This window comes from Camellia sinensis, chromosome 4, assembly GCF_055761805.1.
Source record: "Camellia sinensis isolate YWXY chromosome 4, ASM5576180v1, whole genome shotgun sequence".
Lineage (NCBI taxonomy): Eukaryota > Viridiplantae > Streptophyta > Magnoliopsida > Ericales > Theaceae > Camellia > Camellia sinensis.
The window spans coordinates 150,915,583-150,987,193 of record NC_138964.1 but is presented as its reverse complement, the minus strand read 5'-3'; the positions used below and the strand labels follow the sequence as shown (position 1 = coordinate 150,987,193).

Genomic DNA, 71,611 nt, shown 5'->3' with positions numbered 1-71,611 from the left:
TGATTTTCTAAGGTAACTGTAAAAAAAATCAAATATATATACATATATATAGAAATGAAGAGAAACCCAAAAAGAATTTCTTTAAAAAAAAAACAAAACAAAACAAAAAATAAAACTTGGAACTCTGAATCTATATATATATATATATATATGAGAAAATCAAAGGGGAAAAAAGCTGACCCAATGAGATTGACTCTGAGATTGGCTTTGAGCTGAACAAAGAGCTCGTAAAGCTGGCCTAGATCAGCAGCATTACCTTGAGAGTAGAGAAGGGTGAGGGGAGCACAAGGGTTTTTGAGATAGAAATCGACGATCTTGTTCCCAGATTTGCCCTAACCTTGTGGCTAATGAATTTGAGTTCAAAGAGTAGAACAGAACACAGTGGATACATGGAGGGGTGGGTCTATTGTAGAGAGAGAAAGAGGCAGAACACAACAGAGAGAGAGGGAGTGCTAGCTGTGTGGTGACCGGTTCAACCGCTTTATTTTTTTATTTTTTCAATGGTCCAGATTAAAGATTTCCATCTGACGGCTAAAATTCATTTTTGTGTATGGTACCCAAATACCACTTTTGGGTACCATAGTCGAACCCTATTAGCATTAGCCTTTCATAATTACATAATACTTTTAACTGATTTCAATTTTTTTTTTATATCAATTTTATCATTTTCAAAATATTTTTTATTTAATTTTCAATATAAATTTATTTTTGGGGCACCCATTACTATTTGTTAATAATAAATTATCAAAAGTTTAATGTGATATTGAAGTAATAAATCACAATTTGTCGAACAATTGTGAAGGTCTTATAATAGGTGTCCTTTGCACACATAAAAAAGACAAAAATTAATAGAACACGAAACACTTATCATTAACTTTAGGGGAAATAACATGTTAGGGCAATTTAGTAAAAGTAATAACAATTTCGTGAAAAAACTTATAAAATTATTTTTTAATGCCTTTAAGTTTTTCATTAATATATGATTATTTTTTTTACATTCCACTTAAATGATATTTTCCCTTAAATTTAAAATAATTTTTTATTTATTTATCTATTTCAATAAAAAAAAAATTAACCGTTTTCCATTTTTTTTTATATCATATTCTTAACATTTGTCTAATACTTACAAGTTACATCCATTTACTCGATTTATAGTAAAAGTCTTACCAAAAAAGACATGATGATAATATGGAGGGGAATTTTTTTTAAGGTCAATGATATTAAAATTTTATAAGATAAAGATTTATAATATTTTCATAGTAGTTGGGATCTCTCAATATTTTCATAAAGAAAATTATACTAAAAAAAAATTGTGCCTAACTTAGAGAAATTTCAGCTCCGATACAAAGAATTTTTAATTTTCACAATTTTTTTTTTTTAATTTTCACAAAGAAATAAAGAAATTTTTCTGATATGACCATAGAGAAATTTCATCGAGAGACCTTGTTAATAAAAAAAAAAATCTTGGACCTCTCCTATAACATAAAATTGAAGAGGGATATTTCACAAATTTTTTCAAATATAAATAACACAATCATGGATCGTTAAAGTATACTTTTAGATAAGAATAATCAACAATTGAAAATCAAAAAAATATATAGGTTTTTAGTGGGGATGGGACTCCTCCAGTGAGAGGTTGTAGAATAATCAAGTGACCAATTTATTGTTTTACTATGTTGAAAACAATATTTTAAACTTGATTTTAGAAACAACTTGAATTAAAGAAATTAAATTATAAAAAGCTTGAATAAACTCACTAGAGTTTGATTAGTTAAAATTAGGGTAAATTATATTGATAGTGGTTTGGAAAAAATACAATATATCTCACAATTGTAGAATAATTACATCGAACTTCCTTTTAGTCATCTTTTTATCAATAATTTGTTAGTCATAAAAACAGAAAAATAATACTAAAATGTATATTGTTCTTTATTTATATTGTTTCTTCATATTATTTGCATTAATTTCGGTCTGTTTAGTCTTATAAAAATGAAAGATGGTGTAATTATATGAAAATTCAAAAGTAGGTGAAATGTGAATAAAATATATTTATATTTTACCTAATTTCATACCTTTTTTTCATTTTTCTTTTTAATTTTTTTTTCAAATTCTCTAATCAAATACAGCGTTAAAATTTGTTGGCATGAGTGTCACTTATCTATTTCCATTAACCACATTCTTAAACAAAAGTTGGTAAAATAATTGAATGGAAGGTTGAAGACAAGTGGAATCTCTACTTTAATAAATAAAAAAAAAATTAAAAAAGACAACCAATCAATTTTAAAACGTGCAAACTTAAGTCATGGTTTATCAAATTAAAGGGATTCTTCATACTCATAAAATAATGCATGCATCAGATTTGTGATGATGTCACCCATGCTAATATTCAGGAATTCATTTTCATGAACTCCAACTACACTCATTAATTTTTTTATAAATTAAATTAGAAAGTAATTTTCATTTTAGGAGATCAGTTTTTTAAAGGTAAATTACATAACCTCCCTTGAGGTTGACGAAATTATAGCTGGCACTATAATTTTTACATAATTATATTGATTTTTTTTAATAACGATAAAATTGATAGAGTTAATAGAAAATATAAAATTAGTTTTATGCCTTTATATTTTTTATGAGATTTTTTAAAAACTATTTTAAACAAGTTTTTATTCATTTTTATTGAATTTTTTTTTTCATATTGTAGCATTTTTTTTCTTTTTCTTTTTCTTTTTTACTTTTCAGATGCATCTAATTTAAATGCTTCTAGAAAGACAAAAAAAATAAAACAAACTAAATTATGAAAAAAAAATCACCAAAAATGAAAGAAATTCCGTCTAGAAACACAATTTTTTGTTCATTTTTTAAAAATATTTTGTTTATTTATTTATTTTTGTATATTTTAGTTACTTTTAAAACTTTTTAGAACCATCAATGTGTGAGAGAGAAGAGAGAGTTTGACATTCAAGATGTAACCCATGTGTGAATTGGAATGAATAATTTTAGTAATGAAATTGGCTCTATATTCTATTATAGGTACAATGAAAGCTTCCATGTTATGAGTTAGCATTATATATAATATATAAAATAATTAAAAACAATTCGAAAATGAGAAAGAAAGCAATCCTTGTGTCATATAATTAAGGAGGGCAGGAATAAATGAAGTTATAATCATGGATCCATGTAAAAATAAATAAAATAAAAAGAAGAAAAAAGCATGTGATATTTTTTCATCGAATATTTTAATGATATTTATTAATTAGATTAATTTAATGTAAAACACAAAATCAAAGAGCATAATGTTGCAATTAAAATTATAATAATTAAATTAACGAAATGTAAAGTATAATAACTATTATAGTTTACAAAATAATTAAAATAAATAAAAAAGAAATATAAAAGAGAAGACAAGTTTCCAACAAGTGTTTGGTGTTCTCTGTAGGACAATCTTCACTGTATTTAAAAGATTTAATTCTATTGTGTACACAACAACAAATAGAATTTAAAGAAATAAAGAAAAGGAGAGAATTTGTTTGATTACAAAAATCAAACTCGAAATAAAAATAAATAAATAAAAACAACACTAAAAATAAATTAAATAACTTACTTGATTTAATTTCTTTGAATTATTTCCTGATCAAGTCCAGTGTTTAACACTGTGTCCTTAAGACAGATTCGTCCTCTCCACGGTGCTTTCAGAATTCGGACGTCTATCTCCCAGGATGAAATGATCTACCACAAACAATAGCAGCACTACTAATTGTTTGCCTTACGAACACACTAAGTGTTTACACTCTTTCTTTCGGAAATAAAATGCAGCAAGATGAAGAATATAAATAGCAGAAGTGAAATACGAAATTTCTGAATGGAAAACATCAAATGAGGGTGGTCCTATTTATAGATGTGAAGGTGGCTCTTGGATTTGAATTGAATAGGTATGTGGCTCTTGGTTTTGAATTGAACAGGTATGATACCTGTTGGGTTTTGAATTCAAACAGATTCAACAATTCAAACAGATAGCAATTACGGGAAGGGCCCTGTTTGGGTGTGCATTAATTCCAAAACAGTTTATTTCGGTTTGAAACCGGGAAGCGCCCTGTTTGGATGAACAAAAAATCCAAACTAATTTAATTTGAATTCTGGATTTTATTTTAATAAAAAATAAAATTAAATTCAAATGTTTTTGGCCCAAAAAGATTAGAAGCCCAACCCAACCACACACCCCGCACCCGCGCCCAAGCCCAGCCCGACCGACCGGACGGACGGCGGCGCGCGTGTGGTGATTTTTGGGTCAAATAGGTCTAGCCCATTTTGCCCATAACCTCTCCCTCTAAAACACTTGGGTACCCCTTGGGGCACACCCCAAGTATCTCACCCTAAGCCTTATAAACCCTTTCAAAACCTCCCACCAAAACAATGTGGGACAAGCCAATTTACAACCTTAAGGAATTTCCACCAAAACTCCATTTCCATGGAGCACACTTTGGCTTCAATTTCCCATTCACTCGGTAATGGTTTTGAGCAACCAAATATACCACGTGAATCACAACGCGGCATAGAACGCGTTACCACTTTGACCCGAGTAAATCGACACTCGGGGCCCACCTAAAAAATAGACCAAACTTGAGGAAAAATTAACCATTTCCAACAATCCCCCACATGAATGGAATTTGATGACAACGGAAATGCAACAATATGCAGACTTAACGAAAGAGTATAAGTCGAAAATATCTTGCATCAGGATAGGTAGTTTTCGGCCTTGAACCTTCCCTAGTGATAACCTATCGGACTTACTGGCTAACCAATGGACGCGATGCCTTGAATTGTTCAGCCGTTTGTGTAAGCCAAGACAATAGATTTCACACAAAATATCTTCTAACACATCGTGGTTCTCACTGTTGTGTTCATTTTGGCCTTGAACGCGCCTGGTTTTTATAAGTGTTTCTAGAGAATTTAGCCTTTGCATTCTCATAGAACCGGCCCCAGTTCAACACTCATATAGGTGATTCTTATTGTGAATATCTCTTTATACTCGTCTTGATTTTATGCCTTAATCAAGATATAAGTAATCATTAAAAGCAAAGCTTATCCTTATACCCCTGCAGACAACATATGTTGCAGATATCACTCTCACCATAGGAATGGGTAGGAATTTTAATCCCTTGGTGATTTCTGGTGAGCCATACATAACTTAGTTGTCCCTTTGAACTTAGTTCTTGGGATCTCCAGTCATATAAGTAGGGTTACCATTATGACGACTCTTAAGTAATAGGCTTTAATCCCATCCCCTTCGATGAACTATACACTAGCTCTTTTGTCAAACCTTTTGTTAACGGATCCGCAATATTCTCTTTAGATTTTATATAATCTATTGAGATTATTCCGTTTGACAACAATTGCCTTACAGTATTATGTCGACGACGAATATGTCGTGACTTACCATTATACATATGATTCTGTGCCCTGCCTATTGCAGATTGACTATCACAATGAATGCAAATAGCTGGCACAGGTTTTGGCCACATTGGAATGTCTTCTAAGAAGTGACGAAGCCATTCTGCTTCTTCACCTGCTTTGTCTAAAGCAATGAACTCGGATTCCATTGTGGATCGTGCGATGCACGTTTGTTTCGTGGACTTCCAAGAAACAGCAGCGCCTCCTAGAGTAAAGACATATCCACTAGTGGATTTTGAATCTTTAGTATCCGCGCCCAAGCCCAGCCCGACCGGACGGACGGACGGCGGCGGCGGCGCGCGCGTGTGGTGATTTTTGGGTCCAGTGGGTCTAGCCCATTTTGCCCATAACCTCTCTCTCTAAACCACTTGGGTACCCCTTGGGGCACGCCCCAAGTATCTCACCCTAAGCCTTATAAACCCTTTCAAAACCTCCCACCAAAACAATGTGGGACAAGCCAATTTACAACCTTAAGGAATTTCCACCAAAACTCCATTTCCATGGAGCACACTTTGGCTTCAATTTTCCATTCACTCGGTAATGGTTTTGAGCAACCAAATATACCACGTGAATCACAACGCGGCATAGAACGCGTTACCACTTTGACCCGAGTAAATCGACACTCGGGGCCTACCTAAAAAATAGACCAAACTTGAGGAAAAATTAACCATTTCCAACATTCTCATGTGAGGACATATTTAAATTTAGAGAGACGGTGCCACCCGTTGAAAAATGACTTTGAAATTTTTTTTATTTTTTATTAATTTTGAGCATTAATTAAGATGAGACCTAAGCGTTTGGTTAATTTTGGGATGGGCCCCAAGAGGTACCTAAGTTTGTCGAATGATGAGCTTATGGGTAAAGTGAGTTAATTGGACCTAAAACAAAAACTACACGCGCGCTGCCATCGCCGTCCTGTCGGTCGGGCGGGCGGGCCAAGCTAGGCTTGGGCACAAATGCGTGGTGTGAGGTTAGGTTGAGCTTGTCTGGCCTAATATTTATCTTTTTGGATAAAAAATATTTATATTTTATTTACTTAATTTTGAATTTCGTTTTCAAAATTCAAATTAAATCTGTTCATTTTTTTTCCCCCCACCCAAACAAAGCCCTCCAACCGAACAGGTAGCTGTTGAAATTCAAACCCAATTCAAATATGCCCAAATAGGTTTTGAATCTGTCCAAACAGTTCCTATCTGTTGGCACCTGTTCGGAAAAGCCATTATTCTTTCTATATAAAGCCTGCATTCCAGCAATTCTTGGCATCAGATTTTTCCATCAGATTTTAGTCTTTCTTCTTATGTTCGTCCCTACGCTCCTGCATCTGTTTCTGCATATGAATTATTTTATTTTGTTATTTATTTTCATTTATACATTTTATTTATATACACTTACCACTGCTGGGATAACACCACCACTGCTTTAGTGTCAGCCACAAATTTTGGATTTTTGCCCCCATTTCATTTGAGAGATTTGAGGTATGATCAAGTGCTCATCTTGCCTACAACTCTGTTTATATTCTAGATTTCTAAAAAACAAAAAAAAAACAAAATCAAAAAAGAAGGAGAAGAAGTAGAATAGGAATAATTTTTTTAAAAAAAAATTCACAGGCTGACATTGGCAATGGGATTTAGACAAAAATGATTAGAAGTGACAAACTTAATCCAAATTGTAAATTTGCCTAATTATAGTCATTTGACACTCGTTTCAATTTACCACACTCAATAATTGTGAGATTTTTTTTTTTTAAATTGAGTTTAATTATGCTAGATATGGATGCAAGTTAAATAGGCATTGCCTTCTCCATTACCACCACGACGATTGCTCCTACCATTGTTGTCACTCTACTACCACTTTCACAACCACTGCTCTACCACCACCGGCTCCACGCTATCACCATTCCACCACCATCATCATCATCACTCCCACCATCACTTGCAAATGACAAATGTAGAAGTCAAACTTTGGAGAGCCAAATATACATATAAATTTTTTACTTTTTAAAATTATCTTACTATTAATAGTAACCTACTGCCACCCTCACCATCTAACTCAATCCTACCTGTTTGCCATATCTAGAAAAAAAGCTAAAGAATTAAACTGGTTATATTAACAAAGTATAAGACTTAAATATAATTTATGATTGATCCAAAACAATATATACCACTGTATTTTAGTTTCAATTTTTTGTATTTAATTTTTTAAAAATTGAGTTTTTTTTTTGAATTTTTTTATTCTTAGTAAATATTTTTAAATTTTTAAGTAATTTTTTTTACTTTTTTAAATACACTTTACTTAGATGTATTTAAAAAGTAAAATATTTTAAAATTTTAATAAATAAACAAGAATATAAAAATATGTTGAATTCTCTCTCTCTCTCTCTCTTTTCTTTTTATATTTTTAGTATTTAGTGAATTTTTTAAAGATTTTTTTTCACAAATATTATAAATTTTATGTGTATTTATATTAGGTGTATCTAAAAATTAAAAAAATTGATTTAAATATTAAAAAAATTCAATGAAAACAATTTTTTTTTTTTTTTTGAAAAATGAATCCTGAAACCAAACAAGCTGAATATATTGATTCCACTTCAAATTTTATTTTCCCCTACCAATCGCAAATGTGAACAATTAAAACTATCTCCAACATATCGCCTATTGTTTCATTAAATTTAAATTTTGATTAAAAAACGTCCTTTTTGCTGCTTTAATCGTTTCATCAGATGAGTATCAAATTGAGGATATGATAAATCTTTTACTAAATTGAGGACAGCTAGGACCTTTCATATCATTTCACTGTTCATAGTTATTGGAACTGTAGGTTATTTTCACCACTAGACGACCGGCTTAATGTTCGACCGGTTGTCCCTCGAATGACCACCTTCTTGCAAAAATTTATGAAAAAATTACACTGGTTAGTTGATTCATCTGGCCGACTGGTGTTTTGATAAAAGTTTAAAATTTTTTGTTAGAGAGCCAATGGCTTCATTTGGGAAGTGGCTATTTTTTAGGCTTTTTGGCTATTTAGCTATTTTAGTAGGCTATTTTAGTTTTTGTGTTTGGGAAGATATGATGAATTTTTATTTGAGTTGTTGTATTGAAAAATGTGTTTGAAATGATGTTTAAATTGAAATGACAAATTTGTCCCTAATTTTATTTTTTTCAAAATTACTGTATAGGGGTAATATTGTAATTGCACCTGTTTGCAGCCTACATTGTTGGTGGCAGTGTAGGCTGCGTTGCTGCAGCAGCCGAATCATTTGACCTTTTTTTTTTTTTAAAAAAAAAAAAAAAAATCATGCACAGGTGAACTTTTTGGCTATTTTCTCAAATGGGGCTAAAATAGCCCAATCCAAGGCTTCCCAAACATCCCCAATATCAAATACAATTTTTACTCAAATTTAATATAAAAAAAAAATAATATTTGAGATACTCTAAAAGGCTATTTATAAGAATGAAATACAATCAAAAATGATTTGGACCCCCAATTTTTCAAACCCCCATGACCCCCAGTGTTTTCTTATTGGCTGAAATTTTTTTTTTTTTTTTTTTTTCCTATCTGCCAATCACAATGCCCCATGTGGACTGGGGGTGCTGGGGTCCCAGCACGGTTGGAAATACAATTTATGATTAATAGATGCCCCACCCACGCACCCAAATCGCAGATGTGAACAACTAAAACACTAGTTAGGGTCAAATAATTAAAATTTGACAATAAGTAGTGGCCAATTCTGCAATTACATTATAAATCAGGGTCAAAAGCAGGTGGTTAAACGTTTCCTGAACACTCTCTCTCTCTCTCTCCTGCTATACCAACGCAGTCCTATCTTCATAACAATCGATGAGTCCTATCTTCATAACAATCGATAAATTCAGATAATCTTCCTATAATTTTCCCCTGAAAATCGGAGCTTTATCACCTATCTCCATGAATTTCACCTCCAATTTTACCTTCTAGATCCACAGAGCTTGTGTACCATATAGAGAGATGGGTGGTAATGGCAAGCTTCACAAGTGGAAAATCTCTATTTACAGATCACCATCACCATCGTCTTCCAAGTCGAAGCACAAGCACAAGGAACCTCCCACAGAGTACGTCTGTCCCATTTCTGGTTCCTTGATGTTCGATCCAGTCGTCGTCTCTTCAGGCCAAACCTTTGAGAGCATGTGCGTACAAGTCTGCAGACACCTAGGTTTTGCTCCTCTACTTCCCGACGGCTCTAACCCCGATTTCTCCACCGTCATCCCCAATTTGAATCTCAAATCGACGATTCTCAACTGGTGTGACTCCTCCCGTACCGAACGCCCTCGGTTACCGGATTACAGCTCCGTCGAGACCACGGTTCGTGCGTTAATGGTTTCTGCGAGAGAGGACGACGATGATTCGAAAATTAGGGTTTCCGAGAGGGAGTTGTTGAAGGGCGTCGCCGAGAATCCACCTGTTTTGTTCTCGCACGCGGCGACTGAGTTGAATCACCGAGCGAACCATTTCTACTCGTCGAGTTCTGAGGAATCGGTGATCGCCAACGTTCAATCGACTCCTCTGCTTCCATTCACGACTCGGCCGATGTGTTTCTCGCCATCGTCGTCTACTTCGAATTCATCAGAGGTCGCTGCTGCTGAAACGCTAAACCCTAATTCGATCTCTGAGGACGAAGAGTTCGTTGTGAAGCTCAAGAGTCTGGACGTGTTTGAGCAAGAACAAGGTCTGATAGCTCTGCGAAAGCTCACGAGGATGAAGGAAGAAGCTAGGGTTTCGCTGTGTACGCCTCGATTGCTCTCCGCCCTCCGACCATTGCTGATCTCGAGATACGACGCCGTGCAGACCAACGCCACCGCCGCTCTCGTCAACCTCTCTCTCGAGAAAGCCAACAAGGTGAAGATTGTACGTTCAGGAATCGTCCTCCCATTGATCGACGTGTTGAAAGGCGGTTTCGCCGAGTCGCAGGAACACGCCGCCGGCGCGCTCTTCAGCTTGGCTGTGGAAGACGACAACAGGACAGCCATCGGCGTGCTCGGCGCGCTGCAGCCGCTTCTGCACTCGCTGAGGTCAGAGAGCGAGCGGAGACGCCACGACTCGGCGCTGGCTCTGTACCACCTCTCGCTGGTTCAGAGCAACCGAGTCAAGCTCGTGAAACTCGGCGCCGTGTCGACTCTGCTCACGATGGTGGTGACGAGGATTGGTGACATGGCGGGGCGTGTAATGCTCGTGCTGTGCAATTTAGCGGCGTGCGCCGAGGGGAGGTCGGCGATGCTGGACGCCAACGCGGTGGAGATCCTTGTGGGGATGTTGAGGGGTGAGTCGGAATCTGAGTCGACTCGGGAGAACTGTGTGGCCGCGTTGTACTCACTGAGTCATGGTAGCTTTAGGTTTAAGGGGCTAGCGAAGGCAGCGAGGATGGAGGAGGTGTTGCGGGAGGTGGAGAAGAGAGGGAGCGACCGGGCGAGGGAGAAGGCCAAGAAGATGCTGTTGATGTTGAGAGGGCGGGATGAGGAGGAGGGAGCGGCAGAGGAGGTGGATTGGGAGGCGCTGTTGGAGGGAGGATCGAGTCGAACTCGGTACCGAGTTGGGAGTAGTATGTGTGGTGCAAATTCTACTGAGTTTTGATTTTTTAAAATTTTTTTGGGTATTGTTTTGTCATTTTGTGTATATATGGGAGTGTAAATTGTAATTAGACATGCTTTATTTTTAGTTGTTAGCTTTTTTTTCTTTAATTTTGGTGGTCGTTAGGGCTTAGGGTTAATGTTAATTATTGTCAGCTAAGCATGTTTTAAGACCATAATAATATTTGTGTAAACACACTACTGATTTTTATAAGAGACGTTTTTTCGAAGAGTGACTTGGACATCTTATAGACTAGGGATTTTGTTTGCTTTGTGATGTTTGATGGATTACTCGGCTTTGCGAAGAGAAAAGATGATTCTAGATTGTTTATACTATTACTATTATACATTTGTCCAATGACAATGAGTCTTTTCTAGGTTGGTCAAAAAGTTCGAGCTTTGGTTTGGGGGCTTTGATTTAGACCGGTATCATCCTCGAACGGCAAAGACTTGACCATGCTTAAAGAAAGAAAGTTATTTTGCAATCCTGAAATGATAGAGAGCTCTGGGTTTTAAATACAGTTTTAGTGATGTAAAAATTTTAAAAAAATAAAATAAAATAAATAGTGATAGAGAGTTTTAAAAGTAAAATTTTAAATTGAATTATGCTTATGTGACAATGAGAGAGAATAAAAAGAAAACAAAACAAAAAGGGCCAAAACTCTCAACAATTTTTTTTAAAAAAAAAAAATTATAATCAAAATATTATATCAAATGCGCCCATCACAAATTAGGGCTCTCTAGAATTCATACATTAGAGTTTCTAATCTTTTTTTGCTTTTGCAATCACGTAGCTTGTAAAAATTAAAATTTGTTTGGTATGTATTAAAATAACATATATTATTTTATTTGAATCATATTATTTTTTTATCACATTATTTTAATCTCAATTTACATTTTATATTTTTCTCATAAAAAAATTAAAAATATACTAATTTAATACCTTTCAAGCCATTCCTTAAACTCAAAAACATATATTTCATGAAGAAATGTTTTCCGCTTTATGCTTGTTCAATAATTAGTTTTTAGTCCCTATTGAATGACAAGTTTTGTGCTTGTAATATTTGCCCAAAGTGGAAGAAGATCATGATGAATAATTTTTTTTTGAGAGAATCACATAAAATTGACATTTGGGATAAATAATTACAAAAAAATTGAAAAAAGAAAAAAAAAAAGAAAAAAAATGATATGCTTATAGAATTTATAATAATAATAATAATGTGATTATAATATTTTTAAAATTATAACTACAAAGGTTAGGCACATTATTTTTGTAAATTGACATTTATCTTCCTTCTCACACTCATCAGCCACATTACCCATCGACAATCGCCCCCAACCCTACCCTTTCTTGCCCTTATGGCCACTCAAACTTTGTTGTCTTTATGTCCACTCAAACTTTAATTAGTAGAAAACACAATAATTTTTTTTTTTAATTTTTGATTCAAATAAAAGTGCAATTATTTTGTTTCCACCTAATATACCAAAAGAGGCTTAAATGATACGTTAAAGTATTTCAAAGAATGTGATTTTAAAAAAAAATTCAATCAATTGAATAATTGTAATTCTAAAAAAATATGTGTGAAATCTACCCTTTATAAGAGATCTATATCCTATTTTATGAATATAAACTTATCCATAGACTAATAATAATTTATTTTCCGAAACTCATGTAAGTCTTATTTATCATATCTATATTTATTTGATATTTCTCTGCCCAATTTTGTTCCCATCATAAAAATATCATAAATTATTCGATCAAAAAAATAAAATAATAATAATAATAATAATAATAATAATAATAATAATAATAATAATAATAATAATATCATAAATTATTAATTTTTATAGCCCAATAGTAAAAAAAAAAAAAGCTAAAAAAGAATTCCCAATTTGCAAGAAAGCGGGCAATTAGAACCCAGCACAAAAATGCAGAGAAGAAGCCGTAAAAGGAAGCAAACTGAGGTTCAAGCCCAACCCTCACCGCCGATCAAATCCACCGGCGAGCCATTCCCAAATCACCCTCATCCAACTCCCGAGGATTGTCGAGCCGTTCGAGACGATCTGTTGGCTCTCCACGGCTTCCCCAAAGAATTCGCCAAGTATCGCTCGCAAAGACTCAACGGCTCGGCTCTCATTCCGGCGAAGCCTGAGCCATTCGACGGTGAACACGATCAGTCCTCCTCTGGTTTCAATGAAAGTGTTCTGGATGGTTTAGTGAGTACCGTTCTATCGCAGAACACCACAGATGTTAACTCTCACAGGGCTTTTGCTTCTCTCAAATCTGCTTTTCCTACTTGGGAAGATGTGAGTTTCTTTTTCCTGATTGATGTTTTTCTTTATTATTTATTTTTATTTATGTTTTTGGTTGAATGGGTTCTGTTAATTTGAGCAAATTGAGTGTTATTGGACTGGGTTGTGCTTGTTTTGGTCTGTATGCTTTTGTTTGCTTCCCTCAGTCATGCTTTTCCCACCTGTAAAGATATTGCTGTTTTCTTTTGCTGATTGCTGTTTTTGGTTCAATGGGGTTCTGATCATTTGAGCAAATTGGGCGTTCTAGACCTACATTTTAATGGTTGTGTTTGTTTGCTTCTCTCAAATCTTCTTACCTCACCTGGGAAGATGTGAATTTCTTTTGCTGATTGCTGTTTTTGGTTCAATGGGTTCTGATCATTAGAGCGAATTAGGTGTTATTGGACCTACATTTTCAGGGTTGTGTCCCCCCCACCCCCGCTGGGAAGATGTGAGTTTCTTTTCTGATTGCTGTTTTTTGGTGAGCATTTATGTGTTTTTGGTTCAGTGGGTTCTGATAATTTGAGCGAACTGGGCCTTATTGGGCCTACATTTTCATGGTTGTGTTTGTTTGCTCCTCTCAAATCTGCTTTTCCCACCTGTAAAGATGTGAGTTTCTTTTGCTGATTGCTGTTTTTGGTTCAATGGGTGCTGATCATTTGAGCGAATTGGGCATTGTTGGACCTACATTTACATGGTTATGTTTGTTTGCTTCTCTCAAATCTGATTTTTGCACCAAGGAAGATGTGAGTTCTTCTTTGCTGATTGCTGTTTTTGGTGAGCCCTTTCCATGCTTTTGGTTCAATGGGTGCTAATTATTTGAGCAAATTGGGCGATATTGGACCTACATTTTCATGGTTGTGTTTGTTTGCTTCTCTCAAATCTGCTTTTACTGCCTGGGGAAGATGCGGGTTTCTTTTGCTGATTGCTATTTTTAATGAACTTTTTTATGTTTTTGGTTCAGTGGGTTACAAATAGTTTGAGCAAATTGGGCGTTCTCAGACCTACATTTTCATGGGTTGAGCTTGTTTTGATCGGTATGCTTTTTGTTTTGGCTTAATGAGTATTTATAAGTTCAAACAACTTCGGCTTTTTTTGATCTTTGGGACCAAGATTTTGATGGGCTTCATTGATTTTGAAGGATTGCATTAAGTTTTGGTTTGATGTGGTTGAACAATTTTTTGTGTAAAATAAATAACTTGAAACAAATCAAATAAATAAAAATAAATTATTTACAAAATTTATTTACCAAACCGAATAAATATTTAAAAGATCAAGTCGAGTGTGTGACACTCTGTCTTTAAGACAGATTCACCCCGCTTCGGTGCTTACGGATTAAATGGCGTCTATCTCCCAGGATAAAATAATCTACACAGATTGTAGTAGTACTCCAAATAATCTGTACGGCGAACCAAACCTGTGTTCTATACTCTTAGAATTTTTCTCCAAAATACTAATATGAAGAATAATGCAAAAGAGAACAAAAGGGAAGGGAACAGATTTTTCTGGATATTTGTGATTGTAAAAAACTGTTGGAATGAGACTTCTATTTATAGGCATAAATGTGGCTGTCCGAACAGGTTCAATTTGAAATGAACAGATCTGTTTTCAAACAAAGCAGGTGCCAATAGTTTTGAACATATACAGAATTCAAACTGTGACAGTTTGAAACAAAACTGAATCTGTCTGGGTATAAATTGTCAAAACAGTTTGAAAAAACTATTTTGAATTTGCTGGAAAGGATTGGAAGAGGCACAAAATTGGATAGAAAATTAAATTCAAATTTGGTGCAAAAATTTGAATTAATTTCGTTCAAAAAAAATAATTTTTCCCACAAGAATCTCTGGAAAAAATTCAAATAAATTATGTCCAAAAAATTAATGTTGAAACTGACTTGACCCACACCCGCACCCAGCACGGCTCGGCCGGCCGGACGGCGGCTGCAGCTGCAGCGCGCGTGTGGTGGTTTGGCCAAGGTTACTTAGTCTATAACTCCTCCTTTCTACAAACTTGGGGTGCCCCTTGGGGCCCAATCCAAGTGTTGCCACCTAGAACTTATATACACATATAAGTTTTCTTAAGTTTTCAATGTGTGATAACCAATTCAAGGAAACCTACATTTTACTTCTTAATTGTTCATTCCACGAACCCGAAAATGACATCAACTTCCCATTCAGTCATAAATGGTTTTGACAAACCGTCTTCACCGTGTGACTTATCATGCGATAAGGAACACGTCACCTCTTTGGACCCACCCCAAAAGACGTGTGGGCCCTACTCAAATTTGGGCTCAAAGTTGGCCCAAAATAAGCCTATAAAAACCAAAAATTCCAACAATCTCCCATATGAATGGAATTTGACGGAGAGAAAATGCAACATGACCTAATTACAGAGAGTACAGAAATTAGAAATATTCTACAAAGGATAGCTAGTTTTTAGCTTTGAACCTTCTCTTGTGAGACACTATCGGATTTACTAGCTAACCAGTGGACATGATGTCTTGAACTGTTTAGCCATTTGTGTAAACCAAGACAATAGAACTCACACAGTATATTACCAAACACAGTTTAGTTCTCATTATTGTGTTCTAGAGAATTGTAACCCTTCACAAATCTTATAGGACTGGCCAATTCACACTCATATAGGTAATTCTTATGAAAAGTACCCTGTCATACTCCACTAGGTATTCCTAGATATAAGAATCATTAAAAGTTTTACTTAACCTAAAACACTGCAGACATCACTATTTCATCATAGAAATGGGTAGGAGTTTGACTCCTTAGTGATCCTTACGAGTCCTACACAACTTGGTTGTCCCTTTGAATCTAGATATTGGGATCTCCAATCAACTAGGTTGGGTTGCTGTTGTGGTAACTCTTATTTAATAGGCTTAAGTCCCATTTCCCTCGATGAATTCTCAACTAACTCTCTTGCTAACCCTTTGGTTAGTGGATCCGCTATGTTGTCTTTAGACTTCACATATTCAACGGAAATAATTCCATTAGAGAGTAGTTGTCTGACGGAGTTATGTCGACGACGAATGTGTCGCGACTTACCGTTATACATATGACTCTGTGCTCTACCTACTGTTGATGACTATCGCAATGTATGCATATAGCAGGCATTGGTTTTGGCCACATTGAAATATCTTCAAGGAAGTGGCGAAGCTATTCTGTATCTTCCCCAGCTTTATCTAAAGTTATAAATTCTGATTCTATGGTAAACCTAGCAATGCAAATCTGTTTAGAAGATTTCCAAGATACAACCGCCTCACTAAGGGTAAAGACATACCCGCTGGTGGATTTTGAGTGTCTAGTATCCGATATTCAATTTGCATCACAGTATCCTTCGAGTACTGCTGGATATCTAGTATAATTAAGCTCAATGTTACAAGTAAATCGGAGATATTTTAGAACCCTTATAATAGTTTTCTAGTGTTTTACTCTCAGATTACTCGTATATCTACTTAATTTACTTACTGCATAAGCTATATTCGAGCGAGTGCAGTTCATCAAGTATATTAAGTTTCTAACAATTTGGGCATACTCTAATTGAGAAATACTTTCCTGTACATTCTTAGAAAGAAATAAATTAACATCCACAGGAGTTCTAGCAAGATGATCATCATCTTTGCTAAAGTTGTCAAGTATTTTCTCGATATAATGTGATTGTGACGAAGCATAACCTTCTGATATTTTGGTAATTTTTATACCAAGAATTACATCAAGAAGCTCCATGTTCTTCATGTCAAAATGTTTATTCAACATTTTCTTAATAGTTTTAATCATGTCATTATTACTACCTTTGATGAGTATATCATCCACATAAAGACATACTATAACATAACCGTTGTTTATGTTTTTAATATAAACACATTTGTCACATTCATTAATTTTGAATCTATTTGACATCATTGTTTTGTCAAATTTCTCATGCCATTGCTTTGGCGCTTGTTTTAAACGATATAATGATTTAACCAATTTACACACTTTCTTTTCTTTTCCTAGAACAGAAAATCTTTCTAGTTGTTCCATGTAAATTTCTTCATCTAATTCATCATTTAAGAAAGCGGTTTTCACATTCATTTGATAAATTTCTAGATTGTACAAAGATGCAATGGCAATTAGCATTTTAATGGATATTATTCTAGTAATGGGTGAGTATGTGGCAAAGTAGTCAAGACTTTCTTTTTGTCCAAATCCTTTGACCACAAATCTTGCCTTGTATTTGTCAATTGATCCATTCGTTTTTATTTTTCTTTTGAAAATCCACTTGTACCCAAGAGGTTTATAACCTGGTGGCAAATCCATCAATTTCCAAGTGTGATTTTGCAAGATGGATTTAACTTCACTATTGATAGCTTTTTTCCATAAAGGTGCTTTAGGACTGAACATAGCTTTTTTAAAAGTTAGAGGCTCATCTTCGAACAAAAATGTTAGAAAATCTAAACCAAAAGATTTTGAGGTTCTAGCACGTTTACTACGTCTAGGTTCCTCGTCTTCATTTTGATCTATCTCTTGCTATTGTTCTCGATCTTGTCCTTGATCATGACTAGTAATAGCATTATAAGATCTTTTATTAGTACTAGTCCCTTGTCTAGTCTTATTTGGAAATATATGTTCAAAGAATGATGCATTCCGAGATTCAATAATAGTGTTTACATGCATTTCGGAATGTTTTGATTTATAAATTAAAAACCGATATGCACCACTATTCTTGGCATAATCAATAAATATGCAATCAATAGTTTTAGGACCTATCTTAGTCTTTTTAGGACTAGGAATAGCCAATTTAGCCAAACACCCTCACACTTTTAAGTATTTGTAGGATGGTACTCTCCCATGCCACATTTCATAAGGTGTTTGATTCACTTTCTTTCGGGATACTTTATTAAGTATATAATTAGCAGAAAGTATTGCTTCCCCCCACAAGTTTTGAGGTAATTCAGAACTTATTAACATGACATTCATCATTTCTTTTAAAGTCCTATTTTGCCTTTCAGCAATTCCATTTTGCTGAGGTGAGTAAGGAGTGGTGGTTTGATGAATTATTCCATGTTCTTTATAAAGCTCACTAAAAGGTGATTCATATTCACCATCTCCATCACTTCTTAGTTTTTTTAATTTTCTTACCTAATTGATTTTCAACTTCATTATTAAATTGAATGAAAGTTTCCAAAGTTTCATCCTTAGTTCGAATTAAATAAACATAACTATATCTAGTATAGTCATCTATGAAAGTGATAAAATATTTTTTTTCACCTTTAGTTTGAATTGATTTAAAATCACAAATGTCACTATGAATTAATTCAAGTGGTTCCGTACTTCTTTCAATTGAATGCAAAGGAGTTTTAGTTAATTTTGTCTCAACGCAAATTTCATATTTGTGATTTAAATCAATGTCAAATTTAAGTAAACATTCCATGTTAATTAATCTACGCAAAGATCCATAATTAACATGTTCTAGTCTACCATGCCACAAATTTGAAGACTCAAGCAAGTAAAAAAAAGATGTATTATTATTAATAACAGAGGGTACAATAATCATTACATTCATTTTCAAAAGGCCATCAGACATGTAACATTTTTCTACATACATCTCATTTTTGGTAAGTACAAATTTGTCACTTTCAAAAATTAGCTTAAACCCATTTTTACTCAACAGAGATCCGAAGACTAGATTCTTGTGAATGTCCGGTATATGCAACACATTGTTGAGAGTGAGCTTCTTTCCAGATGTCATCTTCAGAATAATCTTTCCTTATCCTTCAACTTTAGAAGTCGAAGAGTTGCCTATAAAGAGTTATTCGCCATTGTCCACCATAGAATAAGATGTGAATATCTCTTTGTCAGCACAGATGTGGCGAGTAGCACCAGTGTCCACCCACCATTCTTTAGGATTTCTGGTAATATTTGCCTCTCAAATAACTGCAGAAAGATTTATGTTCTCAACACCATTGAAAATTTTGTCCACTTCGGTCATATTGGCTTAAGTAGGCTTTTTGTTTGATTTTCCTTTACCTTTGCGCTTGTTACAGAAATCTTTGGCCCGATGTCTCTCTTTGTCACAGATGTAACATTTGCTATTAAACTTGTACTTTTTAGTTTCTCCTTCTTTAGAGCCTCGTGAGGAACTTTATCCAGAAAACTTTCATTTCTTTGCTTTTGGAGCATGTTCCACCACATTTGCCTTAGACTCTATTGGATGCTTACCAGCCCACTTTTCTGATTTGTGGTTGTGCTCCTCAATCCTCAAACACACAATCAATTCTTCTAAAGACATTTTTTTGCTCTTGTGTTTGAGGTAGTTCTTGAATTCCTTCCAGCCTTGTGATAATTTCTCAATTAAGATAGTAACTTGGAAGGATTCACTGAGAGACATGCCTTCTGTATGAATGTCATGCAGAATGAGTTGAAGATCTTGAAGTTGGCTGATCACAGTCTTAGAATCAACCATCACAAAATCCATAAATTTCCCTACTATGAATTTCTTCGAGCCAACATCTTCTGTCTTGTATTTTTTCTCCAAAGACTCTTAAAGTTCCTTGCCGTCTTGGTAGGACTGTAGACGTTGTATAATATGTTGTCAAGTCCGTTCAAGATGTAGTTACAGCAAAGGAAATCAGCATGTTTCCAGGCATTGACCGCAGCAACCACTTGCCGGTCGGTTTCATCCTCTTTCAGAGTAGGAGCAGTCTCACTGAGGAAGCGCGCCAGGTTTAGAGTAGTAAAATAAAACAGCATTTTCTATTGCCATTTTTTAAAATCAGTTCCTAAGAACTTCTCTAGCTTTTCACTGTGATTAACTGGCACAGTCATAACTGGAGGAGGGGTTGGTGCAATTGCAGCCACTATACCAGTATTTGTTTAAGCATCAGTTTTAGTAGCCATAAATTCTAAATTATAAAATAAAATTATAATTAAAATTTTATACTACACAGAAAATTAATCCAAAACCACAGAATTAAATTCTGTAAAAATAAAAGAAACAAGAATTGTAACTTTTATTCTCAATTAATTTGAAAATAAAATAAAATTTTATCTAAACAAATTAATTCCACACAAAAAATTAAATTTTTGTAGTACTTTAAAAAATAAAATACTGAAACATAATTTTACTTAATGAAAACTTAGAATAATTTCTGAAAATCAAAATTAATTTCTGACCAACTTCACAAATAAATATTTTGAATCGTTAATAATTACCATTATATTACTACTAGTTGTCAAAGAAAATAAACAGTATATTACTACTATTTTTCAAACAATATATTACTACTGTTTGTTTTTCCAACCAAAATATTATTTTGTAAAATTACAGAAAATAATTTTTGTAAGAAGAAAAGAAGAAAGGAAACAAATAGAAAATTCTGTAAACAGAATAATTCGAATCTGTCTTAAGATTGTTGGAACAACCTTCTGTGTAAAATAAATAACTTGAAAGAAATCAAACAAATCAAAATAAATTACTTATAGAATTTTGTTAAAATGTACCAAAACCTACCACTACACCTACTCCACCCACTTCACCTACTCCACCTACTACTCCACCTACTACATACCTACCTCATTTAATCTTCTATATATAGGACTCATTGTAAACACAACATAGATCAATCAATAATACAATTCTCTATTTCTTTATACATCAATTTTAACATGGTATCAGAGCAGGTTTAGAACCAAATATTTTCGCTTCCCCGGCGGGCGGCAACCTCACCTTAGCTGCCCGCCGGACCTCAACCTAGTCCGCTGCGTCTGCTAGCTCTGGCGCACCATAACCACCGAACCCATGTTCACAAAAATGCACCTCTCCCGAGCTTTCTCTCCGAGCCTCATCCTTCAAACCAAGACCCCCAAACACGGCCTCCCATACGATCTCTACTTGGCCGAACCCACTACTTGCCACTCAAACGACGCCGACAGCCGTGTTCTGTCCCGGTATATGCGATCCGAGTGCATCAATTACAGCTACACTTACGAGTCTCCTCTCCCCGTTGGCCGCCTCGTCGTTCAGCTCGCTGACAAAGCCCAGGTTTGTACCCAGCGCTCATGGAAACGGCCGTATGGGGTTGGTTTGCTGGTCGCTGGCTTGGATGAATCTGGGGCTCACCTCTACTACAATTGCCCAAGTGGAAACTATTTCGAATACCAAGCTTTTGCCATTGGGTCCCACTCACAAGCAGCTAAGACATACTTGGAACGCAGGTTTGAAAGCTTCATAAGCTCTACACGGGAAGATCTACTCAAGGATGCACTCTTTGCATTGAGGGAGACTTTACAGGGAGAAAAACTCAAGAGCTCCATATGCACGGTTTTTGTGGTAGGAGTGCACACAGAACTCACAACCAGACCCAGCTTTTCTTTTTTTTATCACCCACCAACCCCACTCAACTTTCTTTTATTATAGCTACCCAATCCACCGCCCACAGTAAGTAGGTCTGCATAGATCCACACCACTCAACTTTCTTTTTTTATTTTATCACAAAAACTCTCTCTCTCTCGTCCCTTTTTTTTTTCCACTAGCCCCACTATACTATTTCCCTTACTTTAAAACCAAACTTTATTTTTTATTATAAAAGCCATTAGATAATTCATATGTACATCTGTAACTTCTGGATACACAACAAAAAAAAAAAAAAACAAAAAACAACAAGCGCTCTTTCACGGATACAACAAAAAAAAAAAAAAAAAAAAAAAAACCATCCACCGCCCAAACTTTATTTTTTTTTCATTGGTGCTCTTGATTCGCCCTGTTCCCTACTCCCACCTTTATTCTTTTTATTCATCCTTCTATATTCATCATCACCATGTTCAAAAAAAAAAAAAAAAAAAAAACCAACACAATTTACAAATTTGCACAACAACCCATATTTTATTCATCTCAGGGATCAACTTCGATCACAATTTTACACAAAAAAAAAAAACAAAAAACAACGACCACACAAAACACAACAAACCAAACAACCACATCCACAGGCGGGATTTTTCTTCTCTACTCTGCCGCCGGTCTTTTCTTCTTACCTCCGTCCTGGGCGGCCCTTGACGGTGTTGCCTCCGTGTTTCCCACTCCACTGGGCACGATCACTCCACCCTGCTCCTCTACTGCAGCATATGGCGGACCTCCAAATCGAAACATCACGGTGGCCTTCCGTTTCAGCTCCTTGTTTTCTGCCTTTAGCACACTTATCTCTGCTCGCGCATCCTTATACATGCGTTGGAGCAGAGCCAGTTGGGCGTTTAACTGTTGCACCTCATTTGTCCTACTCTGCAGCCGGTGCGACAAGTTTGTGACCGCAGTCATGGTTTCCACACATGACTTCAATGTATACTGATTGGCTTCAATATCTGTTTGTACTGCCATTTTTTGCTCCACCGACCGCATCGGAAAGTTCAACGGAGCAAAACCAGAGGTGTTTGGTTGAGGTTCACGGGCCGCCACACCAGTTGTCTCTCTTGTTGACTCGTTGAGGTCCGGAAAGAGAGTGAGCAGACCACGGGAAGAAGAAGCCATTTTCTGGGCAACAGTTGTTACAGAGTATTACAGAGTTTCTCTCTCAGACAACGAAGAAGTTTTTTCAGAGTTTTTTAGCAGGTTTTCTGCCTCAGCCTCAGCCTCCGCTTTCGGTTTATAAAGACCATGACGAAGAGGCAGACACGCGCATCATGCGCCACTTGACGCCAGACGACAAAACGGGCGCGCAAGCCAATGTGGTGACGCGCCTCGCCATCGTGTCCGGCACATCTTTTTATGACTTGGGCTCGCCTTTTGATGGCACGCCTTTTTATGGATTAGGGCACGCCTTTTGAAAGATTGGGCACGCCTTTTGAGGGTGCGACTTTTTAGGGGTCCGACAAGACTCTGTAAACTGTCCCGACATTGATTCCGGTTAGCTCCTTCATGGGTCCGACAAGACTCAGTAAACTGTCCCGACATTGATTCCGGTTAGCTCCTTCATGGGTCCGACAAGACTCTGTAAACTGTCCCGACATTGATTCCGGTTAGCTCCTTCATGGGTCCGACAAGACTCTGTAAACTGTCACAACAACTGTCACAACATTGTCTGCTACAACGGTCCGACATGACCCCATAAACTGTCTTCTACATCAGTTTGACACCGCCATCCAGTGTCCTCTACACCGTTATGACACCACCATGCAGTGTCCTTTACAACGTTATGACACCCCTATACAGTGTCCTCTACAACGTTATGACACCACCATACAGTGTCCTCTACACCGTTATGACACCACCATCCAGTGTCTTCTACAACGGTCTGACACGACCATACAGTGTCTCCTATCCTTTTTTATTTTATGTATTCGTCTATTTTCTTGTTTTGTTAGTCTCTCCAAACTCAAGTTGGTTAGTTCCTATCCCCCTTGAGTTTGCGGGGGGCTGTTAAAATGTACGAAAACCTATCACTACACCTACTCCACCCACTTCACCTACTCCACCTACTACTCCACCTACTACTCCACCTACTACATACCTACCTCCTTTAATCTTCTATATATAGGACTCATTGTAAACACAACATAGATCAATCAATAATACAATTCTCTATTTCTTTATGCATCAATTTTAACAAATTTATTTACCGAACCGAATAAATATTTAAAAGATTAAGTCGAGTGTGTGACACTCTGTCCTTAAGATAAATTCGCCCCACTTCGGTGCTTACGGATTAAATAGCGTCTATCTCCCAGGATACAATGATCTACAAAGATTGTAGTAGTACTCCAAACAACCTGTACGGCAAACCAAACCTGTGTTCTATACTCTCAGAATTTTTCTCTAAAAAACTAATATGAAGAATAATGCAAAAAGAGAACAAAAGGGAAGGGAACAGATTTTTCTGGATGTTTGTGATTGTAAAAAACTACTGGAATGAGACTTATATTTATAGGCATAAATGTGGCTATCCGAACAGGTTCAATTTGAAATGAATAGATTTGTTTTCAAACAGAACAGGTGCAAACAGTTTTGAACAAATACAGAATTCAAACTGTGACAGTTTGAATCTGTTTGAAACAAAATTGAATCTGTCCGGGTATAAACTATTAAAATAGTTTGAAAAAATTGTTTTGAATTTGCTGGAAAGGACTAGAAGAGGCACAAAATTGAATAGAAAATTAAATTCAAATTTGGCGCAAAAATTTGAATTAATTTCGTTTAGAAAAAATAAGATAGCGTTTGATAGAGTTTTCTAAATATGATTTGAGAATAGAAGTTGTATTTTGAGTTTGTGAATTTTGAAATTATGATTTGAGTGTGGAAAATTTGTTTAGTGAATGAGTTTTAAAAAGAGTTTTGAATTGAGTAGGGAATTTTTGATGTGACATATGATATTTGATACAAAAACTTACAACTCATAACCAAACACACAATTCAAAATTCTATTAAAGCTCATAAATTTTTTTAAAAATTCGGAAAATATTTTTTGTTGAATATATAAAAATTAGCATGTGTCAATTGCGAAAATAAAATAAAATAAAATAAAAATTGCACTGTTCTGATCAACCGACCGGATGACCGGTTAGCCCAAATTTTCCCGCCTTCGACCGAGTTTTCAAAAGTGAACGTGGAATTAATTTTTAAAAGCTGCAAACAAACACCACTTGAGAACCAATGACTGGAATTAAAGTTCCAAAGCTCTATCAAACAGAGCCTAATTTTTCCTACAAGAATCTCTGGAAAAAATTCAAATAAATTATGATTAAAACCGACCTGACCCGACCTACACCCGGAACAGCTCGGCTAGACGGTAGCGGCGGCGCACATGCGTGTGTGTAGTGGTTTGGCCAAGGTTCACTTTGTTCATAACTCCTCCCTTCTTGGGGTGCCCCCTTGGGGCCAAACCCAAGTATTGTCACCTAGAACTTATATACACATATAAATTCTCCTAAGTTTCCAATGTAGGATAACCAATTCAAGGAAACCCACATTTTACTTCTTAAATTGTCTATTCCACGAACTCGAAAACGACGTGAACTTCCCATTCACTCATAAATGGTTTTGACGAATAGTCTTCACTGTGTGACTTGCCATGCGGCAAGAAACACGTCACCTCTTTGGACCCACCCCAAAAGACATGTGGGCCCTACTCAAATTTGGGCTCAAAGTTGGCCCAAAATAAGCCTATAAAAACCAAAAATTCCAACATGATGAATAGCCTTGAATTGAAAAAGATAGGTGTTTTTGGCTGCTTGTAGTTATGTACTTTCTTTTTGATGGTTGCTATTCATTTCCTGTGATTTACATTTGGTTTGGCTTATAGCTATGAATAAATCAGAATAAGTTATGGTTCACTAATTGCTATATAGTATCCTTACTATCACATTTTAATGGGTTGTTTTTCTATTAATGAATTGCTTGTGTTTTTAATTTATGATAAGGATGATTGAGAGCAATTTGGTTGTTTCTGGGCTGCATATTTCATGGGTTGCTGTTTTTTATGGTTAAGGTTCTTGCAGCTGAATCAAAATCGGTAGAGAATGCCATAAGATGTGGAGGGTTAGCCCCAACCAAGGCCTCCTGTATAAAGAATGTATTGAGTTGCTTGCTTGAGAAAAAAGGCAAATTATGCTTGGAATACCTGCGGGATTTGTCAGTTGATGAAATCAAGGCTGAGCTCTCTCAATTTAAAGGAATTGGCCCCAAAACAGTAATATACCTTCAACCTCTACTTGATATATTTTTTCAAACTTTCGTTGTTAGATATTGGAGGTCCTGTTGAATTAGTGTATTTTGGTAGGAATACATGATTTCTAAATTTCATGGGTAAAGTTTGGAGGCTTTATTTTCTAGTTCGAGGAGTATATGCATGCTCTTGAGAAATGAAATCATTTATTGTGTTTGAAATGCTTCCGTTGTGTTCTTTGTAACGTTGAAGTGATTTTATAATTCATGATAATAATTTGTACGAATTTTTTTCTTCAAAGTATTGGATCACGAGTTGTACTTCAATCGTTGAGTAGTTCTAGAGTTTTTCAAACCAAATCATATAAGGTCAGAATTTGGAAAGTCAAACCTCAAAATTAATAATGAAAAATATTCTCCATGATTAGCAAGAGAAGTGGAAGTATTTGTACATATTTGATATTTTAGTATGTCTGTCTTAGACAATTGTCAAATCCATGAAAATTAATTGAATAACATATATCTGAAACGGGCCATATTGAGTACTACTTGAACATGGCACTTTCAAACTCTTCTTTGGTTCCAATGTGACAATGGGCCATATGTGGCGTAAGCTAAGCTCTCCTCAAACTCCAGCTATTAGCCCCCTCCATGGTAAAGAAGGCAGGATTCTTTGTAGGACTTGGGAATGACTATCTTTATTACTTTACTAGCTATGCTAGCTCTTTTGGTATTGAGGCGGCCTACTTCATCAAGACATGCCATGGGAAACCCCAGTCTGATACGTACCAATAGAGCTTATCTCGAACCAAGAGAGGAGGAATATCCACAATTTGGAGCTCTGTTACAGTTGATAAACCTTCATGAGCCAAAACATCAGCACATCTATTGGCTTTCCTTCACACGTGTTGCAATGTGAACCCCAGTCCCTATTCATCTCTTCTCTTATATTCAATGCATGCCCAGTACACCTGTGATTCACTGCATTAGCTTTTGTAAAAAGCTAGCTGGAGTTGATATGCATTGGTGGTAAAGAACTACTGCAAAATCATTTATTGAAATATGAAAATGGAATAAGAAGAAGAAGAAGAAAAAGGACTTGCAATACAGTTCTATTCAAATTAAACAAATCCCATTGTTTTATTTCAATTTTGGGCTACAAGTTTTAATACACCTATTAAACTTCTATAAGGAACAGACCTTGATGATAGATGTTGGAAAGCAATCTTAGTTGAACTTGAACAACTTTGGAGCTACCAGTTTAACACGTGCAGTGTGGTTGCTGGAGCTCTTTGTTACCCTTTCATTCTCTCTTTGGTGGTGTCCATTTGGTCAAAGATTAGTGAACAAATTGATTGGAAGTCAGCAAGAGGATTGTGCTGAGTCTGAGTTAAACAGGACTCGGAAGTTGTGCATTGTCCTTATGAGGTGTGTGTGAAAGGAAAACAATGAATGCATGCTCACAGATGTTGACATGCAGATTTCTGAATTGATCCAAGTGATGCTGATTTATTTATTTTATTTATTTCATTTTTTTCTGCAAATTTTATTGGTGATATGAGTTTGCAGTGGAAGCTTTTAGTTAATGCTTAGTAGATTCTTCTAATAAGACATGCATTTAAAACAAACTGCTGTTATGAGTTATGGGTGGGAACCCCGTCAGACTAGTATTCTGTCAACCGGAACATTTATGAAATTTCTTATATTGTTTACGTGGGTTTGTGCATGTGTAATTGTGTGTGCCTAGTTCATTAATGATATGGCAAAAAGAACTCAGTCAAGATAAAGAGAGCAGAAATGGAGTGAATGAATTAAGTAAAGATGTGGTTATAAAATTTTAAATTTTTTTTTTTTGAGCGGCATGTGTAAAAGCCTTGTATGAACAGCCAAAGTAGTTGGGGTATTGTTTTTGAGTTGGTTGGTATCCTTTCACTATTGTCAAAATTAATAATTTAAAAATGGATGGCAGGTGGCTTGTGTCTTGATGTTCCAACTTCAGAAAGATGATTTCCCGGTGGACACGCATGTAAGTATAATATTCTTCAAACTGATTTTCCATGATGGAAGAAATTAAATATTCAAGCGTCTACACAGGTTTTCCAAATTGCAAAGGCTATTGGTTGGGTGCCAGAAGCGGCAGACACAAAAAAGACATACCTTCATCTCAATCGACGGATTCCAAATGAGCTCAAGTTTGACCTAAACTGTCTTTTGTTCACGCATGGCAAGCTCTGTCAGAAATGCACAAAGAGAGGAGGTAATCCGCAAAAAAGAGAATCGTATGGCAATTCCTGCCCTCTACTAAATTATTGCGACATTTCAAAATCAGAATGCAATAGTTAAGTATGGAGTTAATCTAATTGTGTTGTTTGAGTTCATTATCCGCTTCTGAATACCTCTATTTGATAACCACAATCTCCCTAGTTCAAAAGTTAACAGTTTTGTGTATGTAAGAGCGAGTCTTCTTCCCCAACTAGTTCGGATGTCATGTGTAGGTGCGAAATGTAGGAGTTGCTAGTAGGTAAAGTGGGAAAATATTGAAAGTTAGGGCATTCTTAGCCAGCATCCCACCTCATTTTGACCTATATTTACATTAGATTTTTATTGATTTTTTTCACTTTAATGTCCATATAAGCATTGTAAAATATCCGAAATGACATCTATAAAATTGATTAACGAAGTTCTTTTGTCATAGATTTCCTTGTTCAGACAGGATGATATCTCATTTATGTGAAAATTTTGATGCGTATCGTTGATAATGTGAAAAGTTCTAAACCTAGAAGATGAAAATCTGAAAAAATCTAGATGGGAAGTCTGAATTCTATGGATACAATTTTGTTCCCGTGGAGCAAACTGTTCAGAAGAGAAATTCTATACCCCAGAGGAAGTTTAAATGCCAGTTCTCTGAAGAGAAGAATAAGGTACATTTTCTTAACAATTTTACCATACTTTTCATGGATTTGAGAAACCTTTCTTAATCTTTCAAATTATTTTTAATATATTTTCAATCCAATATCGATGCAAACTAATGTCATACTGCGCTTGATTAGGGATTTGTGGAGTGAAAGAAGTATAAAGGGGATCATTGATCCAAACAATCTAAAAGGTTGTTACATAAATCATTATATTTGCATTTTGCTGACAAATGCATTATGAATTTATGATTATTATGATTTTAGCATTTATGAATGGGAACAGGTTGTCTCCTACTGAGAAATTATATTATATGAACTATTTATTTTGTAAGACCTTCTTAAAAGATTATTTATATAAAAAATCAGGTCAATCAGATTATTGAAGTCATAATGGATGATATATTTTCAAAATTATAATTACAATCTATTTTTTTTGAAAATAAGTAGTAACCAATCTTGTGATATTACTTTTCTTTGATCAATTTTTTATTTATTATTTTTTATTATTATTATTATTATTATTATTATGTATGATTTGCTTGAATCATCTTACAAAATCAACTATTGGGATAATTGATATGGACTTGTGATGGGCCCGTTAAGGCCCAACATGAAACACTCAAATTACAGCTATGTGATAATTTCTAGTCCCATGGGCATGGCTGCAACATAAGATAATATTTTGAGATTAGTTGAAAATGTACAAAATTAATGCAAGAATTCTTACAGCAAAAACAAAAATAAAAATGTAAGAATTTTTTAATTTTATTTTTTCTATTTTTCTTTTGAATTGAAAATACGTTGGCAAGATCTTTTGTTCTCATATATTAAAAACTGTGGAATCATATTTGGAAAATTTTATAACTCAAAATTTTAACATAATTGAATGATTATCAATATATAAAAACAAAATAATATTAGATTTGTTACAAAGAATTTCAATTTTTTATTTTTTTTATAACTGAGTGGTTGCTTCAGCAAGCACTCTTCTTTAGTTTCCATAGTTTTAAGGCACCTAGATTCTGTATAATCAACCATCAACACTTTTGGATAAAGCAGACGCAACGAAGGTCCCGTTTGGTGTAACTGTTAAGACAGTTTATAGATTATACCTTAACAGATTATAGATTATGACTTTAATCAGAAGTTGTTAATCTGTTTGGTGTAGCTGTTAGATTATAGATTTAAGTTGCTGAGTAGTGTTTGTTAAATAAGCTGTGAAATAGTTTTTTCAATTAATTTTTATTTTTTGTTTGTCTACATTTCTCATAAAAAATAATAATAATAATATATAGTCCTTTTTCTATTTTTAAAAAAATAAAAAATAAAAAAATTTAAGAGTATAACCATAAATTAACATGTTCACAGCAGAAGTTGATAATCAGAAGCAAGGGTGAGCAGCTTCTCAGAATTAATTTTTTTGAATTAAAAAAAGCTGCTAGAATCAGAAGCTGTTTGAAATAAATTTACCAAACAGTCTAAAATAATTTTTTCAAAACTAAAAGTCATAAGTGACTCTGAAAAACTGAAATAAACACTCCCAAAATCATCAATTACCACCATCAATGATTCACAAAAAAATTAAAACTCTCTCTCTCTCTCTCTCTCTCTCTCTCTCTCTCTCTCATCCGTAAACCATGGTTATTTTGTTCGTGGCCAAACCGAGTTAAACTTATCACATCGGACTCTCACCTCTCCGTCTTGTCCGGTCTTAACCCCATAAACGCTAGTCTTCTCCATCGCTTTAGCAAATGTCACGAAGAATGCTGTCTGATGCTTTGCATAATGCTCGACGATCGGCCTCGTTCTTGTGTCTCTCATGAGTACTTGATCGGACTCGAGAAGACCCAACCCTCGAAGAAGGTTTTGGAAGTACATGTTGTCAAACACCCCCGGCGTAATGGGGTCGTTGAAAGCCGCCATGCGCGGCATTGTATGATAATTCTCACAAATGTTTCTCAACCGCTCTGCAAATTTAGGGTTCATCGAAGGATCAACATCTAACGTCTTACTGAAGTTGAATATCCTGTTTCCGAATTCCTTGCAGTGAGAGAATCCAATCGTGTGTCCACCACCCATTAATGCCACCATTTCCTCCACTGTGAACCCTTTCGTCTCAAACCTTCGAATTATTTCATCGATCGACGTGTTAGCCCTAGCTAGGTTTTCCTCGACATGTGAGGCCTTCGACACAAGGCCGTCTTTTCGACCTAATGGGATTTGGAAAAAGGGACCACCAACAATTTTTACGAGGTCTCGGGTTGCGATGGCGAGGATGTCGGAACAGGAGACGACGTTAGGGCAAGCGAGCTCAAGCGCATTCTTGGCATGAGTTATGAGGTCGAAGGCGTCTCCAGGGAGGGATTCATTGATGTCGGAGTCAAGCTCAGTCTTGTTGAATTGGTTGGAGGCAATGAGGATGGACGCGTCGCAACCCTCGACCATGCAATCGTGGAAGAAGACGCGGAGGATACCGGCAGCAGTAGTAGGATTGGTGATCTGCTTGGAGCTGACAGTTTCTTCCATGATTTTGTGTAATAGGGGACATGTTTTTGAGTAATAATCATCGGTGAGAAGGGGCTTAGAATAGGAAATGGAGGAGAGCGATGAGAAAACTATAAAGAGAAGTAATGGAAAAGCCATGGTTGGAGAGAGAGAGAGAGAGAGAGAGAAAGCAGATAGAGAGATCTGCTTCCTCAAGTGGGAGAAGAGAGAGGAATTGCAGATATCTTTGGGTGGTAAAAGTGACTGGAGAGGAAAAATGAAAGTTAACGTGGACATGCCGGATTATTGTGGAAGAGAGAGGTTGTAGGGAAAGTTAGGTATATTTAGAGTGAGATAATGTGTAATATGTAGAAATTATTACATAGATCCTATGTATCAGGTGGTCGTATGCTTGTTTAATGACATTTTGTGGTTTGTTCGCTATATTCATTATTTTTTGGATTGAGTAAACATTTGACTTATTATTATTATTATTATGTAGATGCACAATATTTTATTTTTAAAATACAGAATAATTACTTGTGTACGGAAGTGTAACATTTCATGCATGGTTCAAGTAGGGGTGGATATGGCCCGATGGCCTGCTAAGCTCTCTGAGCCCGCCCTGATTTGTCCACAAATTATATTATATAATATATTTTTATAAATGCACATTTATGTGTATGTTTTTAACATTGTTTATTTTTCATAAGTATAAATTATGTGTTATTAATTATGTAAAGAATTAATTATAAATTTGAACTACTAGTCTTGAATAGGTTAAATAAGCACCCAAATGATTAAATTAATTAATTATATATATATATATATATATTAAAATATGAAAAAAATTATATTAAATAATATTTAATCTATGTGAGTGGATTTGTGATTTATTATTTTTGTTTTGAAAGAATTTAAGAATAAAGTATAGACCCTATTTCAAACTAGGAAAAATTAGTCTAAGGTTTCTCTCCTATTTTTAGTAATGGAAGAGATTCACAATGTTATTTTGTGATGTCTAAATCCCTCAACCACACCCCCATATATCCGAGAGAAATTTAACTCTATCAAATCAATTCACTGATCTCGATCTCCTCATCATCTGTGCGTAATCATCCTCTGTGATAAGTCTCGCGCTTGTACTTTCCTTGAATCCAAGTCCTATTGCTCTGTTTCTTGAACTCATCTGGATCGGACACAGTCTGTTCATCTTCATATTCTTCATCTTTTTGTTCGTTTCTCAATATCCATTTGTCTCTCGATAACATTATCAAGCAATAAGCGAGTTCTTCTTCTGGAAAGGTCTTGGAGATCGAACTCACCAACGATTCGGGCTTGCCAGGTTGGCCTGATTTGGGTTTCTTTGACTTTGGTTCTTTCGAGGTCTGGTTATGGCAATGGTGATGAGAGTAGTAACAAAGAGCTTCGCAATGCGTTCGATTTGTACGATCATGATGGGAATGGATTTATATCAACAAAGGAATTGCACGATGTGTTGAAGAGCTTGAGAGAGAAGTGCTCGTTGAGAGATTGTTTGAAGATGATCAAGTTTGTTGAATTTCTCTAAGAAATCCAGTCTGGAGAAATTTGGATTTCTAAAAGTTCTCTAGAGTTGTGGCTGTGTTTTTTCTCTTTTCTTTGAGCTATTGTTGACTCAAGTGAGATCATAAGTGGCTAGTTTGCAGTTGTTGTATCTGCTTGTTGTCCAGTTTATTCTAGAAGGGTCAAATCGAGCTATTGATGGGTGGAGTTGATACTGTTATTGCCTCATGTTACCTCTAGTTAATCATTTGTCTTGTTGTGCATTTGTGTTGATACTATCAAAGTATTGTTGCTTCTATGGCTTTCATGGTGCTGCTACAGCTGCTTATTTGATGTAGAAAAAAGATGATGATTATGAAGGCTATCAAAGAATTTCTCTAGAGAAAGAATTTCTCTGGAGTGGTTCAAATTTTTTCTAGATCAAGTAAGAACAAAGTAGAGAAATTTTGAATTTCTCTGGAGTGATTTGAATTTTCTCTGGATCAGGTAAGAACAAAGCAAAGAAATTTTGAATTTCTCTAGAGTGCTTTGAATTTTCTCTAGATCAGATAAGAACAAAGCAGAGAAATTTTGAATTTCTCTGTCCAAAAATTCTTTGGTTTAAATTTTCTCTGGATTGATATTGAGGGACCTTAAATATCATGAAAATATTGAATATTCTTTATACTATAAAATCTTGATACTAAGGACCCTAAAAAAAAAAAATCCCCTTCAAACTATACCAACTTAAAAAATGACTTCCAGTGTTATTTAATAGAAGCCTAACCTAAACCCGGACAAGCTCGGCCGTGGTCAGCGTTAGGTTTAAGTCGAGAACATGCAACAAGTGGTCAAAATTTTGTAATGAGAACCCTATATCATTGGATCTTTTGTTTTTTTCATTTTATATTTGTCTTTTTGTTTTTGTAAATAAAAAAAATTAATATGAGTATTGTAAAGGTAATAAAAATTAGTGACACATAGCAAATAAGATGAGTTTAAACGTGTCAAAAATAAAGTCTATTTGGGAAGTAAGTTAAAAATTAATTTATTGACTTTTTGATTTTTTCGAGTCACATCACCTTTCTATTTTTTGCATATTTTTTAAAAAAGAACCAAAAGCTAGCTTTTATGTATTAAAAACAACTTGTTAAAAAAGTTCACACAGAGAGCAGGAGAGAGAGAGCAGAGCAGAGCCCCACTCTCTAGGTGATTTTCGGTGGTACTTTAGCGATACTCCGGTAACCCATTTTACACTTCTAAAGTGTAGATTTACACTTCTAGAGTATAGATCTATAATTTTCGAGTGTAGATATTGATTTTTTATGTCCGAAATAGAGATTTTGAGAGTTTTCTCCTCTGATTTCAGCATAAATTTTAGACTTTCGACACCTACAATGGTTTTCTCCTCTCTCAAGCCTTCTTCCATATCATTGTGGATATGCTTCCTTCTCAACTCTAGCTTTCAGCGATGTTCGACATTCGGCGGCGGAGTTGGGCAGCAACAGCGACGGGGACGACGTCGACGGGAAAATGGGCTTTCAAGCAAATTTTACTTTCCAGACCACATCTTTGAGAAGATCGGTGATTTTCTCTGGCTTCTTGTTGTTTTTTTGGTTGATTTGTTTTTTGTTTTGTTGTTTGGTTGGAATTGCCTTTTAGGGTTTTATTTATGTAATATTGTTGTTTATTCATATAATGTTTTCCAGGTTCTCAAAAATAAATGAGTTAGATAAAAAGAGAGATGTTACCATGTGCACTTTTAAAAGGTGCATATTGTATACCTCTCATAATTTTTTCACAAAATGTCATAATTTTTTTTCACTACAAGAGTCGCAACTTTTTTTTTTACTGTAAAATGTCATAGCAAAACCACAAACTGTTATTACAAAATTACAAAGAGTCATAACATTATTGTTCCTAACTTTATGATACACATCCTAAATTTGTTATTCATAACTTTACTACAAAATATCATAACGTATATCATAAACAATCATGGCTTTCATCATAAGAAATCATAATTTTCTTATGATATATGCATGTTGTAGATTTCTCCTAGATAAAATTAAGGGTAAATTACACTTACTTCCCTTGAGGTTGGGTTTAATATATATCACTTCCTGACGTTTAGAAAATTACACTAACCTCCCAATTGTCATTGTAATTATTTAGACGGAATGAAGACATTGAATTCATGCACTTTCTTTTTTCTTACTTTGGCCAAGTTTGGGGTACGTAAAAAAAGCCAGAAAGTTAAAAAGTTACCAAAAAAGTTAAAAAGTTAACACTATTTACCAAAAGTCAACAATTGTGACTGCACAATTCCCAATCCTAATTTTCCTCTACAAATCAATTTTTACAATTTTTTATTACACATTTTTTTATGAAAAGTCAAAAAGTTAACCCAAACATCCATATTTTTCCCCTTAACTTTTTAGTCCAAAAAGACAAAAAGTGCACTTATTTAGGACACCCCAAACGACCACTTTGCATTACTTTTTCTATTTTTTTTTCCTCATTTCCTTTGTTTTACTTTTTTTTTTCCAATGTAATTTCCTCTATTTTTCTACTTGAAGTTATTGCCTTTTATATAAGTAAAGGGATTTGTGAAATAAGACTATTAACCACAGGAGTGAAAATGTAATTTTCAAAATGTCAAGGGATGGAATATAATTAGACCAAATCTCAGGGGTGTCAGTGTAATTTACCCTAAAATTAAATGCAATTCAACATATCAACTCAATTACCTCATTTACTTTAGAAATATTAATAACGAAAGTCATTCAAAAACTTAATTAAAATTTATATAAAATAAATTACATTTGTCAATATCAATTTTTAATATTCTCTTAATTTAAACTTCTTAAGTGACAAACAAAGTAGGATTTAAAATATTGATACTAATATTTTAACCAATAAATAAATAAAATTGATATATGAAGTTTGACACTTGCTATTGACAAGCCATATGATTAATGCTAATCTTGATGGAGCTTAAGCGAGTTTTATTTGTTTATGCCTTAATTCAACGTAAGTTATATTTAATGAAAAAATTGAGTATTATTTTACTATGTAAGGATGTTTTTTTAATCAATTGTTAATACTTGAAACATAATTGTATGGACTAGATTCAATCTGTGTATGACACATATATCAATTTTAAATATATCTCATACATTTCACTTGATAGATTTTTTTGGAGGGAATTACATACAAAATTAAAAATTATTTTGTGATTGAGTTAAAAGGTATGTATGCAAAATTGGAGTCAGTAATTAAAAATTTCTGAGATGACTATTAATTATGTGAATTTCGATGTTAATATTATGAGTAGTGAGTTATAAAAGTTACAATTTTTTTATTAAAAAAATGAGAAAATTATCATTTAGCGGTAATTTAAGAAAACTATTATAAATTCATAAAAAATTTATAATTTATTTGTAATTGTTTTTTAGAACTTACACTTAACTGAAATTTTTTCAAAAAAAATTTCAAAAATTAAACCAAATAAGATGTTAAAAAATTGTTTATTTTTTTAAAAAATATTTATGATTTGGTAATCAAACTATAATTATTCAGAAAATTAATTAATTTTTTAATGAAAATTACAAACAAAAAAAAATCTAGGTTTGACTCTTATAACAAAATAAATCATGAATTTTCAAATTTGTTAATTTAAACTGTAATATTTTATTTTGTTTTTAATTTAAATTAGTTACCTATTTTTGTTAAGTAAAATTAACGAAAATAAGATATTTTAATCATTAAATTCAACAAAGAAAGGTATTTAAAAAATCTTATATACATTATTTTTTTGTCACTTTTACCTAATAAAAATAAGGAGATGATTTAAATTAAAAAATTAGAGGGACATTTATTCATAAATCCCTTTTTATTTACTTATGTTTTATTTAATTCAAATTATTTTCTTAGCACTGGTTTTGCATGATGCGTTAGGGGGAGTTAGGGTTAAAACAGTCACACAAAAAAAATAGGCTTTTTAATCTCAGACTAAAAAAATATCACATCCAAATTATAATCATTTCATTTTCTCTCTCAAAAAAATAAAAAATCTCATCATAAACGAAACTTTTTAGATTCAGACTAAAATAATAAAAAAACTAATCAAAAAAAATTAACTCACATCCCAAACGAAACCTAGAATTTATTTTATTATAACTTTTTTTAATTTAAATTTTTTAAAGATAAAATTGAGGAGAAGTCTTTGGCCCCATTTGTTTTCAGAAGTAGAATACAAAAGATTAATAGTGAGAGGATTGTTAGTGGGGGAATTGATAATGAGGGGATTAAGTAAAATTATATTTGTTTTGATGATAGTTGTTAGTGTAGGAATTGTTAAATTATTTTTATATAAAATAAATAAAAAATAAATAAAAAATACAAAAACATTAAATATTAATGTTAAAAAAAAATGCCCAGCATATAAATTTTTTTTAAAAAAATAAAAAAAAGTTTCAAAAAAAAATAAACAAATTAAATAATGATTTTTACTTAATAAAAAATATAAAAAATTAAATATTAATGTTCAAAAAAAATGCCAACATGTAAAAAGAAAATAAAAACAAATAATAATAAAAAATTTCTAATCCGACAAATTATTTTTTTAATATCACCTTCACCTCCTTTATCCTAACTTCTAAAACCAATAATGATAGAAACTGCTAAAAATTAATACTCTAAACTAACACTAATGAGTTGACATCTATTTTAAAAAAAAAAAAAAAAAAAAACTATAGCAATAGATGAGGTCACTGCCAAATCATTATTAATTACAATAGTTAATGCTGTCACTCATTTTCCCAAGTCTAGTTCCCCTCTCTATAAGCCCCACACAAACGGTGCCTTTGATCCTATCGAACATCAGATCAGTACTCCCCTCCTGCTCTCCACTTCTCTCCCACTCTCTCTCTAAAATCAATTGTGTGTGATAACATGGTTCGTTGCAATTGTGGGACATGGATTCTGATTTTTCTGGTGATATCTCCAACCATCTTCCACAAATCTATGTCAGAACTCGATCCTCGTTGGGTAGCTAAGAAGAGACGCATGAGTCACAAAGTTCGCAAGATGTGAGTCAATCGCCCTTTCCAATTCATCGTCTTCAATTCAGCTGAATTTATGCGCCTTGTTTATGGATTTTCTCTATATACTAAAAAATTGTGTATCCTATGCAAGTACTACTTAAATGGATGGATGTCTGAAAGATATAAAGTAGTGTTTGGTTCATTGGAATTTGGAATGAACCGGAATGGAATGATTATTCCATCAAAATATTCATTCCTATGTTTCGTTAGACTAAAAATACAATGACAAATACATTGCAAATGGTTAAGGGAATGATCATTTCATAAGAAAACCTAAGGAATCAACATTCCATTCCATCTTATTCCAATGAACCAAATAGAGCATAAAAGAAAATTCTCATCAACAACCTGATTTTTTGGGTTGAATTTCACAAGCTGTCCATTTCTACTATTTGGGTTATCTTTGGGTTCTATGGGTTTCCTATTTACAGAAGTGGGTTTCCATTGCTCAATTTAATATTTTTGGGTCAAATTTTACTAAATTTGCATTATTTAAGGTTCTGCAAATTATCAGATATTACCATACTTTTTTATTTTTCAATTTTGTTGAAGTATTAGATATCTAGCTTCAGACTTGCTTCCTCTCTTACAGAGGAGCAATTTAGTTTTTCAACTTATAGGATGCCTGGTATTTATCAAAAAAATTAGAGGAAAAAATTATAGAGTTCATGGTAACAACATTTTTTGGTGCCAGTAGATAGAATAGCATGTTGAGGGTGTCAAATATGGGTGTCATAGTTTTTCTTTAGAAAGAAAAGGAAAATAAAGTATTTGATTGTAGTTTTTGTGTTCTTGATTGTCAACAAATCAACTAATTCTTTCACTTATTTGTTTTTTTAGTTTAGTTGGGATTTTTTGTTTTCTCATGAACCAAACAGCAAAAATATGTAAGACTGAACACTATGTTCCTTTCAATACCAAAATGAGCCTAAGGGCTTTATTTGAAGCCATTACCAGCATATCATAACATGTCAGTATGAATTGGCCCATGCAAATGAGAAAATGGAAGAAACCTGATAAGGAAGAAAAATGGGGAACGAAAGGAACCAACTTTCTGCATTGTTGAAATCTGACATATATTTCTTAGCTGATAAATGTGGTATGCTTTAACAGTATGGCTGTTTTTTCTCCCTTTCAGGTTTTACCATGCTTATGACAACTATATGACTTATGCTTTTCCGGTCAGTTCTAGTTCCCACTATATGATGTATTATTTATATTTGATGAATATTATGAAGTTGTGGTCTATTGGTTCTGTAGCATGATGAACTAAAGCCTCTAGCCAAAACATTCACCGACTCCCTTGTTGAGCTGGGAAATTTGAAGGTAATTATTTATTTTTGAAATCTTTTGCAGTGTTTAGCTTTAAATGGATAATTTAAAGTACCTACTGTTTCAAATTTTAGCTCGAACATTTGCCACAAGAGTATCATGGATCTGCCCTCACACTTGTAGAATCGCTATCCAGGTATGATATACTCTTTCTTAGAGACAAGTTCATAAAAATCAAGAGTGAATTACACTAACGGTCCCTATAGTTTGGGGTTTGTGTCATTTTGGTCCTTGACTTTTCAATTATGACACATTTGATCCTGAATTTTGAATCTTGTTCCAAATAAGGACAATTGAAGATACTATTAGATTTTTCAAGGACAAATTTGTCAATTTGATAAAATATAAATTAATTTGACAAAAATAAATGTCAAAAAATTATTTTTGAATTTTTTAAAATTATTTCTACCTACTAAAGATAAAATTATATAAAATTGATAAATCTTTTAGACATTTATTTTTTTTTTACCAAATTAATTTTTATTATGTATTTGGATAATGATCATGTAAAATTAATTTTTAAAAATTAATCATGTAATTTTTACTAATTTTTATCAATTTTACATAATTTTTTATCTTTGGTGGGTAGAAATAATTTTTAAAAATTTTAAAATATTTTTTTGGCATTTATTTTTGTCAAATTTTTATATTTTATCAAATTGACAATTTTGCTCTTGAAATTAAGCAATGGTATGTTCAATTGTTCTTATTTGAAACAAGATTCCAAATTCATGGTCAAATGTGTCACAATTGAAAAGTCAGGAACTAAAGTGACACGAGTCCCAAACTATAGGGATTATGAGTGTAATTTGCCCAAAAATCAATGTAGTTGTATTTTTATCTTATATGCCCTTCTTATGCTGTCACCAAATATCTTTTTATTTCATTTTATTTCCATATTATTACTGATTATGCCACTGAAGTATTTGTAACAGAGTATTATGGTAATACTGTTTTTGTTTCTCAGCCTTGTTATCATGGGGAACAACACAGAATTTGAAAGGGCTGTTCTTTGGCTTTCTGATAATTTAACTTTTGATGTTGATGCGAGGATAAATCTTTTTGAGGTATTTTAATTTTTTTTATTTAGGATTTAGTGAAGTTGTTTGACTCAAAGTTTCATTTAATGTGGCCTCAGTTTGCTAATGAAATAAAGCTTGAGCAATGTCGCTTTTTCTTTTTCTTTTGTTTTATTCTTTAGCAAGGAGTGCTAAATCAAGTTGCATTTGAAGTATCAAATTGTGTTTAATGGTGTTTTCACTGTTGTGTAGTGCAACATAAGAGTTCTTGGAGGACTTGTTTCTGCTCATATTCTTGCAACTGATTCTACAAACAGGTTGGTCCAAAGAAATTATAAGAATCAACTTCTTATCCTGGCTGAAGATTTAGGGCGGCGCTTTCTACCTGCTTTTGATACCCCCACTGGATTGCCATATGCATGGATTAACTTGAAGGTACTTCTTATATCATGCTTAAGTTATAAGACAAAATTCCAATTCCCCAATTGTTTACAAATTGTGATGTATCCAAGATGTTTTATTTAACCTGGTAAAGTGGCTTTGAATTTTTTGTATCTCTTCAGAATCATCAATGGTGCTTTGCATTTGCTGTAGTAGCATGGTTTCAAATGCTTGCATTGTGTTAGCGTTATTGTTTGGGAATTTTGTAGTGTATACTATGTGGAACGCATGCCATATTGACTGTATGATGATTTTTCCATTGTGTTGGCGTTAATGTGTGGAAATTCTAGGCTGAAAATTGGATTGACTGGGCTAAAAGTGAAATATCACAGGTGGGCAAATGAATAGGCTGATGCACCATTCTTTATGACCACATGATTGGTAGAAGTACGGAAATTAAGTTATACATTTCATGCTATTTGAATCACATAATCATGACAATGAACATTTGTTGAGATAAAAAAAATCTTTCAATATGTATTGTTGATTTTCATTCCATGATAATGTGTTGCTTTTCTGAATCTATACACACTCAAAACACGATAGGGCATTATTTTTAATACACTTCGCTCTTTTACCAAATTCACCTTTTAATAAATCAGAAAGTATGAATATGGTTTGCTGGTTTTGTTTGTAAGAGGGATTTATGACACTACATCAATGCGAAATTCTGTGGACAGTATGGTGTGATGGAGAATGAGACAACTGAAACAAGCACATCCGGGTGTGGTGAGGAGCACATTTTTTGCAGTTTGAATGAAACCTTTCAAGGATGTCCTGAAGGTCAATTTTCTATTTCTGGATCCAGGTTCACTGATTCTTGAAATGGGAGCATTATCGCGATTAGCTGGTGACCCCAGCTTTGAATCTGCAGCCTTGCGTGCTCTTCGCAAATTGTGGAGTATGAGGAGTTCTTTGAATCTTCTAGGAACTACTTTGGATGTAGAAACTGGAGAATGGATAGAGTACTCATCTGGGATTGGAGCTGGTATGTTCTCTCAACTTCAATCCCTTCTCATGGTAGACTCTGTGCTTTTTGCAATAACTAAGTTGCATTAGGTATAATTACCCCCCAAAAAAAAAGGTTGCATTAGGTAGTCTAGTGTTTAAGACTTAGTTATTTGTTATTAATCATTAAATCCCTAGTTGTTGTTACATTGGAATATTGCATTCTTGGTGAGAATTAACTTCATTCACTCTCCATCTCTGGTTTGGAGACATTGTTTCTGATGCTGGGTTCCATGTGGTTTCTTCAGGGGTTGATTCATTCTATGAGTATCTAATGAAAGCTCACATTCTTTTTGGAAGGGATGAATTTTGGAGAATGTTTCAGCCCGCTTATCTTGCTGTGCAAAAATATTTTAGACATGGCGCATGGTACAGTACTGATATATTATCTTCTAGTTCAATAGAATGTCCTTTTTCCCCTCTATGAGCTGAGCAGTAAATGGTGCTTGATAAGTCGGAGCTGGAGAGTAAGATATCCTGGTCCTGAAATCATGTTTATTGATGTGGAATGGAATATCTGTCATCCAAAGAAAGGAGACTGACTAACAATTTGGTGTTTCATTTGTTGCTTCAAAGCTTCTAGTTCACACAGACTCATAGGAATTTTTGTTCTTTTGGGTTGATTCCCGAGTTTCCTGCTTTTTATTTATCATCCAATTTTCAGTCATTCAATGGAATTTCCAAAACTTTCGTTTGATTTTAATCTAAATAAATGGAGAGCATTGAAGTTAGCCAAATTTGCTAAAACATCTTATGTGAGTATTTTTTTGAGTTTCCTCAATTTTTGTGCGAGGCCAAACATCTTATATGAGTATTTTCTCTCTGAAGTCAAATATAAATTCAGTTGGCCAACTAAATGTCAAAATAAAGGTCCTGGCTGGCCCCCAGCTGGACTATTTAATGACTTCTAAAAACAATAATAAAAGGAGGGGAGTGATCTAGAGCAAGGACCCCTTCGAAGAAGAATTATACCTGTTTTTAATTTTTGAAAATAAACAAAAAAAAAAAAATACCCTATCTAGCATGGTTAGCCTCTTCATATTTCAAATTTATGACTAGAGGCATATCATTAAAAAAAATTTACTTGTTTAAGATAAGAATTCATTAAAACATCTGGCACTTTGCACATTTTTTAAGGGAAAAGGGAAAAAAATGGTTGTTAAGAAAAGATTAAATTGACATGGCGAACTATTATGTTTTATGGTTGATATGAATCATTTTACTGTAATGTAGGTACCATGAGGCTGATATGAGGACAGGAAAAGCAACTTATTGGCAACTAACAAGCCTTCAAGCATTTTGGCCTGGTCTACAGGCAAGTAAATGAAGACCATTACATCATCTTGCTTAACTAGAACGTGGTACGGAATTTGATCTTTATTATGGTAATTAGGTACTTGTTGGGGATATTACGGCTGCTAATTCATCACACCGTGAGTTCTTTTCTGTATGGGAGAGGTTTGGAGTATTACCAGAAAGGTAGCAGGCTTCTTGCTCCTATGATATTATCTGCTTTTGTTTAATATATATAGACAGCAGTACCGGTGATTGTTATAGCTTACCATGGTTGCCTTTTAGATGAAAATATAATAAGAACCTTTAAAATTGTTTAGGTATTTGCTGGATTTTCAGATGTTGCACCCTACAGAAAAATATTATCCTTTACGCCCTGAATTGGCGGAGTCCACATTTTATCTCTATCACGCAACCAAAGGTCTGCTTACTTCCTTAACCTATTTTTTGATAATTTCCATTTTCAGGTTTTACATCGAAGTGTAAATTTCTTTTTCTTGTAATCTGTGTTATAGGATGGCAATGGGTCGGGGGTTTCGGGTTTCGCTTGTGAATTCTTGATTTTAAACTCAATTATTTTAGCGATACTATTTTGTACTTTTCCCTAACCTTGACAGTTTTGACCTACCTACCCCTATACTTTACCCTATCTTATCAATGCTCTCTCAAACATTTTTTACTAATCGGGTTGGAATAAATATAACCGGGTCGGATAATTTTTCCATGATGTGTTTCGCTGTATTACATTTGTTCTAAAAAGTAGACAACAACTTTGAATCTTAGACTACTTGCTTCTAACTAACAATTAAATTTCATTCTGAACATTTTGAATATTGGCATGGTAGCACTTAGGGTGCAACACACTCATTAGGCTCTTGCATTCTTCATGGGCACAAAGATCTAAGAGGCATCAATGAATAAGTGGATGTGTTTTTATTTTATCACTTTCCTCCGTCTTTGTTTTCATTTATTTTACTTTCACCTCAAATTAGCTTTTCTAAAATTATAAAAAGAAACTCACAGAGGTATTTTGAAGCTTGTCCAAACATAGGGCACGCATGTCCATGAGGTGTCAACAAAAACAAGTGTTCTGCAAAAAAATAATAATAATAATTAAAAAAATTGACATGCCACGTGGTGTGTTTGACACGTGGACACACATGTCCCCAATGTGTTGGTGTCCCATACGTGTCCAACACAGTCACGATGACACCCATTTTGAAGCTTCAGTGCTTGCTTCATAGCCTATGAGTGCTCTCACGTAGGCAGGTTGTTCTTGCTCCAAGTTTCATTTAGGCATGTTGTTCATGCAGTTTTGCATTTTTATAGCATAACATTGGTTATCATGCCGTGAAGTCATTTCGCTGGCCTTATGACTACTTTGATTATTACTTTTTTTAATAAATAGCCCCTTCCTTCTTTTCAGATCCATGGTTCCTAGAAGTGGGTGAAACAATTGTAGATTCTCTCAATTTATACACCAAAGTCGAAAGCGGGTTTGCAAGCATTAGAGATGTCACTACTATGCAATGGGAAGATCATCAGCATAGCTTTTTCCTTGCTGAAACGTGAGATTTCAGTAATATCATGCAAATATCCACGAAAAAATACTTTACCCAGAGTAATTGTGTTTATCACGCATCAAAATCGAATATCATTTAATGTCTCCTATTTTAGCAAGAAGTTTTTTTATGTCTAATTGTGTAATTTCTTCTATACTTTCATAGGTGCAAGTATCTGTATCTTCTCTTTGATGATTCATTTTTGGTTGGTCGGAATTATATTTTCACAACTGAGGGTCATCCTCTTCCAGTAGTGAGTGCTTGGCACGAGAGGCTCCCAGAGACTTACATCCCAAGCAACTGGACTTCTGTCAAGGTCACCTTTCTTCTTTTTCCCACAATTGTAATATTTTGATGCTAGCAGATGTGATGTTTGCAGTCTAGATGTTATCAATAACTTTTGCAAATTCTTTTTTTTCTATCGGAACACTTGGTTCCCCCCCCCCCCCCCCTCTAAAAAAAAAAAAAAAAAAAAAAAACCACCACAAAGAAAACTACCACTGGTTCACATGTCAGCTCATGTGATGTGGTGGTAATGTAGCCCGCCACGTAAGTGGGGTTGTAAACGAGCCAAGTAGTAAGTTGTTCAAACTTAATGAGCTTTAAAATGTGGTCAAGTTTGGTTTGTTTTGTTTTGCTCTTGATCTGATCTCAAATGAGCTTTAATTGCACCGATCATGAGCCAAGCTCGAGTAGCTTGGTTTTTTATAATGCATATAACTGAGTGAAGATTAGTAGTAGGTTGTTTAAGTTTGTCTTGAAAATCTAACAAGATTTAAATTGTGTTCAAGTTGGTTTGTTTAGATAATGAGTTGATTTCAAACGAGTTTTAATGAGCCGAAACAGAGTCGAGCTCAAATAGTTTGGTTCATTTTATTACTGTACACGTAATTGAAACTGAATTTTGATCTGCGGTCACATTGTTTGGCAATTTTAACTGCACATTATATCAAGGCACAAGTGTTTCCGCAATGCAATTGCACCATTTTTGTACTTAGGTAGTGGTCATAATTGTTATGACTCATGGAGAATGAAAGTTCTATATTCTGCAGAGTAAACAGAAAGCGAAACGAGCAAGTGCAATGTCTTTGCAAGTCTGTCCAGCAACTACATTGAAATCTGGGCATGGAGGTCATCAGGTTGAGAGCGCTTGCCACATCCTTGACGTTCGCAATGACCACAGGTGTTTGTCTGATGAGGATTGCGGAGTTGAAGCAAGCACTTGTAGGCAAAGATCGTGCAGCATTGCTGGCTACTGCGGCCGATGGTCATTACAATGAAACCCATGTAAAATTCCAAATTCATTTTGCAGTATATGCGGATTCCAAGGTTTGATGGCACACAATGGCTATCTGTCTCACAGGTACGTTTAATCCAACACAATTATCTGTTGCAAAAATCCTGTAATTTTAATACAAATTTTGTACTCAAATGTGGTTCTACACACAGGAAAGAGTTTTTATTTATTTGTCTTTTTTGTTGTTGGACTTTTATGTACTATTTGACCATCAGATTAGCGGTGTTTAAAAAATCAGTGGAACTGATAAACCGATCTGAATTGATCCAAATTGTATGTTTTGATTCGTGTTTTGTAGAGGACGTTTAGGTCCCGGTTCCCAATAATTAGGAACTATTGAATCTTATTCACCAAGGATCCTCTAGAGTGAAATTTTCCTAAAGTTTCCTAGAGTGCTACGTTGTGTGGTTGAGATTTACTGGCAAGTCACATCAATTTTTCTGATGTGACTTGCCAGTAAATCTCAACCACACAACGTAGCACTCTAGGAAACTTTAGGGAAAAATCACTCTAGAAGATCTTTGCTCTATCTTATTAGCAAAAAATTAAGAATGCTTGTGATTTTTTTGGAATGTTTTTGTAGTTAGAATCATTTTTTTTTTTAATATTTATATTAAGTATGATATATTGAAGTCTAAGGATTGGTTGTTGGGACTTTCCTGTACTAAGCCTTTGTTTGGCATATTGACTATTTTAGTTAGTTTTTTAGTTTTTAACTGTTTTATGATATGAAAAAAGTTGTGTTTGAGAGAAAAAGTGATTGATTGATGTGTAGAATGTGACATTGTCTTATTGATTATGTTAGTTTTATTTTTTGGTCTTTATTGACTATTTTAACCAATTTAGTTCATTCCAAAGGTTTGGGTTTTATGTTATGAATGTATTTTTGTTTCCCTACCGAGAGACATTTCCAATTCCTTCTTATCGCAACCAAAACCCCCCCAATCCCCTGTTGTGAAACCCAGTTTGGTGCAAGCGAAACCAATGTTGTCAATACCCTAGTTCAGTACCGGGCGGTACCATTTTAGACCAAAATTGGAACAGATAATGTGTATTTCTTTGCCAAAAATCTCAGCTCATACCAGGTTATTTCATTCATACTGGCAAAATTCAGACCAGCGTACTGTTCCGATACACACAAAAGCTTGGGGTCATTGGAGGGGAGAGCAATTTCTTTCTCATTTCCCTCTACAACCATGAAGTTCTGGTGCTTCAAGGGCAGCTTCTGTCTAGACCAAGAACACAACAGAAACGGCCAGATCTGGACGGTGACTTGCACCACAACAGCCACCATTGTCATCTCCAAGATTGATAAGGGCTCCACCGTTGGGACTCAAGTTTGAAACACTCAATTCAATATTTATGTATTCCATCGAAAGATTAAAATTATTGTTGCAGAGAAATTTGTGATTAAAGCTCTGAAAGCTTTCTCATTTACAGAGATGGAGAGAAAGGAGTAGATCGAATGAGACCAAAGTGAAACTTCTGGAAAAGTGAAGGTCCACTAAAATGGGTAAATTTCAAGTGTGTATGATAACCTTAATTATATATATGGCAACAATTCAAACATAAATATAATTATTTCTATTTTCTCATAAATATTTATATTATTAATATATATAAAAATACAATCCAAAAATCCAAAATACACCGGTATTGTATTGGTACCTACCATACCAACAACAAAATTGGTATGTTGTCCGGTACGGAATTCACAACATTGAGTGAAACATGTGCATGATTGCAACTTCAAAATCGTTTTTTTTTAAGTAGCTTTTTTTTTTTTCCGTTGATTTTTGGCCTTTAGAGATTTTTTTTTTTAATTTTTTTTTTACCAAGTTTTAGACTCGTAGAATCTACTCAAATAGATGTACTAGAAAGTAAAAAATAAAAATTTAATAAATTTAAAATAAAAAAGTTCGTTAGAAGACAAAAAAATCATAAAAAGTTGTAGATTTTTTGCTTTTTTTTTTTCTGGTGTGTCTCTCTTTAGTTGATTTTTCTTGAATTTTTTTTTTATAGATTTTTTTAAGAAAATTTATTTATAAACCTCATTTTAAGAAATTGTTATTCATTTAGTCCTCAGAATTTTCTTATAAATTAATTAGTTTCATTGAGATTTTTTTGGAAATGTAGATTTATATATTATTTAAAAATTGGGCTTACGATTATACTCTTATTTCTATTATGTTCGTTCTCTTTTTTCTTTTGTACTAGAAAGGTAAGGTACACAATGTATGTGAATCAAATTTGATGAATTTTTATATGAAAATATTTTTTATTTGAAAAATATTTCGAAAGGAATTCAAAAATGACTTAAAATATGAGATTCTTCAAACATTCCAAAAGGATGTAGAATTTTGTAAACATTTCAAAATGAATACAAAAACGACTTAGTAAGTTTTGGCTAAATGTATAATTTCAAACTGTAATACTTCAATGTAATACCCAAACGTAACACTCCAATAAAACATGTGACGCCCTAAATTTTAAAGACATCATAATAAAATTTAGAACTTAAAATCAATGTTGCCACCAATATCACCAACATCCATTAATTAACAACCCAGAAATTTGAAAGTTTTCAAATTACAATTCTAAAAAAAAAACTTAAAACTTAGTCTCAGTACCAAAAAAAAAAAAACACAAATATAAAAGAAAACTAGAGAAAAACTAGGAAATTTAGAAAATAGTTTGTGGAACTTGGGGACTCTTCAAGCTAACCAAGGCTGAAGGTCGCCTTGCAAGGCCTTGGTGTTTCTTTCATTTTCTTCAGTACTTGGCATAAAACGTTAGGGCAACGAGAATGCCAATGAACGACGAGCTCAATAATATATAACAACCCGAAAATACCCACCCGATAATAATACTCACAATTAATGAATAATGAGTAGTAACAAAATAACAGGTAGCATTTAATAAGCATAACAAGAATGCCAACAGTTAAAATAATAACAATAGATAAATAAGTAAATAAATAAATAAAATGGTAAACGGAAATAGTAATTCATCATAAGGAAAATGTACACTTTTCTTTTTAAATTCTCATGGATTTAGTTTATCAGATAAATTTAAGTAACTCCCCGCGGAACACTATTTCCAATCAACCGCTAAGCAATGATCACGGGCAATTCTGACTCTTCCTTGGTCAAATATTCAAATGTTACTTGTTGTAACTACCAATGATGGCCACGTACCAGGATTACGTACCCGAGTCGTGACATCATGGTCTGCCCAAAGGGAACGGTCTATGTTGTGATACCAGCACCACCAACCTTATATTGCATACACCGATTAGAGCCGAAATACCTTCCCGTGCCATGTTAGGGTTCGCAACTCACTGGCGCAAAATTCTAAACTGGGCTCACCCCATCACTATTAAATTTTTAATGTATCATCGGTTTAATTTCGTGTTTCTTTACTTTGTTGAATCCACATTTTTTTTTTTCATGTGCAAGTTTTAGCTCGATAACCACAGTGATATAAGGTTTATATAGCACAACACAATCATATATGACAACCAAAATAAATGCGATAGAATGTCTTAGGAATCATCACAAGATTTCTTAAGAATTAATACACTTCTTCTATCAGCACTGTATGGTCAGAAATATATATATATATATATATATATGAAGCCCATATCAAACAAAGTTCAACCATTATAATATTTTAACTGGTGCTAGTTCATCGAGTTAGAAAAATATTTCGAGAAGAATATCAGGGCTAAAAATGTTAGAATTTACCTACACCTACCACCACCTACTACCACACCTACTACACCTACCACCAATTTACCCTCACCTACTCCTCACCTACTACACTCACCCTCTCCTATATAATGAGCCACTCACCATTTGTAATTGACACAATTAACACATCAATCAATAATACATACAATTTATCTCTATCAATATTTTTTACATGGTATCAGAGCTATAAGATTTAGGCCTATACTCCTTTCTTTCCGGCGGGCAGCCGGCCGGCAACGTTGCCTTCGCTGCCCTCGCTGCCCGCGGGAGTTTTTCAACACATATCACAAACACATACCTTCTCTCCCGCTGTTTGATTCGGAATTCGCCGAAGCGTCACATATTGATCCACAAACACTTCGCCACACTCTTTGACAGAACAACTCATCACTCCCCAAAAGCCCCAATTTCACTTCCTTTTTTGAAACCCATTTCGTCAATACCAGTCTCGCAACTGCCTCTCAGTATCCCATTTACGGCGCTGGTGCTGGTGGGATGATGACAGCGGCAGCAGCGGCAGCAGCGGCAGCTGCGTTCTACCCATATCTGAATTTCGGAGAAGGGACTAATGGAACAGGTGAAGGAGGAGGAGGAGCTGCCACCAACTACACGACAGCGGCAGCTGGGCAAGGGTATGGTGTGCAGTACCCACACCACCTCTTTCAGTACTCAGCAGCAGCAGCAGCCATGAACTCAACTGGTGGCCCATGCAGGTCTTCAGCTCTATGGAGGTGCCTGAGAACATTGAGGCTGCCTCCTCCCATCCTCTGTTATGTCCCATACACCTATTAAATGGAACTCCAAACAAGCTGTTACAGTCAGCAGAACTCACATAACTGTAAGTATCTCGTCCCTTGAAAATTTACAGATGGCATGTTGAAGGTGCTCAGCTGTCTGTCCATCCATTGCTGCAATTGAATAAAAGCTCGAAATGAAATGTACCTCAGCTTCCAAAAATCCTCTCACTTGCTCTTGCATAGTTTTAAGTGTTTCCTTTGTTCGCACTGCATCACTGGACAAAATAAGCTCAGGAATCCAACCCAACTGCTGGAGCTTGTGTGAAACTGCAATAGCATCAGCTTGTCCCGCTTTACTCAAAGGGCGATCATGATCTTTGCAAGATAAAGAAGGAAGCAGGTATCAAGAAGCCTCGCAATGAACGATCATCCCATGAACTCTTCGCATGACGAAGCAGGATTAGGCGGCGAGCAACAGACTCCGAACGAGCCTCCTCTGAAGTTTGAGCTTCGGCGACGGTGGTCGTCTCAATTACGAGAGATCGAGCGGATCGTGTTCGAGGGGAAAGAATAGGGAAGAAGAGGGTCGGCGAGGAGGAGTGGGATAATGTTTTTTTTTTTTTTTCATCTCTCTTTCCTTCTCTCACTCTCTCTGCAGCTTTGACAAAAACAAATAAAATAACAATAACAATAAAATACAATAAACAATACCCACACTGATATGCACACTGCTCCACCTGCTTTTGAAAATAAAACAAAAGGAAATGAGTGGAGTTGGTTGAGGTGGACACCCTTGTTCTGTGGATAGCCTCAGGCACTCTCTCTCTCTCCACTCAAGGACACCCACTAGCCTCCCCCACTACTTTGTCACTTTTCCAACCTATCTTCTGTTACCTTTTGCACTCTCCTGACCGATTCCCTCATCCCAAACGCTTTCTACCTTAATATATTATTATTCTTATTCTTATTATTATTATTATTATTCTTATTAAAAAAAATAATAATAATAATAATAAAAAAAAAATAAAAAATAAAAAATAATAATAATAATTTCCAAACAACATTGCTGTTTTTCATCAATTCGTGTGATAAAGATTTACACACTAAACTTTACCTTCTTTTATTCCTCTCAGGGATCAACCCCGATCACAATTTTACACAAAAAAAAAAAAAAAAAAAATCACAACAACAACAGCTTTGTTTTCTTTTCTGCAGACGGCCACCCACCGACCTACTCTGCCGCCGGTCTCTTCTTTTTGCCTCCGTCCTGGACGGCCCTTGACGGTGCTGCCTCCGTGTTTTCCACGCCGCCCAGCACGTTCACACCCCCATACTCCTCCACTGCAGCATATGGCGGCCCTCCAAATCGGAACATCACAGTGAACTTCCGCTTCAGCTCCTTGTTTTCTGCCCTTAGCACGCTTATCTCTGCTCGCGCATCCTTATACATGCGTTGGAGCAGAGCCAGCTGGGAGTTTAAATGCTGCACCTCATTTGTCCTACTCTGCAGCCGGTTCGACAAGTTTGTGACCGCCGTCATGCTTTCCACACATGCCTTCAGAGTATACTGATTGGCCTCCACATCCGACTGCACTGCCATTCTTTGCTCCACCGACCGCATCGGAAAGTTCAACGGAGCAAACTCCGGGGCGCTTGGTTGAGTTTCCAGTGCCACCGCACCAGTTCTCTCTCTCGTTGACTCGTTGAGGTCGGGAAAGAGGGTGAGCAGTCCACGGGAAGACGAGGACGATGCCATTTTCTGGGCAACAGAGTGTTACAGAATATCTCTCGCAACAGAGTGTTACAGACTCTCTCTCTCAGCACAACGAAGAGTTTTTCAGACTCTCTCTCAGCACAACGAAGTTTTTTTGTTCAGAGGTTTTTCGCAGCTTTTCTCTGCCTCAGCCTCAGCATCAACCTTGGTTAAATAGCCAAGGCAGCCACGCGCATCGCGCGCCTCTTACCACCAGCCGACAAACGGGCACGCCAGCCAAGGCGCCCACGTGCCTCGCCATCATGTCCGGCACACCTTTTAATGAATTGGGCACGCCTTTTGATGGCACGCCTTTTGACAAAATTGGGCACACCTTTTGAGGGTGCCACTTTTCCAAGGGTCCGACAAGACTCTATAAACTGTCCCGACATTTGATACCGGTTAGCTTTTTCAAGTGTCCGACAAGACTCTGTAAACTGTCCCGACATTGATTCCGGTTAGTTTCTACAAGGGTCCGACAAGACTCTGTAAACTGTCCCGACATAGATTCCGGTTAGTTTCTACAAGGGTCCGACAAGACTCTGTAAACTGTCCCGACATAGATTCCGGTTAGTTTCTACAAGGGTCCGACAAGACTCTGTAAACTGTCCCGACATTGATTCCAGTTAGCTCCTTCATGGGTCCAGCAAGACTCTGTAAATTGTCACAACAACTGTCATAACATTGTCTTCTACAACGGTCCGACATGACCCCATAAACTGTCTTCTACAACGGTCCGACATGACCCCATAAACTGTCTTCTACAACGGTCCGACATGACCCCATAAACTGTCTTCTACAACGGTCTGACACCGCCATCGAGTGTCCTCTACAACGTTCTGACACCACCTTTCAGTGTCTTCACCAACGGTCTGACACGACCATACAGTGTCTCCTATCCTTTTTTATTTTTATGTATTTTCTTGTTTTGTTTCTCTCTTCAAACTCAAGTTGGTTAGTTTCTATCCTCCTTGAGTTTGCGGGGGGCTATTAGAATTTACCTACACCTACCACCACCTACTACCACACCTACTACACCTACCACCAATTTACCCTCACCTACTCCTCACCTACTACACTCACCCTCTCCTATATAATGAGCCACTCACCATTTGTAATTGACACAATTAACACATCAATCAATAATACATACAATTTATCTCTATCAATATTTTTTACAAAAAACGATTTTAAAATGGAGAAAAAAAATTTAGAAGAAAACTGGTTTTCTAGAACAGTGAGTTACATTAACCTCCAGCACAGGTGTTCTGTGTTCGAAAAATAAAAAGGGGCCTCAAACGGTGTCGAAAAGAGGCATGGTTAGAATGGTTTGCTAAATTTTTGAGTTTAGAACATATTTCCAGAATAGTGTGAAGACTGAAAGCCAGTCGAAGATGGTCAAATAATTTTTATAAGAAAATTGGATAAATTCTGTCACATTTTGAGAAAATTGGCGTTTCTCTCTCAATACTTAATAAAAAATTATGAAACCAGTGGCGTTTGGAAGATAACTTAAAAATATAACTTTGCCAATTTGAATCACTTGAAAATTTATCCTGTGGAATAAATAGTGACCTGGTAAAGTCAGCATTGCTGTTGCCTCCAAACAGCAATGAAGTTAAAAATATATTCAGGCCATGAAACATTGTCAAATAATTTTCTTCAACATTCTAACACCATGAAAACATGTTAAACTAACTCTAGTAGTTTCAGATTTCATGAAAGTGTTCTCATGAGTTTGTTTAAGGTTTATTCAAAATAGACTAAAAATCTGTTTTTGCTGGAAGTTCAATAATTTTGCGAAAAACACACTTTGTATCCACCATGAATCACATGTAAGACTAAAAAAATGTTTCTTACAATTATCCCATGTGAAACTCTAATCTTTCGTATTTACTTTCATTAGTGATAACAGAAATAATATTTGTAAAAAGTAAATACAAATTTATAAGCATGCAAGATTGATTCAACAATGGAGAATACTTGATCACATAAAAAGCAAAATCATTAGCTAAACCACCTAATCCATACTTGTAAAAAGGACAGAAATCACATAATCATAAGATTATCATTCTATCCAAATGTAACATGCATCGAACATTGATGTATTATCAATACACACTCTTGTATATTTTAATGTATAGATTTTGATGAGAAAAACATCTAAGGGAGGATAGAGGTTGAGTATTTTTACCTCAACGAAGTAAAAAAAAAATCTCAAGTGTTGAGCCTTTCTTCCCCTCTCTTCTCTCCTTTCCCTCTTGCTTTCTCTCCACTCTTTCTTTTCTTTCACGGCCGTGTGTATGTATTATGACTGATGGTGAGGTTCCTTGCGTAGGAAATATGGGAGCAACTTTTTGTTTTATTTTATTATTTTCTTTCTTTAGCAAAAAATTTATATTTGCTTGGAATTGCCATCCTATGCCATGCTTACTTCTCTAGGGATGTTGAGTGTGAAATTGGAAAAACAAGCATGCCTTGCATGCAGCAGAGCAACCTAGGGAAAAAAGAAGTGGCCAACCACTTTTCTTGCAATTTGACCTTTTTTTTTTTTTTTTTAAATTGAATTGAATTGAAATTGATGCCAATACAATATTAATATATATATATATATATATATAACCTTTTATTATTATTATTATTAGTATTATTATTATTATTATTTAGCTTGATGGTTTTCCTCCTACTAAATTCTAACTAGCTTATTTACTATTAATTTAATCCATTTAGTTTGCACAACTGCATTAGCTACAGAATTTTATTTTATTTTATTTTTTATTTATTTTTTTATTTTTTTCACAGGAAGATAAATAATTTTATTTAAAGGAATCTAATATTGGTATTAACCATGATGCTATTAACATTATAATTCGATAATTTAATAATCACTATTAACTAACTTAATATTATTATTAATCAAACTAATTAGTTGTCTAAAAATTCAGGTTTTCACAAAACACTCCAAAAAAAAAAAAAAAAATAGTGTAATATCATAATATGACACAAAAAAACTCATTACTATACTTTTTTCAAACGTAACACTCTAATATAACACTTCAAAATAACTCTTTAGTGTAACATTCTAATGTAACACAAAAAAAATTCATAGTGCAACACTTTAATGTAACACACAAAAAAAAAATTTAGTATAACACTCTAATATAACACACAAAAATTTCTTAATGTATTTTTTTTTTTTCAAAAGTAACACTCTAATATAATACTCTAAAAAATTCCTTAGCATAATACTCTAATATAACACACAAAAATTTCTTAGTGTAACACTTTAATGTAACACACAAAATAACTCCTTAGTATACTATTTCCAAACGTAATACTTTAATATAATAATTTAAAAACTCGTTAGTATAAGACTTTAGTATAACACTTTAATGTTAGGTTTGAAAAAAAAAACATATTAAGGAGTTTTACTAGTGGTTTTGTATGTTACATTGAAGTGTTACGTTTGAAATTACATTGATTGGAGTTTTATATTTGAAAAAAGTACACTAAGAAATTTTTTTTTTGAATACATTGGAGCGTTACATTTATAAAAAGTACACCAAATAGTTTTTTGTTGAGTGTTATGTTAATTTTTTAATGTGTTACATTAAAGTGTTACGTTATTGGAGTGTTATATTAGAGTGTTACGTTTTTATTCGTAATGTGAAATTTGTTTCAGAATGGGAAAAAATTCAAAATTTCTATAATACAGATTATCTAAATGTGTAATTTTACATTTTGAAAAGCTCACTTTTATTTTTAAAAAATTAAATCGAAACATGTAAGTAACTATGATTTTATATAATTTCTACTTTAATGAGATCCTTGAGTTCATAAAAAAAATAAATAAATAATTCATAAAATTATATTTTAAAATTGTGTTTCACCCATTTTCTTACCATGGATATATTGGAATAATAGCCAAAATTGACACAAATTAAAAAAAAAAAATCACAAAAAAGATGCCAAACGATGTGCAAGTTCAAGCTGGATTACGTCAAAAGTCTTTTATTTATTTATTTATTTATTGGGGTTCTAAAATGAGACAGCTGGAATGCTTGACCAAAAAGGTAGATGAGTCGTACTTTTTTTTTTGAACGATTGGATGAGTCGTAATTGAATGAGAGAGTGAGAGCCAGTTTTTTTATTTTTTTTTAATATATTTATTTTCTTTTTATCATTTCGTGTCGTATTCAAAGTACCAAATTACAATAATTATGTTTTTTTACAATTTTAATTGAAATTTTATTATTAATTTTAAAACTTAATACAAAACTCACAAATTAATGATTCCTTCTATAAATGAACGAAAATGTTATTGCACTCGTTTGACCTAAGGTTTTGAGGTTAAAATAATCATAAATAAATAAATAAAATAAGTTTAAAAAATTAATAAGATAAAATATCACATTTAAATCATAATTATTTTATTTTTCTCTCAAAAAAGTAAAAAATGTCTATCATAAATGTGTGGATAATTTTCTGACCACATTACCCGCCTAGTAATTAGCTGGAGAACACCGGCAGAATAGATGGCTTCAAGGAACCTGCAATAGAAAGAAACGGCTCCGGCGGTGGCTCCTCCACCCGGGGGCACTCCGACGATGAAGTCAGTATATCTTTCAAAAATAATCAAGTGCTAAACTCACAAGCTTGAGTATAAAACTGCGTACCTTAGATCCACGGGGGTGCATTTCTTTTATAGTTTATTAAATCCAAGTCCCACTAGAAGTCTGACTTCTATGGATTCCAATTCAAAGTTAACTTTGGACTCTTCAAGAGATAAAGATAAACTCCCTAAGAGCTTTATCTTTATCTTAGCAAAGTCTTCTCTTTACTCTAGGACTCTTGTCCCTTATCTGCTTATCTCGGATTCCGATATCTTCGGAGATCACCTCGGCCTTGCCTAGGTAACCTCCGCATAACTACCAAGACACATGGCACCTCGGCTGACACGTCGGCATCACCATGCCACGTGTTGGTATTCAGAAAATACATCCCCATAACTGCCCCCTAGGTTCTATTACCTCAGCATTCTGAGGTGATGGAACCTATATCTGTATTTTCTTCCAGTACCTCGGCGTGAGAACTCTTCGGCCGAGATCATTCATTTTAAGCCGACGTGCCTTTATCAAAGAACAAGAACTTAAACGAACTCCTCCGCGCGCATGAGCTGTCATGCACATTTTCTCAACCGTTCCTCTTACGTGATTTATCCTCATTGGCCCGTGTCTGTGACGCGCCTGAAAGCTGTATTTCACCTATCTGCACCGTCTGACGTGTGCGTTGTTCCAGGCGTAATAAATGCCCTGCTTTTGCCGCTGTTTCAAGTTTTTGACAAAACTTTTCCCCCTTTCTTTTCGTCTCTTTACTTTTGTTTTTCGATTTTCTGGCTTTCTCTCTCTCTTAAACCTTCTCAAATCCGCCATTGCTCTAGCTCTAAGCTATGCAACCGTCTTCGTTCTTCCTTTGAAGCTTTCGCCGTTCCGTTGTGTCTGCAACCGTTGCCTTACCTCGGCGACCTTTTATTTCGGCGTCATTTGTTCTGGTAAGCCTCTGCTCCTCTTATTCCAAATTTCTTCTATGTGCTTTTGTTTACTTGCTGCCATTATTGCTTTGTTTCAAACCTTTGATTTTGCTGAACTATTTGTCTGGACGCACTTATTCCATGATTTCACTCATGTCTTGAACACTTGTACTGTTTCAATACTTTTTTGCCTTTGTTCTTGAGCCTGTATTTCTTTCGCTTTTGAGAACCATACCTCTGTTCTTGATTCTGAAACGTCATTCTTTGTTTCTTGTTTCCTGTGTTGTTTTCCAGATCTCTGCCTTTAATTCTTGCCTTCATAGATTTAGGTTTGGGTTTTGTCTATAGAACCTTCAATCCTTAGGGAAAACTGAAACAATCCTTACCAACATATACCTAGGGTTTCGTCGAGGTCCCGTTAACCCCTTAAGAACACCTTCTTTCTGAAACCTAGCACTCTGTCTTTAGGCCGACGTTATGGGTATGTGGAGACATAGGATAAATACCCCGACCAAACTTGAGTACTTTAGGTAGGAGTTCTCTATTCCTGCCGATGTCCATCTGAGGCTAGCTGAAGATAGTGACTCCATCATGCCCACAGATGATTCAATGCCCTTTCCTATAGTAGCTTTTACTGAGTGCTGACTCCGGCTTCCACTTAATCCCCTTTTTCGCGAGGTTCTCCACTACTATAAGTTGAACCCCATGCAACTTACCATTAACTCCTATCGAGTGATTAATGGTATCATAGCCCTAGCTAGGCAGGAGAATGTTAGGATCACCCTTGCCGATGTACAATATTGTTATACCATGTGCCCCCTTAACCTGAAGGAAAAAGGTTACGTCTACTACATCAAGCCGAGGTCTACTGAATTCAAAATTGTAGCCGACCTCCCGGACTCCAACAAGGGAGCCGGGGATGACTTTGTCATTGCTTCGGGAAATTGGGAATTTGGTCCAGACGAAGATGTTCACCTCTACCCTCTTCCTCGAACAGTTAAAGAGGGCAAGGGTAAGAGCCCAGCGCCAATACTTAGTTATTTCTTTTCCAAGTCTTCAAAACTTTCTGTTTCTAATGTCTTGTTTGTTTGTCCTGTAGATCTTCATCAGCCACCAAAAAACTTCCGTCAATCCTTCTTCCTTGGAAAAGATTTAAAGAAGCTTCTGGATCTTCCAATCCACAAGCGCAAGGCTCCCTTGTTACTGAATTTTATTCCCACATACAAATCCACACTGCCCAACGTCCCAAAAAGAAAGAAGAAGAGCTTATCTCCTCTCTCTGCTACCACTCTACAAACAGCATCAACATCTCAGGCTGACCAAGGGTCAACCTCTGATCCAGCCGACCAACCATCAACTTCTGGCCCATACCTAATCCCAATTCCAGAAAGAAAACATCGGCGAAGACTCGTAAAAACTGCTGAGATGGGTCGCCTGAAGCCTGTTGCCCAAGATCTCCTAGCCGACCTTCCAACCGACGTCGATGCTGTTCCGACCCAACCTTTGCCCCCACCGAAGCCAAAAAGAACTAAGAAGGCCCAGCCTAAGGCCAAGGCTACTGAGGTTGAGGCTGAGGATGCTCTACCCATCTCCAAGCTGGCTGAAAGCAGCAAATCTCAACCTTCCGCTCGGAAGAAGCGTGCAGAATCCCAGCCATCACAATCTACTCAACCCAAGAAGCCGAGGTCATCGTCTGCGACGACCTCGGGGTCCAAAAAATCTGATATTCCTTGGGCTCCCCAGATTGCTCTGGAAGATAGGCCCATAATGACCAATGAAAGTGCCGATGACATAAATGTCGGCGTTGCCCTTACTACGGCGCTGCTCCTTCCTGGTGATTTAGAGCGGAATGCCGGGTATAGTAAATATGAGAACTATGCCCTAATGCTCCAACACTCTGTTCAAGTAAGTGTTCCTGCTCGGTACTTTTTCTTCTATTCTGTTTTGTACTTAAAAATATTTTCTAACACTTCTATTTTTTTATTTTTTATTTTTTTTAGGCCATCCAGTATGCCCACTCATTTTTAATGCAATCTTTCCAGAATCGAGAGAAGCTGGTCGACCTGAGGAGGGAGGTTTCTGCCCTAAAAAAGGAGAACAAAACTCTTCTTTCAAAAATGAAAAAGCTGGAAGACCAGGCTGAGGTTGCCACCAAAGCCCAAACCTTAGCCGAGGAAAAGGCCGAATCTGCTGAGGCCATCAAGACAGTTGCTGAATCCCAAAAGAAAGAGGCTGAGGCGAGAGCGGCCCAGGCCGAGAAGCAACTTCAGGAAGCCTTGCCCACAAAGGAAGCCGAAATCAAAGAAGCTGATGAGAAGGCATATGCTCAGGGCATGGCTGACGTCACTGAGGATTACAAGCTTCAAGTCAGGCAGGCATGCAACAGGGGATTTTCCCTTGGTTGGATGTCCTTGATAAAAAAACTTGATCCCCCTGTTGACTCGCCTTTCCGCAATGCCAATACTATTCCTCTCCCATTTCCTCCTCTTCCACCTCCAAGTTAGGCCGAAGAAGAATCTGAGTCTGAGTCTGAAGCCGAGGATGAGGATAACAATGGTGATGAGGCCTTGGTGAGGAAATCCAAGGATGCTGTTGAGGCCAAGTCCCCTCCTCCAACTGAGCAAGTCATGGACTTAACTTTGGATGAAGAGGGTGATGAGGTTGGGGAGGCGCTCAGGGAAGCTGTTACAGGGCAATTATCATCCGACCTTCTCTTAGCTGAAAGAAGTCTTGACAAAACGCTTGCAGAGATTGATACCGAGCTGGCTGCAGAAAAGGCCGCCAAAATAGTTCCCCAGGAATCTGCCGAGGTCCAGACCCAAATCGCTCCTGAAACTGAAGAATCATAACTTTGGATGTCTTCCGTACTCTTTTTGTTTTTTGGATAATATAAGCTTTTCTGTACTTCTGGTTTTGAAACAATGTAAGCTCTTCTATTTAGCTGATGTATCTTCTGCTTCTGTTGAATACAACTTTATTTCTGGTTGGCCGTAGTGCCTTCTTTGTATACAACTGCAACTGTTTTCGTCTGAACGCTTTAATCTTTAATTTCTCTTGATTGCGTCTGTATGATTCTATACTTTGAATTTTTTGCATGCCTTACCATTTTGCCTCCTTTGTGCAATCTTCTCGGGGTTACGTACCTCAGGTACAATAACGTTTTACTTCGGTAAGATACAGACCTGCAAACTCTTCATAAATTCCAACAAGTGTTTATCATATACTATTCAATGTTTAACTTTGCAAGCTTCTTCTCAAGTTTCAACAAGTATTTAAACAGTGATCTCGGTCTAACCTACTTGTAAATTGCTACAAATTTCAACAAGTGTTTAAACAATATACTTAGCTTTTACCTCAACCTGTAAATTGCTGTAAATTTCAACAAATGATCACATGTCGGCTTAACATTATCTTGTAAATTGCTACAAATTTCAACAAGTGTTAAGCATTTTCTTTGGTTGGATCAACTTGTAGATTGCTATAAGTTGCAAACTATAACCTCGGCTTCACTTCGACTTGTAAATTGCTACAAATTTCAACAAGTGAAGAGAAACAGTAATCACGGCTTAACTTCAACTTGTAAATTGCTACAAATTTCAACAAGTGAAGATAAGGAATCAGCTTAACTCCAACTTGTAAATTGCTACAAATTTCAACAAGTGAATTAAGGAATAATCTCGGCTTAACTTCGACTTTGCTACAAATTTCAACAAGTGAAGATAAGGAATCAGCTTAATTCCAACTTGTAAATTGTTACAAATTTCAACAAGTGAATTAAGGAATCAGCTTAACTCCAACTTGTAAATTGCTACAAATTTCATCAAGTGAAGATAAGGAATCAGCTTAATTCCAACTTGTAAATTGCTACAAATTTCAACAAGTGAATTAAGGAATAATCTCGGCTTAACTACGACTTGTAAATTGCTACAAATTTCAACAAGTGAAGATAAGGAATCAGCTTAATTCCAACTTGTAAATTGCTACAAATTTCAACAAGTAAATTAAGGAATAATCTCGGCTTAACTTCGACTTGTAAATTGTTACAAATTTCAACAAGTGAATTAAGTGTCTCTGTCTTCTCTCTGCCCCCAATGTGAACCTGAGTTCTACTTGGGTTCTCATTATTTATGTCTCAAAAAATACCAATATGTAACTTTATCAGATATATGTGTTTTAAGAAAAGGGAAAAGACTTTATTGATGACATCGGCCAAAAATACTGCACATCTAATGGTAGAAGAATTTCAAATTACAAGTGTTCCAAGGTCTTGGCAGTGCTTTGCCCTCGTTATCTTCAAGCCGATAAGCTCCATTGCCTAATACTGAAGTAATTCTGTAGGGTCCTTCCCAGTTTGGGCCAAGCTTGCCCTCTCTGGGATCCTTTTTGTTGCCGACGACTTTTCTTAGGACTAGGTCGCCGACCTGAAAATCTCTTGGATTGACCTTCTTGTTGTAAGCTCTAGCAAGCTGTTGCTGGTATACTGCTAGCTGAATTGCAGCTTTGTCTCTTCGTTCTTCCAGAAGATCCAGATCTCGGGCCAAGAGTATGTCATTGGTGCCATTCTCTACTCCCTGGGTCCTGATCCCTGGGATGCCGATCTCTAATGGGATGACTGCTTCTGTGCCATAAGCCATGGTAAAGGGGGATTCCCCTGTTGATCTTCTCGGCGTAGTCCGATATGCCCAAAGCACGTTGGGCAATTCGTCTACCCACTTTCCTTTTGCTACCTGTAGCCTCTTCTTTATTCCATCCAAAATTACTTTGTTGGATGCTTCTGCTTGCCAATTACTTTGGGGAAAACTTGGTGTTGAAAAGTAATTTTTGATCTTGAATTTCGCACAAAAGTTCTTGATGAGTTTGCTGTCAAACTGTGTTCCGTTGTCGGCAACTATTGCTCTTGAAATCCCAAATCTGGTGATGATGTTTCCCCATATAAAGTTCTTGACGTCCACATCTCGGATTTTGGCAAGAGGTTTTGCCTCTATCCATTTCGTAAAGTAATCTGTTGCCACCAGCAAGTATTTTCTCTGCCCAGTTGCCTGGGGAAGTTGCCCGACAAGATCCATGCCCCATTGGGCAAACGGCCAAGGGCTGGATACTAGGTTCAGGTCAGCAGCTGGCTGATGTATTAAAGGTGCAAACCTTTGGCATTGTTCACACTTCTTCACATAGGCTTCAGCATCCTTTTGCATGTAGGGCCACCAATACCCCTGGGTAATGGCCCTGTGGGCTAATGATCTGCCCCCAGCGTGGCTTCCACAAATTCCTTCATGAATTTCATATAGGAAATCTTCAACCTGCAAAGGGTGTACGCACCTTAAAAGGGGTCCAGTGAAGGATCTTCTGTAAAGATGTCCATCTTCTGTCAGACAGAATCTTGTCGATTTCAGCCTGACTTTGTGTGCTTCTCTACGATCTTCTGGTAGCTTTCCTTCTTTCAGGAATGCAACAATTGCATCCATCCAGCTTGGCCCCATGTCCACACACATTGCTTCTTGTTCTGTGCTCTTTGGTTCTATGCTCGGGCCCGACATATAGTCGATCATAATTGTTCTTGTTTTTCCAGTCTGCATTGAACTTGCCAGGTTTGCCAACGCGTCGGCGTGGGTGTTGTCAACTCGGCTAACTTGAAGTAGTCGGTAGTTTTGAAATAGGGCTGCCAATCTGATGACCTCTTTTGCATATGCCGACATTCTTTCGTCCCTGGCTGTAAATTCACCTGTGGACTGGTTAACAATAAGTTGTGAATCACAAAAAACTATTACCTCATCTGCTTCTGCTGCTGCTGTCAGTTTTAGCCCTGCAATTAATGTTTCGTATTCCGCTTCATTGTTTGAGGCCTTGAACCCCAAACGGATGGACTGTTCTATAATTTCTCCATCTGGAGATATCAGCAGTACTCCTGCCCCGCTCCTTGTCGGTTCGAACTTCCATCGACGAACAGTCTGAATGAATCGCCGATGTAGATGCTGCAGGGTCTGAGTTTTTCCTTCCTTTGTTCTTTTGCCCTAGGCTGGGATTCCTTTTGCTTGCTGGGACAATGCTCATCCTAGCTCAACGGAGCCCGATGTTCAATGGTTTCGGGTGTGAATTCTGCCACGAAGTCGGTCAAAACTTGGCTTTTAATTGCTGTTCTTGGCCTGAACTCCAGGTCATACTAGCCTAGGGCTACTGTCCATCTTGCTATCCTTCTTGTTAAGTCTCCTTGTTGTAACAAGGACTTCAGTGGGTGCTCTGTTAGGACCACAATCTTGTGCGCCTGAAAGTAATGGTTCAACTTCTTTAAAGCCATTACTAAGGCTAGCATTAGTTTCTCCAGTGGTAGATACCTTATTTCTGCATCGGCCAAGGTTTTACTAACATAATAAACAGCTTTTTGCTCCCCTTTTTCTTCTCGGATTAGTACTGCACTTACTGCGTGTTCTGAAACTGCCAAGTACAAAAACAGTTCTTCCCCTGGTTCTGGATTGGAAAGAACTGGAGTTGTGGTCAAGTACTTCTTTAGGTCGGTTAAAGCGGCTTCGCATTCTTCTGTCCACAGAAAGTCTATGGCTTTTTTCACCAAGTTGAAGAAGGGTCTGCATTTATCTGAGCTTCTGCTGATGAACCTATTTAGGGCTGCGGCCCTTCCAGTAAGCATCTGAACCTGTTTTGCCGACGTCGGGCTCTGCAGCTCTAGGATGGCCTTGATTTGGTTTGGGCTGGCCTCAATGCCCTTTCTTGTTACCAGATACCCTAAAAACTTACCTGATCCAACGCCAAATGCGCACTTTGATGCGTTGAGTCGGAGCCGATATGTTTTGAGTATATTAAAGACCTCTTTTAGGTCGGCAAGATGACCCTTAGATTTCTTGGTCTTCACGACTATGTCATCGATGTAGACTTTTACCGTTTTGCCAATCAGGTGCTTGAACATTTTTGTTACTAACCTTTGGTAAGTTGCTCCTGCGTTTTTCAACCCAAAAGGCATTACCTTGTAACAGTACAGGCCTTTAGAGGTGATGAACGCGGTTTTCTCCTCGTCTGGAGGGTACATGGCAATCTGGTGGTACCCCCTGTATGCATCCAGAAAACTCATCCTTTCATGCCCTGAAGTAGCGTCTACGAGCTGGTCAATCTTGGGCAGAGGAAAGCTGTCTTTCGGGCAGGCTTTATTGAGGCTGGTAAAGTCTACACAAACCCTCCATTTGCCGTTCTTCTTTTTCACCACTACTGTGTTGGATAGCCAAGTTGGGTAGTGAACTTCTCGGATGGCCCTGGCCTCCAGAAGTCTATCTACTTCTTCTTTTACTGCTTCGACGTGCATCAACGTCGGCCTTCTGGCTCGTTGAATCATAGGTTTTGCCGACCTGTCGACATTCAGTCTGTGGCAAGTGACCTCGGGGTCAATGCCAGACATCTCGTAAGGTGTCCAGGCGAACACTTCAATGTTGGCTCTCAAAAAATCTTCTAGTTCTCTTTCCTCTTCTTCGGCTAAGCCTGAACCGAGAAGAAATAAGCGTTCTTCGTCGCCCTCCTGGACAAGGATTTTCTTTAGTGTCTCTTCACTCTTTTCGGTTGGCTCCTTGCCGATATCTTCTAGGACCTCTATGTCCTCGTCTTCAATCTCTGCTTCTTTTGGCTCTTGAATGCTGCAAATAGACTTCATTGCTGCCATGGAACAACTTTTTGCCTGTAGTTGATCTCCTCTGACTTCTTCAATCCCATGTTCTGTTGGGAACCGCAATAGTTGATGCAACGTTGAGGGAACTGCCCCCATTGCATGCAACCAAGGCCTTCCCAAGATGATGTTATACGGCGAGGGCGTATCAATCACAATGAATTCCGTCTTGATTTTCTTCGTGCCGGCTTGAACTTCCAAGCTTGTTGCGCCAAGTGGCCACGTCGGCGTTCCGTTGAAGCCGACCATCGGGCCATTCGATTGCTCCATGTCGTCTGGGTGAAGGCCCACTCCTTGTAACATCTGACGTACATGATGTCACAAGAGCTGCCTTGATCTATCAGGATGCGTTTCACTTGGCATTCTCCAACCTGGAGGGATACTACCAAGGCATCATTATGCGGATGTTGGACCAACTCCAGGTCGGCTTCAGTGAAAGTTATCATCGGTCCTTGGCATTCTTCAGGCCGAGGTCTTTTGTATCCGACCTGGTGTACATGCTGCAGGTGTTTTACTCTTTGGGTTTCTCCCCGAATGTTGCTTTCGTTCACCTTTGAGTGGATTACATTAACCACCCGTAGTCCTCCTGCTTGTGGTTGCTGTGCTGGGGGAGGCGGTGCTGCTGGTGCTTGAGGCAATCTTGCTTGTTCTTCTCTTGTCCTGGCCTCATCAACAAGGTCCCTCAGATGGCCTTGCCTTACTAGGTCTTCTAAGTGTGCTTTTAAGGCTCTGCAACCCTGAGTTGGGTGTCCTTCTTCATTATGGTAAGCACAGCGCCTACCAACGTTTCTTTCCATAAATTCCCCTGGTGCTCTTGCCGGTGCCCTGAAATAGGGTTGATTTCGTATTTGGTCCAGGACTTTATGGATAGGGATTCGGAACACTGTCGTCACTGCCTGTTTACCCTTTAATTCTGTTTCTTGTTTGGTTGGCCCGTTGGTACCTCGGCCTCGCTTTAGCGAGCCGTTTCCCTTCTCCTGCTTTATCTCTTTGTTTCCCGACGTATCTTCCTCAGCTCTGGCGTACTTCTCGATTCTTGCCATGAGTTCCTCCATGCTTTTTGGCAATGTTTTTGCCAGAGACTTCCGTAGTGGGCAGTCATCTTTCAGGCCGTTCTTGAAAGACACGACCGCCACTTCTTGGTTGCATTCGGGTATTCGATTGAACACCTCGTAGTACCTCTTCGCGTAGGCCCTAAGGCCTTCTTTCTTGGTGATTCTTAAAGTCATCAGGGCGTCGACCCTTAAGGGCTGTAATTTGTTTGTTACAAACCTAGCTACAAACATTTCGGCCAGGCCTTCCCATGTCTTTACGCTTCCCTTCGGTAGTTTATGGAACCAATCAGATGCAATTTCTCCAAAGGATGAGGGAAACACTTTGCAGAGTAACGGCTCGTTCCCACTATATAATGCCATTGAGTTCAGGTATAGTCCAACATGAAAGTTGGGATCTGACTTACCATCATAAATTTGAAACCTTGGCATACTGAATCTCTTTGGTGCTTCAAATTTGTCCAGTTCCACCGAGAACGGTGTTCTCAGCTTAACTGGGGATGTCACCTCGGCTTCAACATTCTGCTGCCTCCTTTTGAGGTAATCCCTCAAGTCCTCCTTACTCCTACCTGGAGCTCGGCTATCTCTGGACTTCAATCTTTTTGGCATACTGCTTTCGGCCTCGTGGTGGGCCCGTTTCGATCTTTCTCCATGGGTTGTGTCAAAGCAGAGTGCCTGCCCTTGAACATGCCGATGTTCTTTGGGCCCTGGATCCTTCATTCTTCGGGACTCTTCTTGCCTCGGCTCCTCTCGTCCGACTTCCCTGGAAGGTCGGTGTGAGTACCTTCCACTCCTGGGGTGTTGAGGGGCTTCGGGGCTTGCTTTCTTTCCTCCCTTCTGGGTGTTAATTGCCGGCATCGGCGTATCTTGCAGCGGGTATGGTGGCTGCATAACATTGTTTTGCATCATGAAGTTGACCACTGACTGTAGGTCTGCCAACTTGTTTGCCAAGTCTTTTACTTCCTCGTCTCTCCGTAGGCACCTATCCCTCCATACCTGAAGGTTATCTTCGTTATAATACTTGTTTTGGTCTGTTCGCTTCGAAGTACCGCCCTCCTGGCTGATGTCTTTCTCTCCGTGACCCTGATCATGATTTTCTGTACTGTGGTTGTCTCCTTCAACGTCAAGATCAATTGGTCTGCCACTCCTAGCAAAAGTGTCGCCCCCAATGTTCTCCCTCTGTCCGTCACTGGCCATCTATTCTTCTAAGATTCCCACAGACGGCGCCAAATTGTGTGGGTAATTTTCTGACCACACTGCCCGCCTAATAATCAGCTAGAGAGCATCGGCAGAATAGATGGCTTCAAGGAACCTGCAACAGAAAGAAAAGGCTCCGGCGGTGGGACGATCAAGTCAGTATATCTCTCAAAGATAATCAAGTGCTAAACTCACAAGCTTGAGTATAAAACTGCGTACCTTAGACCCACGGGGGTGCATCTCTTTTATAGTTTACTAAATCCAAGTCCCACTAGAAGTCTGACTTCTATGGATTCCAATTCAAAGTTAACTTTGGACTCTTCAAGAGATAAAGATAAACTCCCTAAGAGCTTTATCTTTATCTTAGCAAAGTCTTCTCTTTACTCTAGGACTCTTGTCCCTTATCCGCTTATCTCGGATTCCGATATCTTCGGAGATCACCTCGGCCTTGCCTAGGTAACCTCGACATAACTACCAAGACACGTGGCACCTCGGCTGACACGTCGGCATCACCATGCCACGTGTTGGTATTCAGAAAATACATCCCCACAATAAATGAGACTTTTTAATCCTAATCTAAAATAGCTAAAAAAATCAAAAATGTCAAAAAAATAACTCACATCTCAAACGAACCCATTATAGACTTGTTTAGAATTATATGGAAAAAAAGATGTGCACAAAAAATAGAGAAGTGATGTGAACCAAATAAGTACACTTATCTAAATAAATATACTTATTTAATTTATGTTGAATAGTGCCTTAATTTCAATAAAATATAAATATATATTATTAATGTATTTTTTTCACAAAAAAAACCCCACCTAAATATGCCCCTACCTCATATGTAGCTAGTTATTAGAAATGCTGTTAGCATTTAGGGAAAATTTTAATTCAATATAGATTTTTTTAAAAAAAATCAAATAAATAATAAATTTTATATTTATTAATAATTAAAATTATAATTTTTTTTTGTAAATTTATAATAATTTTTTAATTGTACACTAATTCCTAGCATTCAACATGATGGATCATAAAGTTATATTATTGAGTTTGTTTAGTTCCAATTCGTCTAATAAAATATAAATATATATTATTAATTTATTTATTTTACAAAAGAAAAAAAAAAAAAAAAACTAAATATGCCCCTACCTCATATGTAGCTAGTTATTAGAAATGCTCTTAGCATTTAGAGAAAATTTTAATTCAATATAGATTTTAAAAAAAAAAAATTACATAAACAATAAATTTTATATTTATTAATATTTTTTTTTTGTAAATTTATAATAATTTTTTAATTGTATACTAATTTCTAGCATTAAACATGATGAATGATAACATTATATTAGAGTGTTTTGAAAAGTTAGTAAAAAGTTAACTTTTGACTTTTTAATTTAATATTTGTTTATGGCGTCAAATCAAATTAAAATAACCAAAATATCGTTACCTAACATAAGAAATTTATTTTTTTGTCATAGGTCTTAATTTGTAATTTTACGCTTGCGTTTTTGGTATTTGCGTATTTAAACATTTTGTCTAAAAACGTGACTTTTTATTTTGTTCCCAAAACGACACATTATCGCAATCTCTTTTTTTTTTTTTTTGTTACAGGGAAATCCTCTCACCCTCCCGCAGGTCCAAGGCAGCGCCCTATGAGGAGATCACCAGGGTATCCTGTTGTCCGTTCTGAGTAAGAGACTATAATCTGGAAGTTTGTTCCGACCTCCCAAGGTAAGCTCCGATTAAGTCAGGACTCGCACAGCGAAGGAGCATTAAACCCACACCAAGTAACTGATTAGACATCCTTAAAATCCAACCTCCTAACTAATAGTATTTTGTCTAAGAAATTAACCGAAAAAAAAAATTAAACTTGAGACTTTGAGACTTAAATCCAAACCCTTCCTACAATGTCAGAAGCCCTTGGGTTATTATCGCAATCTTTACTTATTGATTCAAGTAAGTGAGAGAAACGTAAACCTAATTTTTTGACTAATAAATTATGGGCACTAGATTCAGGTAGGACCCGCTGAGCTGTCATTTGCGGACGCGTGGACCTGAGGCTTTTAATTGTTTGTATCGTTTTGTGTACTCCCGATGATGTTCTTTTTTATTCCAACAGCCGAGGAGGTGTACGGATGTTGCTTTACTGCTTCCAACTAACATCTGAGCTGTCCGCATTACCATGTGAGTTTGCATTCTCTCCTACGAGTGTGCACCATAAATGCCGTGTACTCCATTTTACTACATCAAAAAGATATGTTTGTTAATAAGTTAAAATAATCAAAATATATATTAAAATAATCAAAAAATATATATATATATATATATATTAATATAAAAATTTAATTTATTTTTCCTTTTTTTTGGGGGTATGTTTTGTTGTAAAAAGTTAAAATATTATTATAAAAATTAATTTCTAAACAAACCCTAAATCCATTGGCTCTGTTTGTTTCACTGGATATAAAATAAGAGATATAATATGATGTGAGATTTAGTCAAAATATATAATGAATATGATATATGTATTGAATAGTATATCCTCTAAGTCATGTTTGTTGACTTGATATATAAGATTGGATATATGTTATGCATGTTTGTTTTACAAAATATATTGTGGGATACAATAAGTAATTTCCAAGATTGCCCTCATAATATTATATTATATTAAATTAAATTAAATAATATTATATTATATTAAATTCAAAATTTATATTAAATTAAATTCAATAATATTATATTAAATTAAATTAAATTCAATAATATTAGATTAAATTAAATTAAATTAAATTAAATTAAATTAAATAATATTATATTATATTAAATTAAATTCAATAATATTTATATTAAATTAAATTCAATAATTATATTATATTAAATTCAAAATTTTATATTAAATTATATTATATTAAATTAAATTCAATAATATTATATTATATTAAATTCAAAATTTGTATTAAATTATATTATATTATATTAAATTCAATAATATTTATATTATATTAAATTCAATAATATTAAATTAAATTCAATAATTATATTATATTAAATTCAAAAAAATATATTAAATTATATTATGTTAGATAAACAAAAGGGTAAATTGGACTTTTTACATCATATCCCCACCAAGGGGATATGATATAATTGGAGACGTATTGTATATACTCCACTTTTGGGGGATATACAATCCCACCGCATATTATATCTCCTTCAAAAAAAATTTGCAAACATGGAATATATGAACCTCACCGGATATAATATCCAATCCCAATCTTCATATCCCCCAATCAAACAGGGCCATTGTGTAAATTAGTGAAATATAGTCATATTTATATTGAAGGTAGCTTATTTATTTATTTATTTTGTATAATTATTTTGGTATGTAATATTGTTGAGTGTAGATAGCTTGATTTTGGAGAAAAATCATTAATCAAATCATTTTTGACAAATTGATAATTTTTCAACACATTGCGAATTCACCTGTCTTTAAAATCCACAAGTTAATTGATTATTATGGTGTTTTCAAACCAATAATTTGAGTAGATTAAAAATACAAATTACAAAATAATATTAACGAACCTATATATATATATATATATATGCACATAAAACAATTCATGGTTGGTTAATTCATAACAATAATAATGTTTGAGAGCTCTAATGCAACTCTAATGATATGGAGAGTACCTATTTGAATGCAGGATCCACACTCCTCTCTCTATCTCTCTCTTTCACGTCACTAGAGTTCTATTTAGAACTTTCAAGTTAAAGTTATGTATCATTACTCAACATGACAATTGCTCCTTCCTTTCTTTTGCCATTACTTCACAAGGACACTATCAACCACCATTCGCTCCTCCTCCCCTCTATTGCCACTAACCCTATAATATTATGGTTTGTTTTAAAAAGTTGATTAAAAATTAATTAATTAATTATTTTTTTGAATATTTTTTGAAAAAATATTTTAAAAA

The 71,611-nt window shown here is 35.6% G+C and overlaps 5 protein-coding genes and 1 long non-coding RNA gene across 9 annotated transcripts in view; 3 read left to right on the top strand and 3 right to left on the bottom strand.

The window, feature by feature from the left end:
* Window positions 1–414, bottom strand: part of LOC145823473 (uncharacterized) — a 1,743-nt gene extending 1,329 nt beyond the window's left edge. The window contains exon 1 of the long non-coding RNA XR_014365756.1: window positions 181–414. This is a non-coding gene — a long non-coding RNA (uncharacterized LOC145823473). The remainder of the gene's footprint in view (window positions 1–180) is intronic.
* An 8,466-nt stretch (window positions 415–8,880) lies between these two features.
* LOC114290715 (U-box domain-containing protein 38) lies at window positions 8,881–11,278 on the top strand. Its single transcript, XM_028234675.2, has one exon. The coding sequence runs from the start codon at window positions 9,433–9,435 to the stop codon at window positions 11,050–11,052; it is 1,620 nt and encodes a 539-aa protein (XP_028090476.1). The 5' UTR covers window positions 8,881–9,432; the 3' UTR covers window positions 11,053–11,278.
* Window positions 11,279–12,609: 1,331 nt separating this feature from the next.
* Window positions 12,610–28,676, top strand: LOC114290717 (DNA glycosylase superfamily protein). Of its 2 annotated transcripts, XM_028234677.2 has the most exons (5): window positions 12,764–13,355; window positions 14,305–14,377; window positions 25,817–26,007; window positions 27,952–28,008; window positions 28,077–28,676. In XM_028234677.2, the coding sequence occupies exons 1-5, from the start codon at window positions 12,978–12,980 to the stop codon at window positions 28,323–28,325; spliced, it is 948 nt and encodes a 315-aa protein (XP_028090478.1). In that variant the 5' UTR covers window positions 12,764–12,977; the 3' UTR covers window positions 28,326–28,676. The 2 variants fall into 2 exon arrangements, with proteins under 2 accessions (XP_028090479.1, XP_028090478.1); XM_028234678.2 differs by lacking the exon at window positions 14,305–14,377 and having other exon boundaries at window positions 12,610–13,355; window positions 25,807–26,007.
* Window positions 28,677–30,426: 1,750 nt separating this feature from the next.
* LOC114290716 (peroxidase 41) lies at window positions 30,427–31,658 on the bottom strand. The gene has a single exon (XM_028234676.2). It carries the CDS (start codon window positions 31,538–31,540, stop codon window positions 30,539–30,541), a length of 1,002 nt encoding a protein of 333 aa, XP_028090477.2. The 5' UTR covers window positions 31,541–31,658; the 3' UTR covers window positions 30,427–30,538.
* A 5,952-nt stretch (window positions 31,659–37,610) lies between these two features.
* LOC114290719 (alpha-mannosidase I MNS5) lies at window positions 37,611–46,236 on the top strand. 3 transcript variants are annotated; one of them, XM_028234681.2, is made up of 15 exons: window positions 37,611–37,998; window positions 39,152–39,194; window positions 39,274–39,339; window positions 39,420–39,481; window positions 40,313–40,412; window positions 40,617–40,799; window positions 41,486–41,534; window positions 41,614–41,793; window positions 42,062–42,182; window positions 43,047–43,128; window positions 43,207–43,292; window positions 43,427–43,527; window positions 44,533–44,674; window positions 44,834–44,984; window positions 45,721–46,236. In XM_028234681.2, the coding sequence occupies exons 1-15, from the start codon at window positions 37,862–37,864 to the stop codon at window positions 45,946–45,948; spliced, it is 1,731 nt and encodes a 576-aa protein (XP_028090482.2). In that variant the 5' UTR covers window positions 37,611–37,861; the 3' UTR covers window positions 45,949–46,236. The 3 variants fall into 3 exon arrangements, with proteins under 3 accessions (XP_028090482.2, XP_082778662.1, XP_082778661.1); XM_082922536.1 differs by lacking the exon at window positions 39,274–39,339 and having other exon boundaries at window positions 37,724–37,998; window positions 39,370–39,481; XM_082922535.1 differs by lacking the exon at window positions 39,152–39,194 and having other exon boundaries at window positions 37,871–37,998.
* A 3,607-nt stretch (window positions 46,237–49,843) lies between these two features.
* On the bottom strand, window positions 49,844–59,106 carry LOC114299238 (uncharacterized). Its single transcript, XM_082923730.1, has 4 exons — window positions 59,036–59,106; window positions 50,867–51,252; window positions 50,550–50,829; window positions 49,844–50,502 (listed from the first exon to the last, which is right to left on the bottom strand). Exons 1-4 carry the CDS (start codon window positions 59,104–59,106, stop codon window positions 50,283–50,285), a joined length of 957 nt encoding a protein of 318 aa, XP_082779856.1. The 3' UTR covers window positions 49,844–50,282.
* Between the last annotated feature and the right edge of the window lie 12,505 nt (window positions 59,107–71,611).

What these genes read in the sequence shown, in the direction of transcription:
- LOC114290715 (XM_028234675.2), top strand. Translation starts at nt 9,433, where the DNA reads ATGGGTGGTAATGGCAAGCTTCACAAGTGGAAAATCTCTATTTACAGA.
- LOC114290717 (XM_028234677.2), top strand. Translation starts at nt 12,978, where the DNA reads ATGCAGAGAAGAAGCCGTAAAAGGAAGCAAACTGAGGTTCAAGCCCAA. An exon ending in CTTTTCCTACTTGGGAAGAT is followed by an intron (nt 13,356 to 14,304) that starts GTGAGTTTCTTT and finishes TTTTTGGTTCAG; the next exon opens with TGGGTTACAAATAGTTTGAG. An exon ending in AAGGAATTGGCCCCAAAACA is followed by an intron (nt 26,008 to 27,951) that starts GTAATATACCTT and finishes AATGGATGGCAG; the next exon opens with GTGGCTTGTGTCTTGATGTT.
- LOC114290716 (XM_028234676.2), bottom strand. Translation starts at nt 31,540, where the DNA reads ATGGCTTTTCCATTACTTCTCTTTATAGTTTTCTCATCGCTCTCCTCC.
- LOC114290719 (XM_028234681.2), top strand. Translation starts at nt 37,862, where the DNA reads ATGGTTCGTTGCAATTGTGGGACATGGATTCTGATTTTTCTGGTGATA. An exon ending in CGAGGATAAATCTTTTTGAG is followed by an intron (nt 40,413 to 40,616) that starts GTATTTTAATTT and finishes ACTGTTGTGTAG; the next exon opens with TGCAACATAAGAGTTCTTGG. An exon ending in AGCTTTTTCCTTGCTGAAAC is followed by an intron (nt 44,675 to 44,833) that starts GTGAGATTTCAG and finishes ATACTTTCATAG; the next exon opens with GTGCAAGTATCTGTATCTTC.
- LOC114299238 (XM_082923730.1), bottom strand. Translation starts at nt 59,106, where the DNA reads ATGGGCCAGAAGTTGATGGTTGGTCGGCTGGATCAGAGGTTGACCCTT. An exon ending in CAGCCTGAGATGTTGATGCT is followed by an intron (nt 51,253 to 59,035) that starts GTTTGTAGAGTG and finishes GGCTATCCACAG; the next exon opens with AACAAGGGTGTCCACCTCAA. An exon ending in GACGAGATACTTACAGTTAT is followed by an intron (nt 50,503 to 50,549) that starts GTGAGTTCTGCT and finishes TCCATTTAATAG; the next exon opens with GTGTATGGGACATAACAGAG.